The following is a 72,089-nucleotide window of genomic DNA, read 5'->3' as shown; positions in this document are numbered from 1 at the left end:
CGTCATGCGCGGTTCAATGATATTAGGCTCGGGCTGGATTCGACATACCGATGGAATCTGTGCCACGGCCTCACTGCTCCCAGGGACTGCAACGGCCATCGGCGAGTGGCTGTCTGGTTTCAGCGTCGCCGGCCGTAGTAGTTTCCCTGGTTCTGGTTCCGGCCCTTAGCCGCCGTCTTGTGCCACCTCTTGTTTGTAGTGTCCAGAAGTCTTGGACACTGGTTTCGGTGATGGCCGGGCTGCTCGCACTCGTAGCAGCAGTCCGACGACAGTTGCCTGCTTAGGCCACCGGCACCAAGGTGCCCGTCGGACCGCCTCCAGTGATCGGATAAGGAACCACTATGGAAGGGCCTCCACCAGGCTTGCGACTGGCTGTTGTGGGGAGGGCTTGTTCCGTTGCGGCGGGGGTCAATGATGCTGGGCTGCGGGTTTGCGACCGCACCATGCCAGTTTTCGCCAGCACTTGCAGGAGCAGACTGATGAACATGGTTCGCTTGGGTGGTGATTTCCGTTGGGCCCCAGCTTGCGATAGGGCACGGCCAACGACCTCCCACCTGTCGTGGCGACCCCCGCCCGAAACCCTCACGGGCCTTGCTGTGACCTCCGGGGACCTCTCGGGGAGAGTTAGGCGAACATACGCTTATCCCGCACGGGAGTTCACCATGCATGCCACGCCAACTCTCCTGGTTGGCGTGGTGGGGAAGGGAGGTCTCGTTCGGACAGTCCACTTGCGTGGAGGCCTCGGGGCCCCGCCATGCGCATGCCGGCTCGAGCGCGTACTTGGCTGGTGGCGGCGGCGTGCAGTTCTGCTCGGCATGAAGAGCTTCCTCGATGAGGCGGGCGCCCCGGGCTAGCTCTTCAAGGGTCTCAACGGTGCGGTTGATAAGGTAGAAGTGGTACCTGGGGTGACACTGTCTTCTGACCCGAGCTACTCTGTCCGACTCCGGTGACTTCGGGTCCGCCCTCTTGAAGAGCTCTTGCATGACCCGAACGTACCGGACCAGACTTTCATCCGGGTGCTGCGTCCTTGCCTCGAGCTCTCGGAGAATCTGCGTCGCGTAGCCTGCAGGCAGGAACTCTTCGCGAAGTCTTGTCTGGAAGTCCGCCAGGCTGGTGAAGGGGGCCTGTGACCCCAACCAGCACCTGGCGCTGGCTTGTAACACCAGCGGGACGATCCGGTCCACGATGAAGGCTTCTGAGGCACCGGAGGCAAGGTGGTAGGTCTGCAGCTCGCCCAGGAAGTCTGCCACGCACTTGACGTCGTCGTACCCCATGTAGACCGGAACAGTCAAGTGTGGTCTGGGCTCTCGCGGTGGGGTTTCCTGCCGGCCAGGCGTGTGGGCCAGGCGCTGCATCACGGAGTCGCACATCTCCGTGACCTTCGTGAGCAGGTTCATTTGTGCTGCTGCGGCCATCGCGGCTTCCTGCTCCCGCGTGAGCATTCCTGCAAGCACAAAAAAAAAAAAAGAAACGCCCCCAAAAACCCAACACAAGCGTGCAAAACGATTTCCGCGGTCACAAAAACACAGTCAGAAACACGCCAATACAACAAACGCGGACGTGACGGAAGCACGGAACGACGATAGGAAACACGGGGTGTGGGAAAAAGCTTACCGAAAGAAGAAACCAAGCCCCGTGAAATTCCTGCGAGGGGGTAGCATACCGCGGTTGGGCGCCATTGTGGTCGGTTTGCCTTGCTGCATACCCGACCCGGAGGAATAACACGGAGCCAACGGTTTCAACAACAAGAAGCTACATTTAATTGGACATGGACAAGACGATTAACATTGCTACCGGCGGTGCCGGAGTCCAGGCAGCGACCCCCTGTGCGCCGCCTCTGATCTGCCTTATCAAGGCGGCGCATCCGATGTGCGCGTGGCTGGCGTGACGTCGCCGCCACGCGGGAAAAGTTCGGCTTGAGCCTCGCAGTCGGGCAACTTGGCTTGGGAGCCGCAAGGATGCCCACAAGGTCTGGGAGCTTCAAAGATGCTGTCTCAGCAATAGCTGTGGACAGTTGAAGGAAAGCATTTTGCTGTGCCTCCGTCCAACGCCATCTGACGCCTTTGCGCAGCAGTTCGTTCAGAGGCCGCGTTATCTCTGCACAGTGGGGAATAAACTGGCGGTAAAATCCAACCATGCCAAGAAATCTCTGCAAACTCTTTGCATCATGTGGGGGAGGAGACTCAGTTATGGCCCTCAGCTTGTCCTCATTAGGGCGAAGCGATCCATCGTCGATTACAAAACCGAGCAGGTTAATCTTAGATGTTGCCAGTTGCATTTTGCCCGGGTGAACTGTCAAACCAGCATTCCGCATGCGCTCGAGAATAGTCCGAAGGTGCACAAGATGTTCTTCAAACGTGCGTGAAAAGACTACTACGTCATCCATATATGCCATGGCGTAGTTGTGCCGTGCGTCTCCAAGCACAATGTCCATAAGACGCTGGAATGTGGCAGGAGAGTTGCTCAAGCCGAAAGGCATGCGCACAAACTCGTACAACCCTCTGTAGCATGTGAATGCTGTTTTCTCAATGTCAGCGGGCTCGACCTCTATCTGGAGGAAACCGCGACTGCAGTCAAGAGTCGTGAAAAAACTCGCGTTTCCCAAGTTGTACATGATCGACTCAATCGAGGGGTACGGGTAGGCGTCACGAACGGTTACCGCATTCAGGCGCCGGTAGTCGACGCAAAGCCGAGCCGTTCCATCCTTCTTGGGGTCAAGGACGATCGGGAAGGCCCAAGGGCTCTGTGACTCACGTACTGCACCCGTGTCGATCATCTCTTGGAGCGCCCTGTCCAGCAGGGCTCGCTTGTGTACGCTGATAGGTCGAGGGTTGCAGCGTAGAGGCCGTGTATTCCCGGTGTCAATTGAATGCTTTAGGACACCGGTTCTGCCGGGGTTCTCCGTGAACATCGTCGAAAACTCCTCCAGGAGTCTTTGGAGACGCCGCTTTTGCTGGTCCGTAGCAGGACACTTCTGCAAAGAATCGCTTACCGCACATGGGAGTCGCAAAGCAGGCGTTCTAACGCCAACGTTATCGACACCGACGACACAATCCTGTCGTCTAGTAAATGGGATCAGTTGCGCGTCACTACCCAACCGGTAGCCTTTGTTCGGAAAGTCCAGAACCAGGTTCTCCCCGAAAATGAAATCTCGCCCCAAAATAATTGGTACCGTGAGACCAGGTAAGCAAACGAAGCGCTGACGGCGTTTTTTCTCGTTGAACCCGATCTGTAACCTCACGGCTTGACTCGCGAGTATTTCTCGTCCTGACGCTAGCAGTAAGCGCACATTAGTCTCGCGCAGGTTAGCTTTCTGCTCTTTGCAGCGTTCAATCAGGTAGTCCCCAATAAGCGACAGACTCGCACCGGTATCAATCAACGCTGCCACAGCTATTCCGAGCACTGTAACTGTCATACGAGGCTCAATTAGCTCAAGGTCAGGCTGAATTCGACATACCGATGGAAGTTTTGCCGAGTTGTCCATGGTCATCGCGGCCGGTAGGCGTTCAGGGGTCAACGTACGCCACCGGCCGTACTCGTTTCCCGAGGATGCAAAACTGTTGCGCAGTAGGTCGGGGCAGTCACGCCGGAAGTGGCCATGGCGACCGCAGCCGAAGCACCGCACCGAGTTGCGCCGGTCAGGGCCGTGCGTCGGGCTTGCCTGCGCTTGTCGTTGCGGCCCTTCTTGGTGTCCGTTGGACCAGCGATCGGCGCCCCGGTTGGCATTGCGGGGGAAGGACCTTAAACGGCTTTCACCCTGCCGTAGTCTCGATCCAGCCGGCCGGGCACGTAGCCGGGGGTCCGAACCATCGAGTGGTCTCCCGCGCTCCCATTGCCCGAAGGCGTAGGAGTCCAGCGCACGGGGGGGACAGACCGCGCCATCCAGGGTTTGGCACTGAGTCGGACCTCTTCTGGGACCGGGAGCTCGCCAGGCACAGGACGGCTCAAGAGCTTCTTCAGGCGCTGGCGGGGGCCGATACTGCAGCTCGGCCAGGAGCGCCTCTTGTATGCCGTGAGCGTCCCGGGCCAGTTGCTCCAGGGTGGAATACGTGCGGCCATGCAGGTAGGGCCGGAATCTTGGGTGGCTCTGCTGCATCACCCGAGCAACCCTGTCCGACTCCGACGTCGTTGGGCAGGCTCTGTCATAGAGCTACTGCATCACCCTTACATATGCGACGAGGGTCTCGTCCGGGTGCTGGGTCCGGCGCTCCAGTTCTCGCTGGACTCGAGACTGGTACCCAGGTGGAAGAAATTTTTTTTTAAACTTCCGCCGAAAGTCTTCCCAGGTGAGGAAAGGGGCCACGATGCGCCACCAGCGCGCGGCGCTCGCCTGGAACGCCACGGGCAGAACCCGCGCAAGGACGTACTTGTCCGAGGCTCCCGTGGCGAGCTTATAGGCCGCCAGCTCGGCCAGGAAGTCGGCCACGGACTTCGGTCGTCGTAGCCGGTGTACAATGGGACCGGCACTTGGGGTCGTGGCCCTTGCCCTTGGGGTCCGTGGTCAGCCAGGACCAGGCGTTGCGCGACTGTGTCGCAAAGGATGGCCACCCGAGCCATCAGGTCCATGGACGTCGGGTCAGGCCCCTCTCCGGTCTCGCCTTGGTCTGCGGCGGCTCTTTGGCGGGTCTGCATTGCAGAAGCAACCGCAGAAAAACAGGCAAACACAAAAACAGAGCAAGACAGAACACAAAAGAACGGAAAAACACTTAATATACTACAATGTCCAAGCCGCGATGGCAAAGATGGCGTCCGGTGGCCGAGGCCTAGTCGAACGACCACGTAGGCCTATCGGGGATGGCAAAAGCAAAAAAAACCAGGCTAACACGCCTAAAACGGGCTAAAAGGCTGCGGTCCAACCCGCGGGGGAGCAGTAGGCCTCGCGTGGAGTGCCAAATAATGTAGGGTTCGGTGCTACTGCTCACCCGCAAGGACCAACGAGGCAGATCTCCGAAAAAACACACCTTTACTTTCTGGTGGCAGTCAACCGACTCCCGAGCCCCGAGACTCAACCGTGGCTCGCGCGCACGTTGCTGGCCGGGCGCGGAGCGCGAGGTCTTTTGCGCGGTGACGGGCCGCAAAGCCCACAAGATCCAGTGCAACTGCACGCGCACTCGATGACATCAAGTGCGCGTGCAATTGTACTGAGTCTTTATACAACCGCGTTCCCAGCCGCTTTGCGAACGCGGATCCGCTTCCAGTGTGAATGAGCGGTAAGATAGGATAGAAGGCCAGGGGGTCACATCACTTCGGACTGCAATTTTCGGTATTTCAAAATGGACCGTGGTACGTTCGCAATTGCGTTGAAAACATGTTTTAACTTTTACGAATGCCGTTATTAAGTGTTTCACAAATGTCGCTTACAAATCTAAAGAAGCGAGGAGGTAAGGTGCGGGAGCGAGAGGCTCTAAAAATAAAAAGGTGCGTGCGTAAGGAAACACTTTTTTTTCAGGTTACGGCTATTTCTTTGAGCTTCTATTAATACTACTTGTATCGTTTCAGACAAAAACAAGATACGACCTTTGGGGTGTCAGTTCCCCTTTAACCTTTCTTCACGCCTCTCGATGATTTCTGGTTACCGTGCAACAACTGCTTCAAAGTTTCTCTTTTGAGAGTGGCTTAATTGGTTTCGCGAAAGGTTTACCACTTCTCCGTGATGTGCGGTTGACGAAGGAATTGTGGCTTGAGGAATAACAAAGGTGCGCAAAGTAACTGGGCATCGGTTGTCTCCGTCTATGCTGACGACGAGAAGAGTAAAGCGGACTTCACATGCAGCGATTCCGCGGCCGAATTTGCTGCCGCTATAGCGGCGGGTAACCGGACAAAAGCTCACCGGACAGAAGCTCACCACACAGAAGCTCACCGGACAAAAGCTCACCCGTATTTTCATAGACCCGGACAAAAGCTCACCTCATTTTTTTTTACTACCCCGGGTGAAACACGGGCTGGGATAAAGTACGGACGCGATGGACATTCCACCATTTTTATGAGCACTGGCGTCCCATCCCATGCAAAGGTGTCGACAGATAAGCCATTACAGGCAGAGAAGCAACGATTTGGGACCAACATTTAGGTCGCTGAAACTGAATGGAGCTGATAAGATCAAGCTTCATTGACTCAAGGTATGCCGGAGCACCCGTGTGCCACGCACAAGAAACTTCGTGAACCGAAGTTTTTGTACCCGAAGGGTGACCGAAGACGCGAAGTCACTCTTTGGCTACCTCGCTTTGTCATTGCGCTTATGTCACGCAAACCGCGCACATAAAGTTTAGGCACGATGTCCATTACGAATGCATGGGTTTTCTTCAATTTAATTTATCGTTGTATTTTAGTGTCCTACGCATGCACCTAAGTTTTTCTCACACATGTTAAGACCAACATGAAATTTTCTCCTGGTGAGCTTTTGTCCGGATCTGTGAAAAAATGGTGAGCTTTTGTCCGGTGATCTTCTGTCCGGTGAGTTTTTGTCCGGTGAGCTTTTGTCCGGGATTCATAGCGGCGCGGCGGCACGAATCGTGAGGTTTCATTTCCCATGAGCGTTTTCTGCCGTTGCAATGGGCAATGTTGCTTGCAGCAAGCAGATGCACGCAGTCAGTTACAGCGGCTTCTAACAACAATTTTAATGCCTTAGTTTTCAGTGTCTCCTTTAATATCACCTTAATAAAAGAAAAGCGTTTAGAATGCTAAATAAACCTTGGCCTTATTTGTTTGTGTTTTTTTTTTTCGTGTTTTTTTGTTGTTTTTTTTTTCAAACTTTGTGGACGCAGAGGATGAAACCTCGGATCATGCTCGGCAGCGTCGCGGGCAGCGCTTTCCTCGGATGTAAAGACTCCAACTGAGATGGCCGACCTGAACCTCCTGGCCGACGTTGTAGTAGTTGGCATATCCGAAACGGGGATAAGTGCCTAAATTTGGTGTGACCATCTGTGTTGGAAAAGACACGTCAATGTCGCTCAGTTCTTCTTATTCTTCTTCTTTTGTTTTTCTCACTAGCGCGCGCACAAGCCGCTTCCGATTCGCGCCTCTTGCGCTCGCTACAGCTGGTACTCAGGCGAGGAAAGTAAAAAAGAGCCGCGTAATTCACTGAGAAAACAACTTCCGAGGAAGGGGACCTCGGAAGTTGAACAGTTCCGACGCGACTGCTGAAGCAAAGAAGCTCGACCCGGCGGACAAACAAAACCGCGAACCAGTCGCTTACGTACTTTCTTTGCGTGTCTTCTGCTTCAAGAATGCGAGAACACCGCCGTCCCATGTGCCAGCTTTCCCGCTATGCTTCTCCTTCTTTCACGTGATTTCCCGCCGCGCTGAGAGTGGCCAGCGCGGAAGCTGCCGCTCTGCCGCGGCGAAAAATTTCCAACCTGGTGGAACCGTGCCGTTCAGCCGCTGCAGCTGGCCAGAGCGCCGCCACGGCAGAAATGGCGGCGCTCTGTCCTCCGTTTCATACATAGCGTGCAACGCAGTCAAAGCTAGTGCACCGGTTTGCACCGCCAACCGACCGTGCCTACGTTCGCGCCACAAAATACTGAAACCCGCTGCAAAAAAAAGAAAAGTCGAAAAATGTGCATTATCGGAGAACTGATAATGGCGTTATGATTTCGACGGAACACAGATTTTTTCTTTAATAAAAAGATAATATAAACTAGTTTGAATTGTTTTCCGTTTTCGACCGTGCGGCAGCCGCTTCAAGCTTTTGGGTTGTGCGGCTGCCCCCGCCTCGCCGGTTTTGGAAAGATGGCGTCTGACGCAGGCAAGCTCAAGTTCCTCTGCTGCTCGAATATTTTCGAAGATTTGTTGTGCGAAGATCTCGAAAGTGTACAAGCAGGCGATCGCCAACGTGTACTCGAGTACGAGGACGCGTTTCCCGGAGACGTCCGTCTGTGAAATCCTAGAGACGATGAGTAAGGACACCGGAGTGCGCCCGTACTGTCGCGAAGTACAAGGCGCAGTGTCTATCTGGCAAGGTGGCGTCCCCGAAGCGAAGACCTCGCAGAGTGAATGTTTCGAGTACGCGGACCGTAGAGCGTGACCAGTTCACACTCAACGCCATTCAGCTGTAGATGCATCACAAGTAATCCGAGAGAATCTCAACGCCATTCACCTGAAGGTGCATCGCAAGCAGACATGTACAAATTACTCAAAAAAGGTAGTTAAATAACGTTACTGAGTATCGACGCCAAAAGTAGTTGGAGTAGAGTAGAAATTACGCATTTGTAATAGTAATTAAGTAAACTGCCAACTACTGTAAAAAGTAGCGAGTTACTTTGAAATTACTTTCGAAGTTATTTTTTATATTTTTGTGGCAGCAAAATGAACGGCAGATTTGATCAGTGAAAACCCTGCTAGCCTGAAATAAACGCAGTCATTCTTTTACTTCCAAAATAGTTTATTCCCTCGCAGAAGCAATTGTCTTTCAAAGTTGTTATCGGAGAGTTTTCCCCGCTTCCTTCTAATGACGTCCTCAGTCAAGCTAAACAGACGCTCCACCGTGTCGCTGGATGCAAAGGCAGCGCTCACTTTCAGAAACAGGGCGTGCAGGGTCTCGTAAGCGAGTGTCGGCATCTTTGGTGTCCATGACGAAACATGTGAGGCTTGCCTCGGCTAGAGGGTCTTTTACAACAAACTCTCCTCCTTTTTTTCTTTTTTCTTCGGCACGTTGAGATTTTTATGACTGGCACCCTAGATATGACTGGCCCCTCTTTATTCTCACGACGTTCGGAGAGTTCGCCGATCGAGTGCACCTGACCGTCAAGGGATCAAGTCTCGCGCCCCGACAATGAGATCATCCGGACAACTCCGCGTCTCGTTTAAAGGGCCCATGAAACGGATTTTGGGTTAGGATAAATCATTTTCGATTGGGATTTTACTAATAGCACATCGTTCAGTGGGCCAAAAGCAAAAAGGTAGAAAGACAAAAGCCTGACTTTCAGTGCGCAAATTTCAAAAAACACAGCGGATTATTTCGTACCTCCTCCCCCTCGTAAGCTCTCGGCCTTTTCACTGTGACATATCCGCTGTCCCAAGAGCGCGTCATCAGGTCCAAACTGACGTCACACAAAACCGGACCTCACTTAGTCCCTTCACCCCTAAGCTGACATTGTGGTGGAAGCTACGCGCTTGCCGAACCAATCAGCCGCCTCCCTTTATCACCTGACCTTAATCTTTGCGCGTGGGTATGCGCGGAGGAGCGTGATCATGTGGCAAGTGTGGCTGGCCCAACGAGCACTGTCAGCACTGTCAGCTCCGGGGTGAACGGGTTGGGGAAAGCAACTTTTGTCTGAATTTTGAGCGACGGGCTAATCTTCTAGGGGGACAATGGCTCTGTCCGGGTACATAAACCAGATTCCGAGCAAGAGGGGCCTCCCCTCTTCTCGTCTTCTTGAACTGTTTGGTGGAATGCGCGATTTATGAGTTGAGGAGGAAAGCTAAACAGAAAAAAAGTTGGAAAAGCGTTTCATGCCGCTACGACACTGAAAAAAAGAGTGCTTTTCGGTGCTGTCGTCGGGTATAACAAAAGGATCTCCCAAGGGTGACTCGAAATCCTTGCCGGCGAAGGGGGCGAGAGAGAAAAGGGAAAGGGCTACCGGCGTTTTCCCCCTTTCTGATTGTGTAGAAAGAGTGAAAGTCCCGGATAAGAGGCTTCGCCGGTGTTGGGTGTCACCTGTGTCCGAACTTCGTCCGCGCTTTCTTTCCTGTTTTAAACTCGCAAACTTAATTAGAGCCAGAGGCTTCGATGGCAACAGTCCCCCGGTCATCGGGACACGATTGCTGGGTTATAGGGTGCAGGAATAAAAACAGAAAGCATAGAATAGTGTCCGAGGACATATGTAGCTTGCAAGGAACCAGGCAAGGCGAGAGCGGCTGCAATGTCTTTGAGCTCCATCGCTTTCCACATTACCCCTGTCTCCGGCGGCAGTAGATTGCGTCCGTAAGCCGAAAAGGCGTTTTTTCAACGCCATCCTTTCTACTTCGCTCGGAACATTTCGGGAATGGAGCGCGCACCGAACGCTGTACCGCGGATGAACATGGGGTACGCTCGCCATGTGCGTGCGAGTTTTCTTATGATAACTGCTGTTTCAGCTTGTAAAATTTCGTAACTGAATTTATCTTAATAGTGATAATTTGCAGTGCTGACTGGCTCGATTTTATCATCTACAACACTTAGTTGAAGGCTCAATTCCGCCGCCGGGTGATGCTGTAAATTGTTGAAAACGTAGTTCTATTGTTTGTTTGTTTTTTAATCGCGATCTCCTGCGCCATACCAGAGAGCCGGCAAAAACGCTCCTTGAAGTGCCACTGGTGGGTTGTTTCCGTCGACTAAGGCGCTTTGAGGCACTTGATAGTCGCTGCAGGAACGTCTCGTGTGTTGCGATCTGCGTTTTCGAGCCCAGTGTGCACGTTTCTTTGTTTGAGTCATGGCATCCACCAGTGTGGCGACGGGGGGAACAGCGACAGCGAACGTGCCAGCGATAAAAATTGGAGGTGAGTACTCAAAATATTGCATCAAATAGTAAAATAATTCGTGGCTGCTTCGAGGCTTTCTGCGGTTCGATAAAAGTACATCTAGAGCGTCTTCGTCGTTCATTCACAAGGAGATATAAGAACAGGGACACGAAGATAAAAGCAGCACAGCAAGACGATATGTAGCAGCTCCGTGCGTTTACAAAGTTAATTGCGGTTCCCGTTTCGTGTATTTCTTGCTGATTACAACTAAAAGCGGCTACGTTGAAATAGGCCCATTGCAAGGAAAAATGTATAAATGGTTCATCATTTCCAGTCATGCGGAAAGCAATGGAGCTTAAAAACATTCCAGTCGTACTTGCCTTGCCAGATTCCATGCACGCTACATAGGTCCTCGGACAGTATTCGACGCTTTCTGTCGTTATTCGTGCACCCTATCATCCAGCAATGGTGTCCCGATGACCGGGGGACTGTCGCTATCGAAGACCATGGCTCTAAATAAGTTTGGGAGTTTGAAACATAGAAGAAAGCGCGAACGATGTTGGGGCTTTGCAGACGCCCAACACCGGCCAAGCCTCTCATCCGGGGCTTTCACTATTTCTACACAATCAGAAAGGGGGAAAGCGCCGGTAGCCCTTTCCCCTTTTCTTTCTCGCTCTCAAAATGGTGCTACCCACGATAAAGCGGTCTATATAGACCATTCCATTTAGCGCTCTCTGGGCGGCACCATTTTGTTCGACCGCAGCGCCCTCCCCACACATCCGGGAAGTTCAGCGGGCTCGGCGGGGTAAAACGAGAGAAAGGGCACGCGCCCGACTCCGCTAGCAGACGACAAAACGGGAGGTTGCCGTTCTCCATCTTTGGGCTGTATCGGCGGGCTCTACCGAACATCGAACTCTCGCTCGTTACTGCCGTTGTGAAGTGGTTCGCGTTCTTAGAATAGTTGTGGTCCTCCAAAATCAGCCTATAGCTCTCTGTTGTTCTATTTTGCTAAATGATCAACTAGCATATCCTTTTTCCGCTACTTAAATAGCAGTTGAGTCAGCCGGCAGTACTACCCTCAACTAATGCCTGTATTGCGGCAGGAGAGCATGTTTTATTTATTATATCAGGCTTCCACTCATGGTCGGTAAAGGCCTACACCAGTACGAACTTTCATATAGTAAAAAAGGTACAGCAACCGGATTTACTTTTCGCCAAAGAGACCGGCCAATCTGACACAGTTTTCCCTATTTTTGTTTTTTATTTGCACGCAGGTAACAGCGCAATTGAACCCTGTGAGTCTTTTTATCTAGCATAGTATTACACGATAACTGGAATACCAACTACTAATTACCCAAATAAATTTGTAATTGAAAGTTATCAAGTTACTCCGAAGAGTAGTAGTTTGAGTAGAGTAGTTGAACTACGTCCAAGTCTTATCGCAAGTACTCCGAGAGGGAGATTCCTTCTCTTGATAGCGTACTGAAGGCTGTCAAGAAAGACGACGAGCTGCCCGACCTGTCGTAGACGACTTTGTGGAAGTTCCTCAAAGACATCGGCTTCACTTTTGAGAAGAGGAAGCGGAGACTGGTACTTATCGAGCGCAGCGACATCATTTCCTGGCGTCGGAGGCATCAGCGAGCCATCAAAGAATTCCGAAGAGAGGGCAGGTAAGGATCGTGCTATATGAATTTACTTATGTAAAACATGTACGCCGTCTTCGCGTCGCACATATTTCCAGCTTTGAACATAATTTCAAAAACGTCAAACGTCGTCCTTGACCTATTGGAACAGCTTGCTCATCTCACGGATTGCCCCATTCGCCTTGTGCCTTGCGCTGTGGCGCCATCTCACGGGCGCGACGAGAAACAATATGGTTGGCCTCGAAGTACAGACGGGCACGCCCAATAGGTTTTTGCAAAAGGCGATCGCCTTTTGCGTTGCGCTGTGGCGCCATCTTACGGGCGCGACGAGAAACATTGTGGTTGGCTTCCAAGTGCAGACGGCGCACGCACGGTCGGATCTTGCAAAAGGCGAATTGAGGTACGTAGATTTCAAGAGAATTTTAGCGCATAACATCATTTTACTTTTCCATAGTTAACTAGTGTGCAACATTAAGCCTGACTCAGCAAATGATATATGTCCTGTTACGTTATTGTGATACTGGAATTATCACAGCAGTTGAAATAACATTATAAGGTGGACATGTTTCTTCCTGCCCTGTTTTGTGCAGGTCTATCGTCAACCTTGGTGAAACTTGGGTGAACGCCGGACACGCCAAACACTTTGTTTGGCAAGAGAAGACTCTAAGTCCTCGCAGGATGAGTTTCTGATGGGCTTGACGACAGGAGTGGCAGCGCCGTCTGGCAAATGAGGCCGTCTGGATCTAGCGCATGCTGGGACCAGCGAAACAGGCTTCGTCGAAGGTGCTGCCGACTTCTTCAGGGCTAAGAAAGGCAACACTGCTGTAGCGACACTCAAAGCCAGCCTACGCCATGAACGACGACGAGGTTCAGCTGCCTCTGCAGCGCGAGCAATTAAAGCAGTTCGAATCCAAACTCTGTCCGAGCTGGTTCGTTTCGTCCCAGCTCCCAGCAAATTTGGTAACCCGGAATCGAACTCGCTCCTTCAAGGTCTGCTGCTTCATGGGTCATTCCGGCGCGTCCAACGCTCCTGACGGCGACGCCCTCCAGTCAATCTTGGGAGCGGTCCAGAATTTTCGACTACCACCATTTTAGCGAAAACATCCGACCGTGTGGCTGATGCAAGTCGAGGCCCAGTTCCGTATCCGGCACATCACCAGTCAGGAGACGCGATACCTGCACACAGTGTCCTCCTTACCAGCTGACGTCGCCGAGAAGCTAGCCGACATTCTCGCAGCTCCGGATCCGGTCAACCCCTTCGACCAACTGAAAGCCGCCATCCTTGACCGCAAGATCGAGTCGGAGCGCAGCAGACTTCAACAACTCCTCAACACCGAGGAGCTCGGTGACAGACGCCCATCCCAGCTTCTCCATCGCATGCGTCAGCTGCTGGGAGCCCAGAACCCGGACCCTAACAACGAACTCCTGCGTGAGTTGTTTTTGCAACAACTTCCATCGACCATGCTCCCGGTTGTAGCGGCTGCGGAAGACACGTCGCTAGACAGGCTCGCTGAGCTTGCCGACCATGTCGCTGACTACTCGCGAACCCCTGGCATCAGGGCTGTTACTGACCGAGCACCCATAACAACTTCGGAAGTTTGCAGTCTGTCGCGTCTTGAGGATTATGTCGAGACCATGAGTCGTCAGCTTGCCACCCTCGTACCCTGGTCACGACGTCGTCAACAACGGTCACACTCCCGCCGAAGCCTGCGCTCCTACTGAACCTGAGTAGAGCGCTCCACCCTCTCCAACAGCAGTCAAGTTGACTCGGGCTCGGGCATGTGTTGGTACCACCGTACCTTCGGCAACGATGCCCGCAAGTGTAGCCAACCCTGCTCTTCGGCGGGAAACTATGAAGACCGGGCACTGACGGCGGCAAGTGACACCGTTCGACAGGAAAGCCGCCTCTTTTATATAATTGTCAAGGTGGCTGGCCATCGCTTGCTGGTCGACACGGGGGCCGAGGTCAGCGTTCTACCGGCCTCTCTTCTAGTCTGACAACGCAAACAAAAGACCTCTCCGCTCCTGGCGAACAACAACTCCCGCATCGCAACCTATGGTCAGCAGTCCCTCGCGATAAACCTTGGACTGCGCCGCACATTCGGATGGCTCTTCATCGTTGCCGACATTAAGCAGGCCATCGTGGGAGCGGACTTCCTCAGTTTCTACAAGCTGGCCGTCGACATCTATTCACGACGTCTCATCTATCAGACGACACGTCTCTCCGTGAACGGCGTGCTCTCCATGACCACGGATGACCATGGGCAACAGGACTTCGAGCATTTTCACCATCATCGGCCTATGAGAAAATTCTCGCGAATTTTCCGAAGATCACGAGGCCACACACTAGGGAGTCGCCGGTGAAGCATACAATAACTCACCACACTGTCACCTCTGGCCCCCCTGCTTTCGCTCGTCCTCGACGCCTGTCTGGAGAACGCCTGGCCATTGCTCGTCGTGAGTTTGAGCATATGCTCGAACTTGGCATTGTTCGTCCATCATCGAGCAACTGGTCCTCCCCACTTCACATGGTCTCCAAGAGAGACCCAGGCGACTGGAGACCATGTGGCGATTACCGCGCCCTCAATGCCAACACCCAGCCTGACCGCTAGCCGCTGCCCCATATACAGGACTTCACAACGAATCTGGCTGGTTGCCAGATATTCTCCGAGATCGACTTGGTTAAGGCATACCACCAGATTCCGGTTGAGCTTGCCGACATACCAAAGACCGCCATCACAACACCATTTGGCCTCTTTGAGTATGTGAGGATGCCGTTCGGTTTGCGGAATGCCGCCCAGACATTTCAACGCACCATCAACGAGGTCACCCGAGGTCTAGACTTCGTCTTTGCTTACCTCGATGATCTCTTGGTCGCCAGCACGTCAGAGGCCGAGCATGAGGAGCACCTGCGCGCTCTTTTCACGCGCCTTGATGACTACGGGTTGGTCATCAACCAAAACAAATGCACCTTCGGCGTGACGACCATCAATTGTCTGGGACATCAGGTAACACCGCAAGGCATCAAACCCTTAGATGCAAAAGTTACGGCCATTCGAGACTTTCCGCAGCCAACATCTCTGAAGAAAGTGCGCGACTTTCTAGGTCTCCTAAATTTTCATCGCCGTTTCCTACCGAGTTGTGCGCAACTGATGAAGCCGTTGACAGATCTTCTCGCCACCAAGAAAGAACCCTCTGCGCCTCTTAAGTGGAACGAATATGCAACGTCTGCTTTTTCTTCAGTGAAAAAGGCGCTCGCTGACGCTGCAATGCTCATTCACCCCGTTCCAAACGCAGAGCTACGACTCGCCACCGACGCATCAAGCGTAGCGGTCGGTGCGGTTCTTCAGCAGAATGTCAATGGCTGGCAGCCTCTCGGTTTTTTTTTCCCCACAAACTCAAGAACCCAGAACAAAAATACAGTACTTTCGCACGCGAACTTCTGGCAGTGTACCTTTCCATCAAACACTTTCGCCAGTTCCTCGAGGGCCGGAACTTCCATGTTCTTACAGATCATAAGCCCTTGGCGTTCGCATTCCAACGAAACTACAGCGACCACACAGCACGTGACATCCGGCACTTCTGCTTTATATCAGAGTTTACCGTCGATATCCGCCATGTCAAAGGCCATGAAAACACTGCAGCGGAAGCACTCTCCCGTGTCAGTGCTATTTCTTCAGCAGATCCGGTGGACTGGGAGGAGCTGGCAACCGCTCAAACAAACGATCCCGAGCTGCAACGCTTGCGTGCCGCTCCTGGATCACTGAAGTTTGCTGACGTACCTCTGCCCAGACTTGTACGTAATCCGTTACAAGTAAGGAAATTACTTGTAATCCCTTACATTTATCGGTAATTTAGTAACGGAATAATTACATATTTTCTAAAGTAATTTTAAAGTAATTCCCTTACATTTTTCACGTAACGGATTCCTTGTAATCCGTTACAATTTGTTTTCAGAACCAACCCCCTCCCCCCCCCCCCTCTAAAGAAAGGGTTGTTTTTATTTTGGTAAAGTCGAGCGCAGTGACAGCGCAAAGGGAGACTTGGCACTCTTCGGTTACCCCAAAGCCTTTTTTTGCAGCACCAAGTCCCTGAATCTATTTTTTGTAGGCCCTAACAATAATGTCAAAAACTTCAAATAAGCATGTCTACAAGAAAAGAAGAAAAACAAAAAAAAAAAAAAGGAGGAAGGGCAAGTTATATCCGTTTTATTTTTTAGTCATTTTGTTTTTTCTTTGCGATCCCTCTTCGAGAAGCTCGAGGTGGTAAGTGTACAAACAAGAATTAACAATGTCCTTCTTGGTTATAGTGACTACGACCATTCTTATAATTTGACAACACGAGACAACGCTCCGTCTACCCTAAAATCCACTAAAAGAGATGTGATAATATGTGAAGGTGTTATTGCCACAAGCATCCTCGTTCGTTGCTGCACACTTATCATCTTCCTTTCGAAAACAGGATGTATTTTTTTCTGCTTCTTTCACCTTACTTTACTTTTTTTTATTATTATCTTTTACCTTACTTTACCCTGTTTTAAAAGCTATTTACTTTTTTTGCAGTCCAACTTCTAGGGTTGGCCCACTTCATTTGTGAATTCCAGCAAGGTTATCTGCATCTCCGTCACCCTTTTTGTGAGTCAGCTTTTTGCGAGCACTTCGAAAATAGTAACAGTTTTCCTTTTTTCTTCTTGCTGTTTTTACCCCAGCAGGACGCATCTTATCTCAAGCAAATATTTTTACAAATAAGACATAATGGTGGCTGCCGTAGACTTGATATTCGGGGCTTGAGGGGAGAGTGACACTCGTGAGTGGGGCCATGGTGTGACTTGCTTAGTATACCCTTCACTGCCCGTGGCATCAGCGGACGTTTGGAGAACATCGGAGTAAACTGCAGTCGGTCCGTGGTCCGTGCGTTTTTGAACGGCACCAAGAAAGGTACACACAGCAAACGTGCCTTTACATTTCCTTGTTTTAACCAACATTCTAATTAATTGTTGTTATGAGTGTCCTGGTGTTTTTTCTTGATTACTTATTTTTATATATTGAAAACTCTTATTCACCAACGTCTCAACCGAATCTCAACCGGTTCAAAACAAAAGAAAGAACCATATCGAGCCAAGCCTTATTAATTATTTTACTATCACCTTAATGTTACCAACTCTACTAAAACTCGAATATCAGGCAACGGCTGCAACGATGAAGCTTTGCTCTATCTTCGAGCTAAATAGTACTTCCATTGCTTCGCTGAAAAAGCTCAATGCAGAGCAATAAATCTTCGTGAGGCACAATATGGCCCTTCACCCAGTGCCTAAGTTCAAAGGGTGATCAGCGTATCAGTCGACATCTTCAGTAAGAAATAAGGCAATATGTTTGATGAGACTTTCGAGAGTCAGCTGCTACTCAAAATACTCAAGGTCAATGAATGGAACAGGTGGGGCGGCAACAATAAGAACTTGATTAACCTTCTTCCCTTTGTTTCTTATTTGAGGAAAATATTGTTGAAAGTAACGCCACGAAAGTAACGGATTACTTTTGGGGGTAACGGCCATTTACTTTTATGAGAGGGTAATTGTAACTGTAAAAAATTACAATTTAGCCTTGAGTAATTGTAACTGTAATTCCTTACTATTTTTCAGTAACGTGTACAAGTCTGCCTCTGCCCTTTTCTCCAACAACAGTTACCTGCGAGACGACAACTGGCGTGTCCCGACCAGTCGTACCACCAGCATTTCGTCACGCTGTTTTCAACAACCTGCACAACAAGAGCCACCCAGGAATCCGTGCTTCACAGAAATTAATAACTGCTCGTTTTTTCTGGTCCAGCATGAACAAGGATATCCGTTGCTGGGCACGAACGTGCGTGCAGTGCCAACGCGTCAAGATCACGCGACACACAATCACCCCCATCTCACCCTTCCGACCACCGGACTCCAGGTTTGCACACGTTCACATAGACTTAGTGGTACCCCTTCCATCATCACGGGGAGCCCGCTATTTGCTGACGTGTGCAGGCAGATTCACCAGATGGCCCGAGGCATTCCCCGTCCCTGACATGACGGCAAAGACAGTCGCTACAGCCTTCATCGACGGCTGCGTGTCCCGTTTCGGCTGCCGTGCTGTAGTCACCACTGACAGGGGACGGCAATTTCAATCCTCCCTTTTTGCCGCCTTCGTCTCCGTCCTGGGCGTCCGACACATTCACACTACCTCGTATCATCCCTCGGCCAACGGCATGGTGGGACGGCTGCACCGCTAGTTGAAGGCAGCTCTCGCCAGCTACGAGCCGCGGGAACATTGGGCCGACCACCTTCCCCTCGTACTCCTAGGCCTTCGCTCAGCGCTCAAGGCAGATCTTGGCTGTTCTACAGCCGATTTAGTCTACGGCACACCACTGCGCCTATCTGGCGAATTCTTGTCTTCGTTTCCCTTCGAGTCAAGAGAAGACCCCACCGGCTACGTTGACGACTTGCGAAAAACCTTTCGTCTCCTCCGGCCTGTGCTTCCAGCTCAACAGAGCCATCGAGACGTATTCGTGAGCCAAGACCTTCGGACATGCTCGCATGTTTTTTTAAGTCGCGACCAGGTCCGTCGACCATCGGAACCGGCCTACGACGGCCTGTGCAGAGTGCTGGATTGGCAAGCCGAGACCTTTACACTAGATATAAACGGCGGTCGTGACTACGTCACGACCGACCGTGTCAAGCCGGCCTACTTAGAAGCCATATCTCCTACATACCCTGCAACCGCTCCTGCCCCGTCAGCATTTTCGGCGCTTGCAACAAGAACCAAGCACATCACATGGATCCTTCCACCTGGGCCCACGGCTCAACAGGGGGGAGCATTGTAGCGACACTCAAAGCCAGCCTACGCCATGAACGACGACGAGGTTCAGCTGCCTCTGCAGCGCGAGCAAATAAAGCAGTTCGAATCCAAACTCTGTCCGAGCTGGTTCGTTTCGTCCCAGCTCCCAACACTGCGGACTACCACTCCGAGATGAATGGCACCTACATTGAAGGGTGGTTTTCAAGCCAGCTCCTACCCAAGATACCTCCCAGAAGCATCATAGTGATGGACAATGCTTCATACCACAGTGTTGCTCTAGAAAAAGCCCCTACGTCGTCAACTCGTAAAGGCGACATCTCACAAAGAAAGGAATTTCATGGTCTGCCTACATGGAGAGGGCTGAACTCCTCGAGCTTTCTAAGAAGGTCAACACACCCAACACCGTGTACCGGATCGACACCTTGGCAGCTGCCCACAGCCACGAAGTCCTGCGACTGCCTCCGTACCGCTGTACTAGAATTTCCACCGAGCTTCATATGGGAGACGTAATATCTTGGATTCGGTTTATTATATTCTATCTGTCCTCTCTAGAAAAGGAACAAAATTTTGGTGTATGGGCACTTCACTGTTAACGGAAATAGATTGGAATACGTTCAGATTGGCCCACCTATTCTGCACTGAAAAGGTCAAGTCTGCTTAACATTGTTTGTAATCTAAACCTTTTCCATCTGGTTACACAACCGGCGTGTTTCATTTAACTATAAGGGGTCGTTCATTGCTAGATTTTTGCAGATGTTTATGGAAAAACTGCTTTGCGGAAACTAACGCAGGGTTACTTACGGTCGATCGATGTAAGCACATACCACAAATCCAGAAACAAACTTCGACTGGTTCAGTAATTGCTTAGACACAGAGTTGCTTTTGGTGTGCTTAGCGATGCGCTGAATTGCTGTAGAGGGCACTTTGTACCCAAAAACAAGTAGCTTTTTAAAGGGTCACAACCTTGGATGAGGAGACAAACAATCAATTTGAAGGTTCACAATAAAAAAACAAGGCAAGGGAAGACCCGTAACTCAAGGAGTTTTAAGACTTGTGATCTACTTTTCGGAAAAAAAAAAAAACTAATAATGGGCGGAAGAGCCTTCTGTGAACCATGTCTTGATACTTTTACAAATAACAGAAATCTATATGTTTGACCTTTCATGTTGTTTTTTCCCCGAGCAGTGGTCGATAAAGAATAAACGCAAAATGAAATAATTGGCACCTAAGAGAAGATAAGTCTGCGGCAACGAACGACGATGCTTGTGACAATAACACCTTCACGTATTATCACATCTCTTTTAGCACATTTTAGGGTAGACGGAGCGTTGTCTCGCGTTGTGGCATTATGAAAATTGTCGTAGTCACTATAGACCTTTTTCATAAGGGCGCCGCCATCTTGAAATATCGTCACTTCCAGTATGGGCGAAAACATTGTTTTAACGTCGCCACACCAATAGAGTGCATTTAAGAGATAAGCGTAACTGTCACCGATTCTTGTTTTGTCTCCCCTCTATTTTTTTTACTATTTGCAGGTTGAAACGTTTTAATATTTTTTCGTCGCCCATACCGGATATGCCGACTTGGCGGTCGGGGGCAAGAATTGGCGGAAAAGGTCTATAAACCGAGAAGGTGTCCTCTCCCCGTCTTCGATCGCAAAGAAGAAACAAAGGGACTAAAAAGCGGATATAACTTGCCCCCCTTTTTTTTTTTTTTGTAGAAATGCTTATTTGGACTTTTTCACATTGTTTTTAGGGCCTAAAAAAATTGGATTCATGGGCTTGGTGTTGCAAAAAAAAAGGCTTTCCGGAACTGAAGACTGCCAAGCCTCCCTTTGCGCAGGTCAATTCGCGTGACAGTGTGACTCCACCTCAACTTTACCAAAAAAAAACTTTTTTTAGAAAAAGGGGGGGGGGGGGGCGGGGGTTGGTTCTGTAAAAAATGTAACGGATTACAAATAATCTGTTACGCAAAAATGGAAGGGAATTACTCTAAAATTACTCTAGAAAATATGTAATTATTCCGTTACTAAATTACTGATAAATGTAAGGGATTACAAGTAATTTCGTTACTTGTTACGGATTACTTACAAGTCTGTCCCCGAGTACAACCTACGAGTAATCACCACAAAACGTCATTTTGGTTACAAGTATACCGCTACAAACACCTGCGATACTCTAAGCCTTCTAAGGTCTTCATAGCCATGTCTAACAGGGAATACATTCTGTGAAAATTCGTTGTTCATAAAAAAATGACGCGGTTATTGTTTTTAATTGTTGAACACGTTCTTCTTCTTTTTTTTTCTTTCTAATCTCGATTTTCGACACATAGTTGCTAAATTCCTAAACCAGAACAAAGTCTATCTTGCACAAAGCACTTCTTCAACCGCATTCCATTTTCTCTGGAGGCGCCAGACCGACTACACTGTTTACAACGTTGTAATAACTTTCCTTTATTATTTGCGTGGGAGGTGATTTTTTTTTATTTTTTATGTATACATTATTGCCAGCTGCCTTTTGGCAGGCAGTGCAGGAGTGGTTACATACAGTATTTTTTTTGTACATGTAACATATCATAACATGAACAAAAGCATCAGAAAGAGAAATCAGTAAGGCAGATATTACATGCAGTTGATAGAATGGGTACCAAGAAAGGAAAAAAATACTGTTGCACTCAGGAGTGAAGATAACACCTATAAGACGAAACAATGTTGTTAGCAGGGGACATAAACATAAACCTAAGGCACCACAATCGCCGGTAAGATATGACAAAAGTAGTGGGGTGCTACTGTACATACACTTCCTTCTAGAAGAGATAATGGAAAATACAAATAAAATAAACACACTTCCCTCACAAGTAGGTCAAAGACATTCTGGGATAGCAGGATTGTGTTAGGTTATATATCGTTTTATCGGGTGTAACATTGTATGAAAACTTGTTACCTAATCCTGCGTATTTGCACCTGACATTACCAAAATAACGAGATTTTAAAACCTAGTTTGCATGCCAGCCATGTCCTTGGTTTTGTCCATCCAAAGGAGCAGACAACCCTAGAAGGTGAGAGAAGAGAAGGCTTTCCCCTTTCCGCTCTTTCTAGTACGCGCCAAATTACAGCCTTACATCCGACGTTCCCAGCCTTCTCTTTTCTTACTGAGATGAAAAGTAAAAAGGTCATTTCATGGTCCCTTTAATGCCCGCTTCGGTAACTAGTACCGAACCGGGCGTTAAAGAGACCATGAAATGACCTTTCTACTTTTGTCCACATAACTTTTACATTAAACCGTCAATGTTCACTGCATGCCGAACGGGCATCCGTTTTCGTCTCGGTTTATTAACTTCTACACAAAAAAAAAATGAAATATCGGCTTTTCTTTCTCTCCAACTGACCGCAAAACAAGCTGCGGCGTAATTTTGACGGTCGTGACGAACCCTGTTTCCGGAACCGGAAGTTCTCTCGGCAGATAGGAGAATGGGAGCGTTAGCGGCAGTTAGCAGCCGCGAGTTGACGGTGTGCCAGTAGGTTTTACTGCGCTGATGGCGCGGATGTCACCGATGCATTTTCTGATTCTGAATCGGCGCCTCTCATCGCCGCGATAGCCATGGACACATCGCAGCTGAGCGAGATTCAATTAGATATGTTACGCTAGAGCGACAGCATGGGACTAGTCCCATACGCCAATATGCCTGTTGGGAAGTGCGGCGAGTCTTCCACTGAAGACTCCAGAAGTCAACCCAATTGTCATTGTTGGTAATAGGCGGCCCGTGTCAGTCGTTTGCAAAGCGACGTAGATAGAGACCGATGGCCGCAGCGTTTTTCGCGGCCTCGGAGATGGAGGAGCGAGCCGACGTTAAGAAAGATACGTTTTAACTACGAGCGTGTCAGCACGAGCCACGTAAATACCAGTTCACACTCGGAGCGGACGCGCGCGTTTGATGGAAGTGCTGTATTCGCGCTGTTGGTAAGCGCTTCGGGACCGATAATTACGATTGCAACTCGATACTGACGCGACACTCGGCAAAGGAAGGTTGGACCGGCTTTGCACGTAGCTCCCACGAACTGTTATAGCTCGACAGTGACGTGCAGTCTGTCAAAATAAAAATGGCATACTAATAACCAAGTGTACATTCCGTGTTACGAAGGTAAACCATACGGCGTTTAAGAAGATAGAATCGACGAGAGTTACTTTTTGACGACAGTGTTCGTCAACACTGCCTCGGAAACCAAGGGGAAGAGATTGACCTCACCCTTAATCTAAAGTTGAGGTCACCGATCAAAATACGGGAAGGGTCGACAAGGGTCGCGCGGGCATATTCCATTCAGCACGCCAGCCGGTCGTGGGCAGACGCTCTTGGCCAAGTACCGTCGAAGCAACGGTGCGCCGGAGTCACGGTGCCTGCTTCGGGGTGCCTGCTAGGCCTATCTGCCGAGCTCGCTTGGTCGCGGGACGGTGAATTCGTGGCCGTTCTGACTTTTCTCGGGTGTTTGTGGATCGAGGGTTCTTGTTCGTCGTGGTCTGTTTCATGTACTTTTTTTCTTGCTGCTTGAAGTCAGGACGCGCGAGAAGAACACTTCGCGGCCAAGTAACTGAGCCCAACGCTGTCGGCCGGTCGGCCCTTCCGCCCCTGCTTTGTTTACCACATGATAGATGGCGCTTGGCTTTCAGCATTATCAAATTTGGCAATTTTCGTCACATCTCTAATTATGCTACAAAATGTGGATCTGAATATTACTTAACAAAACTTTTTGGAAACATTCGCCGGCTATATATTGTTTACGATCGCGGTGCTGGTGAGGTAGGCTCTTACCCAATAGGCGACGTGGATTCGGCTGACGTGCTGCGTTTCCGCGGATGCATCGCAGTGAAAAGGCAGAGAGCTTTCGAAGGAAAGGACGCGCAAAAGAGTCCAGTTTTCTTTTAAAAGTTTTATAGCAAATAATTTCTTTGGCCCCCTATATTTGTGTTTTTCTGTTTCTTTTCATACCTTTTACGGCGTGCGGTGAATGAAATTCGATTTTAAAATCGTTTCATGGTCCCTTTAACGACTTTCCGCAAAAGTTACTGCTGCAGAGGACTCCGTACAATGCAAAATGACAATAATCTGGCCTTCTGTGGGAATGATGATGATGATGGTGATATTAATACTAATAGTAATAATAATAATAAGCTTTATTTTATTTGGCCAAAAACAACCACGCGGATCTTCACATTATCTCTCACAAGAAGATAAAATTTATTTTTTTATGTCGTATACAGACTGATCTAGTGAAATACACGTAATAGGGGGAAACAAAACCGAAGGTCGGTAATGCTAGGCGCCCATTCAAAGCTTCTGCAAAGCGTCTACAGTCCGTAAGGGGTAATTGCGAATTCTGTTGGGTGCCACCGCCACTGTACCAGGTTTCTCAAAGTAAAATACTGTGAACGACGTATTTCTCGCCGGCTCAGTATTTCGCGATTTGGGTCAAGGCTAGATTTAAATATACTTCACTGCTTCTCATTTTCATGACACGGTGGGATCTCAATATCGATTCGAATGTGTTTACAATTTACCGGAATTGTTCGCGGGACCTATTTTGCGCGAATTGCAGGCGATTCGCGAAATTTGCGAAAAGTTGGTCTTCGCGAAAATTAAGTCGTTTACTGTACGCCACGGTTCGCTTAGCTTGCGTATGCCGTGAGTGCAATCTTCAATGGATGATATGGACCCTCCACAGGTCTGCATCCACTACCACGCCATCTGTGTAATGGCGTGCGAACTGAATGAGAACGCTCCGCCCCCCGGACATTGTTGTCGGATGTTAAACGGGAAAGCGACAGGGTGCGGCAGCTCCGAGTTTTCATGTCGTCTATATTGCACGGGAAAGGTACTCATAAATGTATTTCAAGCCTTCTTCTGGAATAATCGGCTACTTTCTTTGGTCTTACAACCGACGATGATTGCAGTGACTGGTGTAGTGACGGTAATGTTTTGTTCACCAAAGTTGCACCCTTCCCAATGTCTTATAAACATGTTGGCCCACGCTCAATTGACGTGGATCTGTCGCGATATGTTCTAGTAATGCATACACTAAAACAATTGCAAAAGATGTCGTTCGAACGTATGACAGGGATGCTAATGAGCGGTTCTCTTTTCGAAAACTAATCAACCGTGCGGTGGGATCAATGTTACGTGAATGCTAAATGACGAATCGTAGGTTGTCGTTTCGCTTCTTTACAATCATTGTCGATTCCAGACAAGCTAACTTCGGTCAACCAGAAAAGCCTAATATTTCGACGACAACACGCGAAATCACTGCCATTTGTCTCAATTTTAGACATTAAGCCACTCTTCGATCAACGATTTCTCGTTCAATCGCTTCCATTGGCCTAGAAGAGATGCCGAAACCAGTTGGGGAACGTAACCCCATGAATAGTTTATACTTATGTTGCATGGAGGAACACACAACCCACACCGCAAGGTTTTTCTATAGTGAAGACGGCCTAAAAGCGATATCAGAACAGTGTGCCTTTTACCGATTGGGTGGCACTATACTGAACTGTAAGAAAACCCGTGGATTTATTTGGCGAGCCGGCGCGCACCACCCCTGCCCACTCGTGCCCACGCGTGCCCACCTATGGCGTGCGCGCAGCGAATAGAAGTATTTAAGTGCGCCAATCCTGGTGGCGTGCGGCTCAAAGGAGGAAGCAATGCGTATCGCAGGTTCGTCTGCTTCTTTTTCAGGTGTTTTGGTGACGTAAAAACGCAGAGCTCTGGTTTTGTTGGGAATGAAGAATAGTGCGTAGACCTCAAGGCAGCTTCCCTTGGAGTCTACCCACTACCCTTCCATTAGAACCAATCAAAGCTCGGCGTTCTGACGTCACCACGACCCTCGCGAAAGAAGCAGAAGAACTGGCGCTAGGCATAGTTACCCGGTGCGCACTCCACGTGCACCCTTGGCGCCAAGTGAAGACAGTTCAGGGAATGCGTCTGTCACTTCTTTTCAGTTTAGTAAAGCGAACGGTAAAGGGGAGACAACTTCCTATCTAGCGTTCGCTCGGCTAAAGTGAAAAAAGGTGGAAACAGCTTCCCATAAACTCTGAACCTGTCACAGACTATTGGAACTGTCTAGCTCTAGAAACAAAATTTGTAACAGGGTAGTATTAATCTAAAGATCGTTCTGGAAATTCTCGTGGTTAAGGAATCAGGCGCCTTTTAAAACAAGACATAATTGCTGCGCAGCATCACGTGAAATCTTCATGTCTGTACTAGGCTAAGGATCGAGGACACGTGATAAGATTTTGAGATAAGTTGGAAAGTGCAAATCGACTGTTCAGTTCGCCGAACAGCGATACATAGTGTCTTGCGTAGAATAGGTAAGATAACACGGTCCTGTGAGAAAAATAATAGATTTTGTCTGAACGGAAAGCATTCTGAAAGCGGCGAAGGCACCGTGGTCTCAAAAAGCGAAGATCTCGAAGGTAAGACCTTACCGTAAAAGGAAATCGCTTAAATAGCTAGTCTCGTAAGGATTTGTAATGCGTTTCTCAATTAAAAGTAAATATAGGACCCTTGGCGTCCAAACCTGCAGAAACTCGTGTAGACCCGTGGAGACGGTGTCGGACGTATTTTTTCTTACTGTAAGACCCTATTAAATTGGACTGCGCCGCCGCTGAAGTCCTAGTTCTCTTAACTTGAACATAGCGTAACCTTCCCAAAACTTTGACCTCGCGTAATGGGCGTACGGTAATGCCGTGCATAAAGGAGATCGAAAATGAAGAAAGGGAGGAGTTAAAAATTCGCCTCTTAAAATTAGGTTTCCGATGCTAACATTACCGGGATTGTCATTTGAGACGTGCAATTAACGGGACTAAGATTATTCAAACCTAGAAAATGTTTTACACGCGAGAATGTGTTGCTTGGTGTGCTGTGAGCTCTGCACAAACTCTCGGTCTGGTTCCTAAATTTATGTAAATAGAAATGTGTATTATCAAAAACGTTCTAAATATAGAACTAAAGGGATTTTCTCTCGGAAAAGTAATTGAGGTTTTGTGGATATTTAGACAGCGTGTAGTAGGTCCGCCATTTCAAAGTTGCGACAAGTGACTCGCTGTAGATAAGAGATTTAGCTATTGCAGTACAACCACTAGCCTGGGGTTTTTAACGTGCAACACGCAGTAGTGATACACGACCACACGCCGGTACGATGCTCATCCAGATCGAAACGGGCAGAGGTGGGGATTGAGCCCAGGGTCGCTGGGTTCTGCAGCTCGAGCTTTCGCTCCACGTGCTCCAAGCTGGTGTGCGGTAGTAGCCAAGAGCGCTAGCCCACTCGGCCACCGATCCCCCATCTTGCGGCAACGGGACAAATATTTAAAAGTAGAGCTCTTCAAGATCTAGACAAGTGCGTTGCTGAAAAAATTAAGAATAAGTTAGGTGTAAATCTTTTTTCACTAGGTTTTTACTGCATAACGCTTTTTTTTTGTAGTATTGCAAGGACATTTCATTTTGGCATCTTTATTGTTGTTGTTCTTTTTACTTTTTTTTACTTTTTTCATTTTAAGTAGGTTGGGGCTTCATAAGCCGAAATGCGGGTTGGTCGACTAAAATAAGACGAATGTATATCTACTAAAGAAGCAAAGAAGCAAAGTATATCTACTAAAGAAGCAAGCAAGAAGCAAAGCGGAGTAAAAGGTACGAGTCTGCGGTTTAGATAGTAATTACTTTGCTGTTTAAACAGTAATTTGTTAATGAGGTGGTTAGTAGCACAATGCCTTCAATCAGTATCGTTGCTCAAACCTATTTTTTATATTCTACTTTGCAGGCATCGCATCCACGTAAGTAAACTTTTTCCTATACTTCTTCACTGTTATGGTGTCCTTAAACAAATGTGCATAAGGATTCACTTCATTTTGTGCCAGATGTCCCTTATTTTCTCTGCATTGGAGTGTCCGCCAGATTGAGAAAAAATATCGGCGGGAAACAAAGATTGGTGACCTGATCCGAGACAAGGGCCGCTACCAACATTTCGAGAAGAGTTGTGAATGCGGCATTATGTAATCGCGCTTGCCAAGTTTTTGAGTACAAGTTGCTATAGTGAATGTTGCAGTGACTTCTAAACTTTTGCGCAAAAATTTTAGAGCTAAAAATACAAAATATTTATATTTATAATTATGCAGATGCTTTCTTTAACAATGCGGAATTTACTAATACAATTAAAATATTCATTGTCCATATTTTATTGTATATTTTTCAAAAACAACCCAACCTCAACGCAGGGTGAGTGGCTATGCGATTTGTGTAAGGTAGATTAGATCGATGAATCAACTATATATATAAACGTTTTCCAATATTAAACAAGAAAATGCGAATTGTCGCATTCGCTATAACGCTTGACGTTTTTATAGATTTTTTTTTTTTTTTTTCAAATGGTGTTAGGGCGTTTTACAAATATATAGCGCCAAGGTCAAGAACGCACTGACGGAACCAGCACTTGTTTCGTCAGTGTGTATTTCACCTTTGCGCTACCAATTTGTTATATGAATATCCTGGTAGCCCACCTTAATATGAAGGCGGCTATGTTGCGTACTTACCTGACAATTATGCAACATTATTCAAAATATATCCTTCTTTTTTTTATTTCCATTACATATACAATCTGAATGACATTACTTTGTGCGCTTCTATAGGACCACTCAGAAAATCTCGTAATATTTATTCTCCCTCCTGCTTATCCCAAAGACCCCAAGATCACGAGAGCTTCTCTGGGGGAGGAAGCACAGCGCTTGGGTCAAGTTCTGAGGGAATACTCAAAACGGTTGAATCCGATCCTCCGCGAACAAGCGCAAATGACTGATACGGTACGTATATCAATCAAGTAATTGGTGCTATCGCGGTAATTTTTTATCTGATCGATTACGGCCCCTGGTGTGAGCGTCTTTAATCTTGAAATACACGTTGGACGCTGATTTCAGAACATTTTACGCCTGTCTACCGAAACCAATACTAAATGGAAATGTAGTAGGCGAGGTATATCGAGCATACAGGGTGCGAGTACGTGAACGAAAATCAAAGCGCCAACTGTAGCACGGTCACGTAATGCGGGCAAAATGGTGCCGTCACGAACCTGAGGACGGAGGTGCAACGTGTTTATTTCTCATTGTCGTCGCGGTAGGCGTCGTCGAGGCCGCTGACGACCACCGCGAGTTCCTGGTGATTCATGAAATAAATGCGTAAAAGTCCATACGCACGTTCGCGTTTGAACGCGTTTGAGTTCGTTGCGGAGTCCTTGCGGCCAGGCGCGGTCGCTTGCGGAGCGACGCGCGCCTTCCCGCAACGCTTGGTAGCACGACGCAAGCGAGTAGAGACTCGCTCAACTTTCCGAAGCGTTGCGGTGCGTTCGGGTGCGTTCGGGTGCGTTCGACCAAACAGGAGCCGAAAGAGGAGATGGGGCGACGCGACCGCTCGCCCCACCCGGCCAACTCGGCGAGACGTATCCGGTTCGCCGGTCGCAGTGCTTGCTTTTTAGGTTTGGGGAGCGGTGGGGACTGCATTTTGCAAGGCTGCGACGGTTCAAGCTTGACAAAACGTCGGGGAAGCCGGCGATATTGTCCCAAGATCGAACACTTCGACGCTGTCGCTGTGCGCCGTCATGTTGCCTTGGATTTCGCTTACTATTGGTGAGCCACTAGCGACGATATCGCGTTCTTATTGGCTCTTGACTGCGGTTGAATGCGTGTCAACACAACTGTGCGTACAAGTTTGGCGCAGGCGGTCTTCGCAACGCAACGCGTCCGCTTGCCGCTACGGAACGCACCGCGCTCAAACGCGAATGTGGGTATGCGCCTTAAGTCGAGGCGCTGCATGCGCGTGCCAGTTCACGGCGGTGGTCGCCGTGAACTGGGACCGATGAGTACTCGGTTGGCGAACGCAAGCATCAAACGAACGGCGCCGTTAGGAAGAGCGCTCGGCTGTGACGATCCAGGGGAAGGCGTAGCTTTTCCCCGGGACATTCAGCGGTGAAGGGAGGAGATAATGTTGGAGGGAGTCGAGAGATGAGCGGAGAGAGGAAAGGTGAAGCAGAGAAATGAAGCGAATAGCTGCCAGGGGGCGACGAGTTCGAGCACGACTACTTTACGTTTCGAGTTGGGTACGATATGTAGAGATGTTAAAGTGAAATCAAACGCGGTGGAAATTTTTAAAACGATCGAACCTTACACGTAGCAGCTGGATACTGCCACAGCGAGATTTCGTATAACGGCTAGAGTAATGTTTGAAAACAAAAGTTTGTAGCAGACGACAGGAAGACTCTTCTCTACGTCGCGCCGTTACTCGCGGAACGCCGCGGTGCCCCCCCTCTTTTCTTTCTTCGCTCTGTGCGGCCGACGGGAAGACTCGACTTTTCTCTCCTCGCGCCAAAATAAAATATAGGAAAGTTTTTTTGTTTGCTTGTTGTAGATTTTTTTTCATAGCGGCGATTACAGTCGGCGAGCTTGAAATCTCTGCAAATCGTCACCCGTGAAGCTATCGCTTTATAAGCAAACATGACCGAACTTACGGGGAGAGTATGCTGCTTTCGGTTGGCCATTGCTTTTGCTCGTTTTGGGGGACCCGCAGTGAGTAGCGCGTGCCGTCCTTAAACACGTTAAACTACTTCGTGAACGCCAGGGCATCGGCAGTGGGCACCTACCTCCCCCAGGCGCCGGACATACGCGCCGAGTTTCCCCGCAGGGGTCCCCGAGCTGGGGATTGGTTTTAGCAGACAACCTTCCGAAAGTTTTTTATACGCTTCCGTCCATGCGACGCGAGCTTCTGCGAAGTCCACCTTTTTAATGTATGGTCTTTTTTGCTTTGGTATTTAAGGTTTCTCTCGCAGAGCCCCGTGTCAGCTTGTAATTCTACGTGCCGTAAAAGCCCGCTTGGCATCTGTCGTTGTACGGAGATGATCGCTCGAGGCACCGCTGGCGCCGAATCCTCGCGTTGGTCCCGTTGCGCCATCTGTTGGCAGCACATCAAAGTAGGCGAGCACCGTCAGCTTAGCTACGATCACCGAAGCTCGGCGGCGTTGGTAGCGTCCCTCGTCTTGAGATAATCGTATGAACTTCACTTGTGACATTTGGTTCGTGCCAGTGCGCATCGGCAAGTTAAAAGTACGAGAATGGGGCGTTTCTAGAGAATAGCTCTCGCCTAATTGCTCGCTATTAAAGCGAGAGTCGTCCAGCACCCACCCTAAGCATAGCAGAAGCGGAAGTATGTCTCTCCTGTTGTTATGGCGTCCTGAAGTGGCACAAACACCCTGTATACATTTTGAAGCATTGAGCTTATTGACAGAGAAGAAATAATGCAACATCCGTTTGATTTACTCAACGTATTATAGATGAGATTTTACCCTCTAAATGTGCAGACAATCAAAGTTTTCTTGTTTTACCAGGAAGTTGCTCCACTTTCACTTAAAGACATCTTAAGAATATTGTAATTTTTATTTAAAGACTTGAACCATAATTTTCTGGAATAATATTGAATGTTGTAAAATCATATATAAAACGTATGATATGACTACGGGAAAACTGGTCACAATTAGAAAGTCAAGATGTAAAGGTATTAAAATATCTGTACGTTCTGAGAAATGCCTGCGCGTTTGCTTACCCACAAAACACTCAGAGAACCAATCTCTGCGATCTACGAAATCAGCTCAACAAATGATGAAGCGGAACATCTGTTCAGAACTCAGAATTAAGTGTGCGCTGTGGCATCACGCAATGCAAGCATGACGCTTTGCATTGCGTAATGCCATAGCCCAGACTTCATTTTTAGGTCTAAGCGGATGTTCCCGCCTCATCATTCGCTGAGCTGATTTCAAAGATCGCATAGAATGGCTCTTTGAGTGTTTTGCGGGTAAGCAAACACGCAGGCATTTCTTAGAGTGTATTTTGGACATATATATGTAATATGCACGATAGTATAAACATACAATTATTACAATAAGTGACTCTTGCGCAAAATGTTTTAGTGCTCCTGAAGTTTTAGCTTGCTTATGAAAGGGGATCATTCGGAATCAGATAGTAATGTGCTGCCCACCGTGTTGTCGATCGTGTCAGACGACACAAAACCGAAATCTATAAAAGTGGGCGCTCTTTTAAGGAGATCGGAATTTGTTTATCGAGAATTTCTTTTCCTTCTTTACAATTTCGCCATTACTGTTTTTCATATATATATATATATATAATATATATATATATATATATATATATATATATATATATATGCTGTGCAAAAAGACATAATGCGGGAATATCGCAGGCAGGCGGGAAGACGGGATAACCTCACTAAATCCGAACGGGCTAGATTAAAAACCCTGAGCAATAGGACAGACATAACAATAAAACCAGCCGATAAAGGAGGAGCAATTGTGATTCTTAGCACTTCTGAATACATCCGAGAAGGAAACCGCCAACTAAATGACTCAAGGTTTTATGAACCTCTCGCGGATGACCCTACGGTGCACCACACTCAGATTGTGACCTCGGTTCTTAAGGATCTCCTAGACGAGGGCAGAATAACTGCTAACGAACATAAATTAATGAAACTGGTACAGCCTTCTCCGGGCCGCTTCTACATGCTCCCTAAGATTCACAAACCTGGTAACCCAGGGCGTCCAATCATATCCGGAATAGGTACAGTAACCGAACCCATATCAGGATATGTAGACAGTTTAATTAAACATATACCTACAATTCAGGATTCGTACATTAAAGACACAACTCACTTCTTAAGAGAAATATCAAATTTATGCATACCAAAAGAATCATATCTCGTTACACTCGATGTGTCATCGCTGTATACGAATATTCCACATGATGATGGAATACTCTCTTTAATTGACATGTACGAACTCCACAAACAACCGGATACCCCAGATGGACACGTCGTCGCTACTCTAGCGAGGCTTGTCTTAGAACTAAACACGTTTGAATTTAACAATAAATACTTTAGGCAGGTTAGCGGAACCGCGATGGGCACCAAAATGGCCCCGAACTATGCCAACATATTCATGGGAAAATTAGAATCTCAGTTCCTTTCTGAATGTCCCGTAAAGCCGCTAATATACAAAAGGTTTATAGATGATATATTTATTGTATGGTCGCACACTGAGGAGGAGCTGGTGGACTTCATAGGTCGATACAATGCTGCTCATCCGAACATCCGCTTTACACATTCGTACTCTCAAACCGCAATAAACTTCCTAGACGTCAACGTTAAGATAGACGAAAGTAAACTCGCCGCGAGCCTGTACCGTAAGCCAACAGATCGGCAGCAATACCTTCATTATCAAAGCGACCACCCACACCATTGCAAGAACAGCATTCCCTATAGCCAAGCTCATCGTTTCAAACGAATTTGTTCAAAAGAGACAGATTTTGATGCGAGCAGTCAAAATTTAAAGTCAGTGCTAGAGAAACAAAAATATCCACCCCGTATAATCGACGATGCAATCAGAAAAGCCAAACAACTGAACCGCGCAGACCTCATCAGCCCGCGCCCCACGCAAAGCGCCACACAACGCACAAATCTATGTCTAACTTATAGCATAAACCATCCTAATGTAAATAATGTCTTGAGACGACATTATAACATTCTCGAACAAAGCGAGCGCCTTAAACGCGCGTTTCCATCCGCCCCGGGGGTAGTCCACAGAGAATCCCGGAGAAAAGCTCACCGGAGAAAAGCTCACCGGAGAAAAGCTCACCGGAGATAAGCTCACCGGAGAAAAGCTCACCGCAAAACCGGCGGATGCGGAGAAAAGCTCACCGGCCATTGAGCGTATGCGAAGAAAAGCTCACCGTTTTTATCTCTTCTTTATATATGGAGGCTGTTGGATCATGCGTAACATATATCAATTTATTATCCTTAGGATTCGTGAACTTAATAAAAAATAAAATGTCCTACTTTGTAATATTTTTTAAGCTTATTGGGTATATTGCTCCCAAATTAATAATTGCGGGCGTGTGTTTTCTGTGGCTCACTCTGTAGGCAACGAAAGCCAAACTGAAAACTTTATGAGCTTCAGAAACAGGGCAAAGTTCGAAAACTTAATAATGTCTGCCTAAAACCTAAAAATCAAATATGTGAATGCTGAAAATCCGAAAGTGCATGCGCAACAACGTGGTGCCTGGAATTCTATTTGAACTTTTGTTAACCTTTGAAAACAGGTAAGATAAAAAAGTCAGTAGGATATTTGAGGTTTCTTTCTTCCACAGACATGCACGTTTTCTAGCCGTTCGTGCTGGTGTTTCGACACGTTACCTTTGTATGAGAGTGCCATTATACGGTGAGCCACCCATGACCTTCAGAGGTGCACACTGGCAGCGTTGTTACTCGTGACCTATATAAGAAGTAGACTTCGGTAACGCAGCGAATAGGGCGAGTTGGTAAACGTTATACACGATGAAAACCGCTCAAACGACGACGACGGAGTGAAGACAACAAACACGACAGGACGAAGCTGTTCTCGCTACTAAAGTTTTTAGTGAAATTAACAGAAAAAAAGCAGCGTAGCCGACGCTGATTACATCAACAAACACCTACTTATCTATTAGGCACGACACAATATTTGGGGCTGAAGCGGTTCACACACCGCTTCAGAATCCGCTAAGTTAAAAAAAAAATCGCTGAGCTTTTCTCCGGTGAGCTTATCTCCGGTGAGCTTTTCTCCGGTGAGCTTTTCTCCGGTGAGCTTTTCTCCGCCGCCCGTCCACAGACGATCGCGTAACCTCAAAGACGCGCTAGTAAACTCTCGGATAAATTCATCGCTACCACCTAACGAATGTAAGCCTTGCAGGCACCCAGGATGTCTAATCTGTAAACAGATGCACCACACAAGCACGGCCAGCAGCACGCACTCGCAATTCTCGATTAAAATTAAAGGGAACTTAACATGTGCCTCGTCGAATGTCATTTACTTATTCGAGTGTACGGTATGCAAAATGCAATACATAGGGCAGACTAGAACGGCATTTAGACTGCGCTTTAATAATCACAAATCTCACGCCATAAATCTTCCGGCACTGCCTTTATCCAAACATCTCGCTCTCCCAAAACATTCTTTTGATAAATTGTCAGTGACACTCCTAGAATCTGGATTTAAATCAAATCGCGAACGTGAACAGCGTGAATCCTACCTAATTTACCGATTTAACACTATTAAACAAGGAATAAATGAAAGCCCCGGTACTCTGGCATCGATTAAAATGCTAACAGACGAATAGCAACAGCAATCCAAAAACATTTTTTTTTTTGTAGATTTTGTTGTTAACAGTGGTACTGTGTTTGGGGCCGGAACTGGACCATCAACTTTTCTTTTATTTCCAGGTTCTGATATCCATTGTATTTCTTTTTACTTCTAGGTTTAACATTGTTCCCTTCCAGGTTTGACTCATGCATGCCTGCATGCACACAAGTGACCGTGCCGCCCTTTCCTTTTTTTTTTTTTTTTTGAGACAGCACTTTAGTTTGCGCGTGTAACTTTCGTCTATTGTACGCTATCGTCTATATAGGTCACCGCTGCCGGCCCGGACACAAAGTCACACTGCGCCCCCTCTCAAGAAGCTTCAACCGTAATCCCGCCGTCCTTGAAACTTGGCACCGACCGTCAAGCTTCTTCACCCGGATAAGAGCTGCCCTCCGCTTCCCTCTCTCGAAAGCTTCAACCGTCACCCCTCCGAAATTTGGACTCGACCGTAGCCTTGTATAAATACCACCCGCGTTCATCTGTAAAAGTTCTTCCTGACGAAGGCCGGACTCCGGCCGAAACGTCGAAGATTAAATCGTCCGTTGTTGCTGTTTTTCACTAAGGGTTTTTTTCTTCTCAGTTTTATATATATATATATATATATATATATATATATATACACATTTGCATGTGAATACATACCAGCGTTTCTAAAACACTCAGTTGGGAAACTCGCCGTCGAAACCTGGGCCGCTGGCGTCCACCGAGACCGAGCTAAATGCGACAACAGCGCCACTCTTTGTCACTTGTCTGTACTGTGGTCACATTGAGCTTTTTGAAAGCCTGTTTTTGCGTAAAAACAAACGGAAAAGACTCTTTTTGTATGAAATTTATTGGAGTTTAGTACCAAATGATGGGCGCGTGATGTTTTTGTCATCTTTAGTTCGCAAGGTTTTGAGGAACAATTACTATTGTTTTTGTACAGCCATGCCTCAGCGGTCCTTTCGGGTAGCGCGTCCAGACCTAGGTGCATTTTAACTTCGGTACTTCGACGCGGCGCGTCCGCCGCGGCTACGGGGGTGGCACCCATGCAACCTCTTCCGCTGTATCTGTTCTTAAAGCCAAAATAGAAGTCACGTGCAGTTCCTCGTGTGGCCGCTGCGGGAGAAATGGTGTCGTTGTGTTCGTCATTAGCTCGGTGCTCAGAGACGGATTGGGGCCACTTTTTCAAAGCTGTCTCTATGGGAGTTTCCCAACTGAGTGTTTTAGTAACGTTGGTTTGGATTGAAAAACCGTTCACTTACTTTCACGTGAAGCCCTCTCTCTGAAGACCCCCCCTGCAGTGCCTCTCTATCTTGTTAATAAGGCAACGTTAGTTCCTGCTTTCATAATCCAAAAAAATATGGTTTCAGATCTATTTCAGGTTGGTTTTATGAGCAATACAATATGGCGAATAACAACAAACTAAGTTTCTTGCGTGGATGCATATGGATTGAAAACCCGTTCACTCACGCTCACGGGAAGCCTTCTCTCTGAAGACCCCACCTGCAATACCTCTCTACTCTTGTTAATAAGGCAATGTTGGTTCCAACGAGGTAGAGGGGCTTAGAGCGATAAACCGGGGTTCCGGTCTGCACTCGAAAGTGACCCCCATAAGGTGGCTGCCATTGTACGCAAATTTGACCACACGTCACATGACCAAACCAAATACGTGACGTCACAGGAAAGATGGCAGCGCCCATGAAGCGGCTGGCCCCAGCTGGGCCGGAGCTTGTCGGATGCTTTGTTGGTTGTCGTTCGTCTCGGCAAGTTGATTTCGGACGCGGAAGCCGTCATATGAGGCCGGTCGAAAGCGAGTTCAGAGTTCAGCGTGGTGTTTGACGTAGGTATAACGCGAAAATACGGAGGAACGGTGTGCATTTCGCTGGTGACCGTGTGCATTTCGCTGGTGACCGACCGGGATATTGCCACGGAGGAGACAATCTGACCTACGATGCTCGGACCTCGGATTGATTCGGATACCGCTAGGATAAAATTTAAGGCGATGTTTCTGTGCTCTCGTTGACCATCGGAATCTTCGAGGTTTGCAGTGAAGCGTGTGCAATATATTTAGATACACAGTTTAGCGACGGAAATTGCGTGAGTTGTGCTTGGCGGTGTGCAATCGCGGTGCAGCTTCGATCAAATGACCGAGGGCTCACTTCGGTTGTGCGGCGCACCGGAAGGCTGCCTTGAAGCTGGTAGTTCCCGTGCCGTGCTGAATGATGCTGTGCTGCTTACAAGTTGTTCCGGCGTAGAAGTGCGCTTTCACGGAGCACAGGTGTGCGGCGCACCGAAGACCTGCTTTCAAGCTGGTAGTTCCTGTGCTGCTTCCGAAATTGTTCCGGCGTAGACGTGCACTTTCACGGAGCACAGGTGTTGCAGTAGGTATTGATCCCGCTGGTCTGTCGCACGTTTCGTCAACACAAACGTTTCATCCACACTCGTTACGCGAATTGCAAGCTGTCCGGACATTTCATCGAGCGTGTTACGTACCCAGCTCACGCCGCTTTGTGGCAACAGTCTGCAGTGGCTCATTACCAGAAAAGTGGTCCCACATCCATTTCAGTTCTGTTCGTCCACGGCAGTCGCCAAACCCTGAAGGAGAGGATTTATTCGGACAGAATGCCACTAAAGCAATGCAGCTTCTTCAGTGGTCAGGATAGATTCTCTTCTGCGAGTTTTGTTATACTGTCACGGATCCTTGTTCCAGTCCTATCTTCTATCAATATTCACTATTCTGGGACACTGCAGGTCATGCTCAGCTGTAATCGTATGTTCAGGTGGAGGTGCTGGGCACTTTACCCATAGCCCTTCACTCTGTATGAACCCGGCGGCTCTTCAGCCGAGTTACCCGATAATGGGACACGGCTGGCGAACTATCCTGCGTCTTATACCCCTGTCGAGCTGTAAGCAAAGTCCTGACCCGAGCCTGGCAGAACAACCGCAAGACGACCGAGTATACCACAAGGAGTAACCTCGGAAATACACCACGAAGCACCTGAAATCCGAGCCAGTTGCTGCTACCAGGAAAAATTACCGGAATTCGGTCTCCTGTCAGAAAATCCGAAGCTGACTAAGCCAACAATGACAAACCTGTAGCAGCAAACCGTGTCCCCTCCCACCATTGTTTGCATGCCCGTCGCAAATCACACTCCAACGCTTTTTCACGCAAGCTGTATGAAGACGTCAAGGACTGGATTGAACAATATGACAGTGTCGCCTGCCACATTGGGTGGACAGACAACCAGCTCCTGCAGAACCTATACTTCTCGTGGAAGAAACTGCCGGCGCTGGTCTGAGAACCATGGATCCTCCTTAACGTCATGGGAAGTTTGCAAGATCGAGCTGAAGCGCGCATTCGTCAGCCAACATCAACGAGAGAGAGCCGCATTTTTGATTCTGTCCAGGACACTGCCCCAATGAGAGCGCCACCGCACTCGTGGAGGATGTTTTGCGCTTGATCGAGCGCCCACGCCCACGCCCACGCCGACCTTAATGCTACAGAAGACAAGAACCTAAGAATCCCATGCCCCTCATGTGAGAGACAACACCTTCGGCAGCCTTGTCCACAACCCCCAAACAACAGTCGAAGTGTTCATATCACTGAGGCTTCCAACATGGAATGTGCACTGCATGCCCAAGCCTGCCACTATGAACATCTTCCCGGCGTCTCGACACTCGAGTTGTCCAGCTACTACTTCGACGACAGCCTCCCAGGCATCCACGACATCATCCACGACGTTGTCTGGGAGGAGATCAGGAAGCTACTTCCTGCCATCAGTTGCCCGGCTTTTTTTTTTTTTTTTTGATTGCCGAGATTGTTTCGGAACAAGTTTGACAAGTATTTCAACCGAGACTTCTGCGAGCGAAGCGGCATCTGACAAACCAAGGGCAACTTACACCACAATGGCATGACGACCGCCACCGGCTGCCCCTTAGTATTCAATGCCAATTCAATGAGACACTCTAACGCCGAAGCATTCCCGACATCGTGTGTAGGTCTGTGCTCAACAAAGTACACCGAGGAAAACGTAGGTGATGCGAATGTGCGACCGAAAACCACTTTGCTACCACTGCATGAGAGGACGACGACGAAGCGCTCGTTCTAACGGACGTGTTTTTCCTAGCTCCGCCGACATATATTTATAACTCCGAGTTTAAAAGGCACTCGCGCCCCTGAAAAGGGCCCCATGGATCAAGGGCAACCTCCCGCCACCCTCCGACCGTCGATTTTGGATCCGGGAGGGACCAGTTTGGTGAATATGGAACCCGAGACTATGGATACCTCGCTAAACCTAACGTCTGGAATGCGAGGCACGGAAACTCAGGCTGCTGCTACAGGGACAACCGCGACCACGGCGGGCCCATCGACGGACGGCCTCCAAATTGTACTGGACCTGACCACCCTCGACAAGTTGAACGAATTTGGAGTTGCGAAGGAAGATATCGGAAGGCTCTTCGTAAGCTTCTTGACCTACCTCGCTGCCACACAGCAAGGAAAAGGCGCGCAACCAACCGCAGCAGAAAAGGTGAGCTCATGCCTTGGACAAGAATATCCCACGATTGCTCAAGCAGCACAATTGACAAAGACCCCGCTAAAGAGCCAGAATGCTAAACCTAACGGGACAGAAGCCACCCTTTTGGCGGAAAGTATCGAGGACAACTCCTGGACACTAGTCCAGAACAGGCGCCGCCGTAAACGCTCGCTGACGTCAATCGAAGAACCCGAGAAGAAAGCCGCTGCTATGTCCATCGATGAGAGGCCAGAGAGTAAAACTACCAGGGCCATTGTCCTTAAGCCGGTATGTAAGGAGGCAGTAAATGGCTTCAGAGCCAGGGACATCAGGCAGGCTGCGGAAACGGCAGGAATCGAAAGCGAAGAGGATTTCAAAATCCAGTATGAGACAAAGACCAACACTATTACGCTCACTACGCAAGAAGAATGCACGGCAGAAAAGCTGCTACGGCTTAAGGCAATAGAGAAAAACGGCAAGCAGTATACAGTTTGCCCCTACAGAGCAATGGAGAAGAACCAGATCCGCGATGTCATATACCCCCCGGGAGACAACAGCGAAGAGACACCAGAGACGCTGCTCGCAGACATGAAATGCGACAAGGCAAGGATTATTGCTGCCCGACTTATGGGTAAAGGCACAAGTGCTGTGTTAGTTACCTTCGAAGGTAACACACTGCCCAAGAAGGTCGTCTTCTGCCAAGCAATCTTGAGCGTGAAAGAATACCGCCCACGCCCGATTGTGTGCTTTAGCTGCCACGAGCTCGGGCATAAGGCGGATGTCTGCCCTCGCAAGGAACGAAGGTGCGGTCAGTGCGGGAACGTGCACGACGAAGGAATGGACGAGTGCGACCGAGAACCAAAATGTCGTAACTGCGACGGCCCACATCCGGCCACCAGTAACGACTGTCCAAAAAAGAAGAATTCCCGACAAAAAGAAGATGACACCCAAACCTCCGGCGCAAAATAAGGAGAGTTACGCTGCAGCTGCCAAGTCCATCACGGAGCGACCCAAGGCATCGGGGAAAAACTATCAAGACGAGCTTCCCACATGGATACCGGAATGGGCGAAGTCTACCCAACGACAACAGCCAAGCCAGCAGGCATCAGACTTCGACGCCGAGAAAGAGATGAATAAACTCAAGAACGACGTACACATCGGCTTCAAGATGATCTTCGAGGCCATCGGAGAGATCAAGAAGGAGCTGGCGTTGCTGCGACATGGGAAGTAACTCCCATAGCAGTACAGGATAGGCCACCACGGAACAGACCCGCATTGTCCAATGGAATTGCTGCACATTTTCGACCAAAAGTGCAGAGCTGAGGTTGAGATTCGAGAGACAGCCGCCGCCGGATGTACTCCTTCTTCAAGAAACACGAACCCCGAACCTAACGTTGCCCTGCTATAGTTTCTACACGAACCCGACCATAGTAACAACGTCAAGGCCGAGCGAAAGGAACCCAGAGACGAAGAAAGGCTGGGCAGCAGTAGCGGTCCTGCGGCACATACCACATGCTCAGCTCGATACGGCGTCACTTTGCACTGGTAACAGAGAAGTGGTAGCCGTAAGACTCAGTCACAAACGGAAGAGGATGACTTTAGCCTCCGTCTATATAAGACCAGGAACGGCAACGGAAGATGACAAGGAAGCAAAGGCATGGATAGGCGAACTTGTCGGTCTAGCCGAAGGGGATCCGATTGTCATAGCCGGGGACTTCAACGCTCGACACAAAGATTGGGGGTACTCCAACAGCACGAGAAAAGGCCGTCAAATTAAACGCGCGATGAAAACTGCGGGCCTTACACTTCGCAACGAGCCGGGAACTAAGACAAGGATTGGAATGCACAGTAGGCAAAATGACTCCACCCCGGACCTCTCCTGGGCCACTGCAAGCCTAGTGCTCGACTGGTCAACGTGGAGAGACAACCTTGAAAGTGACCACTTTCCAGTAGGAATGAAAATCCATCACGGACAACGCAACAGAGGCAAAGAACAAAGACCAGTAGTCAAATGGGATCGTTTTAGGGAACTGCTTGAGACAGAGGACAGCCGAGACATCGAGCAGTGCATTCGGACGGCTCTGAGCGAAGCGAAGACGAAAGTTCTAGTAAAGCCTGGAGCCCCAACACCGGACAATCACCTACTAAACCTCTGGGCCAGCCGTCTACAAGCACTGCAGCGGTACCGAAAGAACAGGACGCTGCATCTAAAAATCAAGCTCAAACGAGCAGCAGCGAAAGCGAGGCAGTACTCTAAACAGCTCGGTCGCGAGAGGTGGAGGTCCCATTGCGGGTCCTTCAACGCACGAAACGGGCTGGGAAGAGCTTGGAGAACTTACAAGGGACTGAACGGAGCAAAGCGCAAGAGAAGAAACGCTGCGCAGAACCTGGCCCTCAAGCTCAATATCAGCGAGTCAGAGATGGCGATCAGGGCTGGAGAATTGTTCTTTCCCCAAGAAGATAATAGCGCAAACCAGAGACCGGTTGCAATGCACATTCGCACGCCAGAAGAGGAAGGAATGGAAGACCCACTAAATATGGGAAAACTAATCGAGGCAATCTACTCGGCGAGGACCGGTAGTGCTCCTGGCCCGGACGGGGTGACGTACCAAGCTCTCAGAAACCTACCGGAAGAATCGAAGCAGAAACTTCTCGACAAGTACAACACACTATGGGAAGAGGGTATTTTACCCAGAGCCTGGAAACTCTCGTGGGTCACTCCAATACCCAAGCCCGGCAAACTGCTTGATCGCATTGAAAATATGAGACCTGTATCTCTAACATCTAATATCTGCAAGACGATGGAGAAAATCGTGCTCAGAAGGATACAATGGTATTTGGAAAAACACGAACGCCTGGATCCCCGGCAAACGGGCTTTCGCGAAGCAATGGGGACACAAGATAGCCTCAGGTTACTCTATGAGGAGGTGCTGGCTGAAAAAGACAAACAAGACCCACGGCTCGTGGTCGCCCTGTACATACGCAAGGCGTTTGATTCAGTGCCGCACTGGGCAGTCGTCCGGGAGGCAAAAGCATGCGGCATTCGTGGAAGAACTCGGAACTTTATACGAGACTTCCTGCGCGACAGGAGGTTCCAGGTGAAGATCGGAGGGACCATGGGCCCAGAAACGCCGTTTAAAAGAGGAGTGTCACAGGGGGCAGTTCTATCGCCGACCCTTTTCAATATGGTAATGGCGGGTCTCCCAGCTCGGCTTCGAGTGATCGAAGGGCTGGGATTCACCATCTATGCGGATGATGTGACGCTCTGGACCCGAGGGGGATCCCTAAGGGAACAAGAGAGCACGATGCAGCGGGGCATAGATGAAGTAGCCACCAACCTGGCAGAGGTGGGGATGGAAGCGTCATCAGAGAAAACGCAATATATGATGGTCGCTCGCCCTAGGGACCACAGGAAAGGAATAGCAGCTCAGTACGGCTACTCTCAATGGACGAGAAATCGGCAAAAAGCCACATATCAGAATCCTAGGAGTCACCTTCGAGCAGACGGCAAGAAGCACGAGATGGATACCGGAGATGGAAAAGGCGTGGGCTCAGGGTCTCAAGCTCATAAAGAAAACAACAAGTAAGTCCTGGGGAGCAGATGAAAAGGCTCTGCGTATCCTCACAGAGGCCCTTCTCACGTCACGAGCACTGTACAGTGTCAACTGGCTGAATCTCAACCAGACGCAATGGAAAAAGCTCGAGAGACTTAACAACCAATCGAGGCGAGTAGTCACGGGCCTTCCCAAATACACGCCACTCGAAATGCTAGAAAAGGAAGCACAAATGAACAACATAAAAGACAGGTCCGAAACCCAAGCAATCGCTCAGTTTCAAAGGCTAGAGCGCACTAAACATGGACGTAGATTCCTGCAAGACCTAGGATACGAGACAAGCAACAAGCCGCCATTGGAAGAGGCGCTACCTCCGTGGCAGGATGAGGTGATAACGGATCATCGGCCTCTGCCTCAAGTTTTGAACCAAGGGAAGAGGGCTAGAGCCGCTAAGATGCACGCGACATGGTGCGAAACACATGCGTCAAACGAAGAAGTGCGGTACACCGACGCCGCAAAGAACGGCGACAAAGTGACATCTGCCTGGCACGACGCAAGGAGAGGCAGGACACAAACCGAATTACTGCCTTCGGGCACGACGGTGAGGGAGGCCGAATTGAGGGCGATATTGGCGGCGGCCCAGGATATCGCAGGAAAGAGCGCGACGGCACCTCACGCCAGAATTTTTACAGACTCGCAAGCAGCGATTAACGCAACACGCAGCAGCAGACCAAAGGGCCGAACAATAAAAAAGAGTAAGAAAGTGGCGACGGAGCTTCGCATACGTGGCACCAACCTGCACATCACATGGCTTCCCGGGTGCAGCGAAATCCCCGGGAATGAGAGGGCACACAGGGCCGCAGCGGAAGAAATATTTCACGGCTCCGCGACTGGCCCGACTTCTCATTCTCAAAACGAATAACACGGTAGACCCGGAGGAACAGGCTGAACTTGCCAGGCAGGCGAGAAAGGCCTACCTCAGAGGGTTGCTGCCGTCACAAGAAGACAACATGCCAACGAGCTATACCAGATGGGAAGCTGTCCGAGTCCGACGGATCAGGACCGGAACAGCATTCACACCGGCCAAACAAGCGAGCTTCGGGCTCGTCGACATCGAGGGCTCCAGATGCAAGGCCTGCGCCGGGAACAATACGGCCACACTACGCCACCTCCTCTGGGACTGTGCAGGCCTGGAACGGCTGAGGAAGAAAGCGATCCAATCTCTTCGGGAAGAGGACAGACCGGCGACGCTCGAGGAGTGGTCCCGACCCCAGGGAACACCGCAGCACAGAAAAGCAGTCCTTGATTCCCTGATGAGCTACATCAGGGAGACGGGGACCCATCATCACATTTAATTTTTTTCTTTTTTTTCACATCATTCATTTCCTTTTTCCCCTAAAACCCCATGCCCCTCCTTCCTGTCTCAGGCCACCCCACCAAGACAGCCGAACCACTCATCTCATCAATAAACATAATTCAACAACAACAACAACCACTGCATGAAGCCGACCATGTCTACCAAAGCAATGAATTGGTCGGCGAGGGTTCGTGCCAAACGACCCTCGATTACGTCTCGAGGAGCGACCACGGGAGATTAAGGATTACCTTCGGCGACCTTTGTCCCTGATGCCGAAGGTGCTGAATCGAAGATTCTGAATACCTGATTACCCCAAAGCTCTTCATGTCCATCACCTCAACAAGAGGTAAGCACGACAAAGCAGGTGAGCGGCGATGCAGTGATAGTGGATTTGGTGTCGGCTGTTGTCCAATGACAATACCTAAAAATTTGCTGACACCAATTTTCTGTGTCCACTCCACGAAGCACAAAATTTCCAACTTTGAGGGAGACCTTACGAGGACACTCTGGACCTTACGAGGACACTCGCTTCTCTGACCCTTCAATATTAATTGAAGGGTCATACCAGACTGGCAGACTTCTTGCAAGGGGCTGGACTCGTCCAACCTTTCCTGAACATGTGGTGCATCCAAAAACCAACTCCAGTGATGTGAAAATGTTATTTATTAATTTATTCCTTCCAGGGGCCTTCGTAGGCATTGCAGAGAGGATACTTAAAACTACACACATGATAATAGCATTAAAGCACACTGCTGTAACTTGTTAATTCGAAAAACAAACACACCTCTGAGCATATAGTTTAATAGTATGTGTTGATGCATTGTTATATAGCATGACACTTCCTATATGTATGACACAATAGACCCTTTGCAGAACCTTATCAAGCAACACAACCGTCACCATTTTTTTCGGCGTTAAGCACACGAATGGGCCCCAATTCACGTCGAACGCTAATGCAGCATTCGAGTCCAATAGGTGCTTAGCCGAATTCACAGGGATGGCGGACATAACATTCTTGTCGAACAAATACCCAAAGTATGAAAGCCTGGGGTAATTACAGTAGTAGCTACTGTAATTTGTTTCATCAGAATTTGGCAGACGGAAAAGGCTACAGTCTCGGTTGGTCAATACACACATTGGAGAGAGGCACATGACAGCATATCCTCAGAGTGCTCGTCTGCACAGATTTGTCACACACCTTCGCTCCGTCTCTCTGATTGGCTCGAGGCGGCTGTGGCGGTTGGCCTTTTCCAAGTTACGGTGATGCGAAGTATAGACAGCCCACACTTTTAAAAAGAGTCTATTGAAGAGACCGAAAGGAATGGTAGTCAACATTTTTCAACAAGACTGCTCTCCAGGCAAGGGATGAACACAAATATGAATCATCTTATCCAGGTAATTAGAACAATTAAATAATTGACCGACTAATACAATGCGCTCTTGATGGAAAAGAGTATAGCTGCAATAAATCCTACAAAACAGAAAAAATGCGCAGTTAATCTATGCATGCACCAAAACAGTTCTTCTTATAGCAAGTCGAATAGCTTTGAAGCAGGTGCCTGCAACGATTTATTCTTCCCCATACTCAATAAAACGCCAAACTCGTAGCTGAAAATAAGGGTGCACTTCGCACTCGCACACACACAAAAAAAAAAGGAAGAAAAGCGATCGAATGTAGAATCGTGGATTAGCACAAAAGGTTAAAATCGCAGGAACTTCCTCGCTAAAAGTTGCTATGGTTGTTCGGTGACGGAGGGCTGAAACAACTTCCCATAGGCCCTAACGCGACGTATACATTTCGCGTAGATTCTCAGATATTTCAACGTTCAAACAAAGCTAAGAGAATGCGAAAATGTCATGTTAAAAACACTCAGAGTTCTATCGATCCTCGGACACATCCCGGAATCCGAGCACCGGTACGGCGATGCAGAGCTGATGCTGTCTCACAGGCGTTAATATCCAGATGATCCAGAGCGATCTTGCGCAAAAACGGTACAAAGTCTCATTCCTTCATATTTTCACATTATACCTGCGTCAGCGAGCACGAAGGCCGAAGTCGTCGGAAAGCAGCTGCACATCACGGCTACCGCGCACCGAACAAACTCGCATCCACCAGCTCTGGGCGCTGCCATCTTACCTGTGACGTCACGGCTCTTGGGAGGTCACGTGACGAGTGGTCACATTTGCGTAAAATATGGCGGCAACCGGGGGGGTGCCACTTCCGAACTTCCGGTTTATCACTCTAAGCCCCTCTACCTCGTTGGTTGGTTCCTGCTTTCATAATCCGAAAACTATGGTTTCAGATCTATTTCAGATTGGTTTTATGAGCAATACAATATGGCGACTAACATCGAACTAAGTTTCTAGCGTGGATGCATCTGGATTGAAAAACCGTTCACTCACGTTCACGGGAAGCCCTCTCTCTGAAGACCCCACCTGCAGTTCCTCTCTACTCTTGTTAATAAGGCGATGTTGGTTCCTGCTTTGATAATCCGAAAAATATGGTTTCAGATCTATTTCAGATTGGTTTTATGAGCAATACAATATGGCGACTAACATCAAACTAAGTTTCTAGCGTGTTTGCATCTGGATTGAAGTTCACTCAAGCTCACGGGAAGCCCTCTCTCTGAAGACCCCACCTGCAGTACCTCTCTATCTTGTTAATAAGGCAATGTTGGTTCCTGCTTTCATAATCCGAAAATTATGGTTTCAGATCTATTTCATATTGGTTTTATGGGCATTACAATATGGCGACTAACATCAAACTAAGTTTCTAGCGTGGATGCGTTTGGATTGAAAAACCGTTCACCAGGGTGCAACGTTACTAAAACACTCAGTTGGGAAACTCGCCGTCGAAACCTGGGCCGCTGGCGTCCACCGAGACCGAGCTAAATGCGACAACAGCGCCACTCTTTATCATTTGTCTGTACTGTGGTCACCTTGAGCTTTTTGAAAGCCTGTTTTTGCGTAAAAACAAACTAAAAAGACTCTTTTTGTATGAAATTTATTGGAGTTTAGTACCAAAAGAGGGGCGCGTTATGTTTTTAAGATCTTTAGTTTGCAGGGTTTTGCGGCACAATTAATATTGTTTTTGTATAACCATGCCTCAGCGGGCCTTTCAGATAGCACGTCCCGCCCTAGGTGCATTTTAACTTCGATAGCTCAACGCGACGCGTCCGCCGGGGCGACGGGGGTGGCACCCCTGTAACCTCTTCCGCTGTATCTGTTCTAAAGCCGAAATAGAAATTATGTGCAGTTCCTCGAGTGGCCGCTGCGGGAGAAATGGTGGCATTGTGTTCGTCATTAGCTCGGTGCTCGGAGACAGTTTGGGGCCACTTTTTGAAAGCTGTCTCTATGGGAGTTTCCCAACTGAGTGTTGTAGTAACGTTGCCAGGGTGTAAGATAGACAGGTGGGGAAACGAGAGCCAAATGAGTGACCGCATTGAGGGTGCGCTGTTTCCTTTTAAGTCATGAACAACCGACTCGCCCGAACCTCCGCTTTAACAAGTGTCCCCCTTGGTTTTCTCTTTTTCTGTGGCGCCATCTATGTGGAGCACCGCGAACTTTCACTCCGGGTGGGCGACCGATGGCGACCGGCTAAACTGACGGAGATGGTTTTTTGTGGATTTTTAATGAAAGACTGTCGAGCTCTCGGTTTATTTTGCGCAGTCTCCCATAGAGTTCCACGCAAATCCGATTCCGATTTTTTTCCTCTCGCCGCAGCGCCATCTGTCGCAATTCGGGGGTACCCGCAAGCAGACGAGTGCACAATCCGGTCACGGCGCTGCGAGGACGACGAAGTTAGCCAAGCTAGAGACGCTAAATCTCTACCTCTTCAGAAATTTGGGTTGGAAGCGTTTCTTACTGGTCCTTTGGGCCAGATATCCTGGGTGGATATCAATATTTAGGGCATCCGCAGGCCGCGGCACGCCGCCGAGCTTAAGGTATGTCCACATCAGAGATAAGCAGCACCATACCAGCTGGACAACGTTCAGCGGGCAGTTCAGAACAGGAGCCAGCGCTGGACTGCAAAGATCCTGCATATTCGCAGTCTTCATCGACGCCCTCCGTCGCGGAGATGGTTGACATGGACAGCGAAGGCTCCACTGGGGAATGGAATCTCGTCACCAGAAAAAGGACAAAAAGGACGTGTTCGTGGTCAAGCACGGAAACGGTACGTCCATCAAAGCGACAAACCGATGATTTTACCATAATCTTCGTGCCAGTTAATCAAGAAACAAGATTAACATCTCTCAGTAGCCTGCAGCTTACGGAAGCACTGAAAGGCATATGTCAGGAATCTGCCTGTCAGGTCCGGTACAACGACCGTCTCAACCTGATCGCCGTAGAAGTTCTGAACGAACAAGCTGCACAGGCGCTTCTGAAAACCACGGACTTATGTGGTATACCGGTTCGAACTTACCTAGCTTTGTCTGGGCCCACGACAGTTGGCGTCATTCGGGACGTTGACATGGACGCCACAGAAGAACAGCTGGAACATAATCTCCGCTCAGACAGCAAGATCGTCGACATCAGACGTCTTGGAAAGTCACGCGTCGTGAAACTCACATTTCAAGGCAGTCAGCTGCCAAACTATGTTCTGCTGGGGTATGTTCGTCACCCTGTGTTGCCTTATAAGGAGAAACCGCTCCAATGCCACAACTGCGGCGGATTTGGTCACAAGAAGGTCTCCTGCACGCGCGCTATGGCTTGCAAACGATGCGGAGAACACCACGAAGCAACCGATGCCATGTGTCAGTCACCGACACTGAGATGTGTCAACTGCAAGGGAGATCACGAGGCTACATCACATGCCTGCCCGAAGTGGATCAAAGAGCGGAAGATACTCACTTACTCCAAGACCAATTCGATTGGATTTCGTGCGGCCAGGTCAGCCTTGGAGGGCCAGAAGGCATCTCGGTCTGGCGAAGAGGATGCCCAGCCAGAGATACTAAGTAAACAGGCAAAACACCTTTCGAGGTCAAGAGCTGTTACCTACGCGTCTGTAACTGGAGGCACCCATTCTTTGCCTTCTAATACAGAAGGAGCCCACGGAAGTGCTGGGAACGGTGCGCACGCAGCGGCTACATCGGAACCTCCGAAGCAAACACCCAAGCAACCGCCACAAACACGACAGCGCCCTTCCACACAAGAGGGAGACGCTGAGGACAAAAACGCATCTTCTGGCGAAGCCCCTGGATGGACGTCCCTAATCAGAGCAGCTGCGAACATAGCCTTTACTATATTAAGAAACATCGAGGCATCATGGGCCCGCACAGTCACGACGATTCTGCAAATTATGATTCCTCTTTTGGGGTATGTTAGCAGGACCCTCGAATTATCAACGCTGCCAACAATCAAGTAACCCCGGAAACAGTGCACAAAGAATACAGCAGAAAACTCCCCATAGAGAAAGACGGAGCCCATTGTTTCCTTCTATCCTTCAGTGGAATGTAAATGGTTTACGCACACGTTTGCCCGTTCTCCGCCAAACTCTTGCAACTGAACGAAGAGATGTACTGGCTCTACAAGAAACGCACGTGATCCCAGGAGAGGTCCGTCTGTCTCCCTATGTCTTTCATCACAGTGCAACTCTAAGTACCGATGGAAGATCGCGAGTTGCAATATTGGTCCGTGACGATGTACACCATGCCCCCCTTGATCTTTCGGACTTGTCTTCAGAAATTGCAGAATACGCCGGGGCGATAATCGCAATTGGCCGGCACGTCACAACGGTTATATCTGCATATATTTCCCCGCATGGCGTATGGGACGCAAAGGTGCTAGAAGAAATTCACAAACGTAGCCGAGGACAGCTTATTATATGTGGAGATTTCAACGCACACAATGAATCCTGGGGCGGTAACCGAACGGACGCCAGGGGACGACAGCTCGAAGATATTGCGGCAGCCCTACAACTGCGAGCTCTTAATGACGGGTCGAAAACATTTTGTAGACGTGGAACTAACGCCAGCACAATAGACATAACGTGGGTATCTTCACAAGTTGTCGCCTTGTGGACAGCCCAACCGGACACTGGAGGAAGTGATCATGTTCCCATCAGGTTAACACACCCCAAAGCACCTCCAAGGAACCTCAAGGTCTGCAAAGTTACTAACTGGGACCTATTCCGCCAGTACCTCTCTTCTGCTATTGTAGGCAGCAACTATGATGACCTTACTACATGCATTGCGGAGTGCCTGCGGCTTTCGACGCGATCCGTCACAGTTCCAGTTACAAGCCCCTCTCCTGACCTTGAGTGGCTCAACCTACGAGCAGCCCGACGGCAGGCACAACGAAGGGCGCTTCACACCAACGCCTCATGGGACTGGACTCGCTACAACCGAATTGACGCTAAATTCAGGCGACACACCAAGGCACTTCAGCGGTGGCAATGGAGCCAGGACTGCGCATCTCTTGGTGGTCCAGGTGGAGGCAAGCGTGCTTGGAAGATCGCTCGAGCCCTCTCCGGCGCGAAGGTTCCACGACACCCTATTGCAGGGTTTTCAATCAAATCTGGTATGTCCATGACGGAAGTGGCAGAGCTGTTAGCGGATCAATTTTCCCGCTCCTCTATTCCACCACATCAATACCAAGAAAGATTGACAAATCCACCGCAAAGCCAGGTTAGTCAACCTCAAGACAAAGAGACATCGTTGGCAACTTACTCAGACTTCACCCTAAAGGAGCTCACTCAAGCACTCCATCACTGTCGAAAGAAAAGCGCTCCGGGTCCCGATGGCATAACCTACCAGTCGCTCAGGAACGTGGACCCTATACACCACCCAGGCATACTTGAAAAACTCAACGACATATGGAGGACAGGAGCATTTCCAGATGCATGGAAACAATCGATAGTAATTCCCATACTCAAACAAGGGAAGCCGATAGAAAAATCCTCATCCTTCAGGCCGATTTCCTTGATAAGTTGCTTGGGAAAAGTTCTTGAGCGAATGGTTCTTCAACGTCTAACCTGGCTTTTGGATAGAGTGGGTGCCTTCTCGCACGAACTTGCTGGCTTTAGAGCCAAGAGGTGCACTGCGGATGCAATAGGAGACCTTGCCTCAACCCTAGAAGAAGCCAAGGCTACGGGGCAAATGGTACACTGCGTGTTCCTCGACATCAGTCGTGCATTTGATACATTGCCACATCCAACCATCATTCACCGACTAAAGCATTTTGGGGTTTGTGGCAGACTCTTATCTTTCATTGAGGCCTTTCTTTGTGGACGGTCCATGAGCGTGAAATTGCCAGATGCTACTAGCACATCTAGACATATTGCTCAAGGGGTACCCCAAGGAAGTGTATTGAGCCCTCTGCTTTTCAATCTTGCCATGAGCGTCCTCCCTCGATGTCTTCCAGCAAAGAATCGAGCTCTTCGGATTGGCATGGCAATCTACGCGGATGATGTGGCGTTGTGGTGTGTCGGACCCTCAAGGAACGCTATAGGGATCCGTAATCGACTCCAGGTGGCACTGGACTCTACTGCACTGGCCATAGCGCAACTAGGCCTTACTCTATCTGCGGAAAAGACTGCCTCACTCCTCTACCGACCCACAGGCCGAGCACCACAGAATGCCCTACGTCTAAAACTTGCTGGAACGCCAGTTAAAAGGGTGAAAATCCACACGTATCTCGGCGTTATTATCGACGATCGGGTGACATGGAGACCTGAAGTACGCAAGAGACTTCAACGTTGCCGTCAACTGCTACGTGTCGTTAGACAGCTTGGAGGCTCCTCCTGGGGTGCATCACAACGTGCACTACTTCAAATGTACAAGGGGCTCATCATGTCCAGGCTTCTCTATTCACTGCCGCTACTGGCTGTTGCAAGGGCACAAATTCGAGACATCGATACTTTTCACCGGTCCGCACTACGAAGCTGCTTGGGACTGCCTCCTTCAGCAGAGAACGTGGCCACAATTGTTGCAGCGGAAGAATGGCCGCTGTCTTTGAGACTTGAAGACACAGCGCTGCGCAACATCGCTCGTATGAGCAGTCTCCCCCCTGCGGACACAATCCTTAAACATCTCTTTGCCCGGCCAAGCGGCGCGGCCTCGTCCCGGCGGAAACGCCAGGCGACGGGGGTCGATGACTTCAGACGACGAAGACGAACTTCGGCAAACATTTGAAAAGTGGCCTATCTTGCCACAAGAAAAACAAGTCATTCCGGACGCTGGACACTCCTCACGCGGATGGGGTCGGCGACCGCAAAAGTGGCACGATTCCGCCCCGCGCCCAAGAGCGCGCGCGCCCGGAGGAGCATCCCGAGGCACTCGGCTTGTAAAAACACGGGTGAGTCCACGCGACTGGTGGCGCGGCGAGAAGGAAACCTTGGAAGGTGAGGAGGAAACATTTGCGGGGGAGGAGGAAACGGCAGGAGGCCGCCCTCCATTTTGACGTTGCATGTTCGAATTTGACCTCAACTGGCGGCCATCTTGTCCACGGCGAACGGGAACCCTTTGTACTGCCTCAACGGCCTGTGTCGACTCGGAACGCGGAAGACATGATGAAATTTGGCGGTAACGATCGCAATCTCGAGCAGCCCGTTCGAACTGTTGTGCCAGAAGCACGATACGTTCGAGGCTGGGTAGTCCAGCTTCCGCAGACTCTCGGATTACCCGATCTTGTACCTCCGATGATAATAATTCAGCCAAAAAAACTTCCGCGATGCGGGTTTCAAGAGACTCCCCAAAATCACAAAAAGAGCCGAGGTGCCGTAGGGCACCAAGGTACTCAAGGACACTTTCTCCCTGCGACTGGACGCGGGTGAGGAATAACCTCCGTTCGACAACAACATTCTTTTTGGCAGCGAAATGCTGATCAAGCGACGTCATAAGAACGTCAAATTCGGAAACGGTCTCGCTATGTGCGAGGGCCGTGGATGGAAACGTTGAAACTATTCTTTGGCCTTCGAGACCAAGCAAGGACCACAACAACGCGCGCTTACGCTTCGGCAAGCTTTCATCAGCCTCTAGGACTACAAGATAATTTAAAAACGACGCTTTCCAATTTAACCAAGGCTGCACAGGGGCACCTGGCGTGGGAAGAAATGGTGGAGGTGTCGGGAAAGAAGCTGTTGCCATTTTTTGGAACTTATGAATGAGTGAAGCCAATGGCTACATACGCATATTTGATGGACAAAATATCTATTATATCTATTCACTTCGCCTTTTAAAGTCACTTGGGATGTACTACATGGACATGAAACATAGCGACGCTATCGTCTACTATGGCTATGGTTGGGAGACAAAAGTTGAAAACGAAGGTGAAAATCCGAAAAAATTCCACCGAAATGGAAACGAGACAGTTTCTCCGAGTCTCGGAAAATTAAGAACGACGCTTCCGTGCGGTGCGCACTACTTACATGAAAGAAAAAGAACCATTCGAACGGCCGTTACGGCGTTCGAAAACAAAGAACAAAGGATGGCGTTACGCCTAACCCTACTGGCGTTCGGAATGGACCATTGCCGCTCGAAACGGAACGTTAAATGTCGCTATGCATCGACAGTATTTTCATGTACTACATATGCAAAAGATGTGGTGGATGGGAATATTCAAAAGGACCTCCTTACATTTCGAACGTTCAAATATTTCCTAACACACAAAAGAAAACTATACGTGCCGGTGCTGCCACCACTCATCTCCGGCACGGAGTCTCACATAAAAAAACTCACGAGGGCGAAAATGGAAAAAATGCAAGAAAATACCTCGTCGCCAAAATGTAGTGGTTATAGCTCGTCGCTAAGATGTTGTGGTCGCTTGGGGCCATTACGAATGGGTGGAAAGAGACAGGGAAAGCTCAGATAAAGACAGCGCCCCGAAAGGCCTGTAGAGATGCTGGAAAGGCTTACATTGCCGGCGCGTGGGCAGCGGGGTGCCGAGGTGCGGGGCCCAAGGCGGGAACCCCGACGAAAGGAAGAGACGTCACACCAGCTCGGAGTTTTTGTGAAGACTGTTCTATTTTCAATATGTACACATCAATCCCGAGACAGCGCGCGCCGCTGTCAAGCACGTGCACCATCTCGTAGTAACGACACAAACCATGACTTCTTGCGCCATCTAGCTAGTTGATGGCACACTACACCCCATTTTTAAAAAAATGAAATTACGAGAGCACCTCAGCTTTCTTTCATGATGTGAGAATGCGTGAGCATTACCTTTGGCCGAGTTATATTGACGTCAATGAGCAAGGTTGACCCAATGAATAGCACACTAGTTTTGCGATCATGAGAGCCTAGGTTCGAAACCGGGCAGGGGATAATTTATTTCTAGGTTTATTTTTTGTTCGATCACGTGATTAATAATTAAGTCACATGACGAAAATGATAACGTGTCAGTCAGTCAGAAAACGTTTAATGCCATAAAAGAAAAGAAGTAAAAAAAAAAAAAGTAAGAAAAGAGGGAAGGGGGTATGAGGGAGTGCGCCGGTGATATCAAGATCTGGACGCTGGCACTAAGGAAAGGTAACTGAATCTAAATGAATATGTCCAGCTTGGCCTCATAGATAAAATCCAGGAGACCTTTCAAGACTCTTCGTCTGTCACTCTCGGAGCCTGGTGGATGTGTCCACCCCTCCATAGATGCGATGTTTGTTGGTCGATGTCTTGCCCTTATGTCTTTGTACTCTGGACACTCCCACACCAAGTGAAAAATGTCTGCCTTCACGCCCATATTGCACTTGGAGCAAGTTCCGGATCGTTTTCCTTGACTCCAAGATGCGATGCGCGCTGGTGTTAGTGCGGTGTCCGTCCTCACTCGAGTCAGGAGAACTTTCGCCCGTCTTCCAAAACCCGTGCAAGGGAGCGGATCTGGGTTTTCGGGGAGCTTCTCTTCGAGTTTTGCTAGATAGACTTCTCTGATCTTGGCCCGAACCTCGCCTGGATCATATTCTTGTGGTTCCCAGTTGGCCTGTGCCCGATCGCGAGCGTGGCCGTAGCCGTGGTCATGTTGTGATGCAGGTATGTCGTCTGAACCGCGGGGAAGAATAAGCGACGCGCGGGCCAGGCGATGTACCTGTTCGTTGCCGGGTATGCCCGCGTGACCGGGAACCCATGCAATTCTTGTGGAGGTGCCTCTTGAAGCTAGTTGAGAAGCAAGTTTTTTTATCGAGCGGACTATCCGGCTTGGACTGTTCCTTATTCTACATTCCTTCACCGCCTCTTGCGAATCTGTAAATATCCGGAGATTCGTTGTTAGCGGGTCGGGGAGTGCGAGGACCGTCTCGAGGGCGAGGCGGATTGCTGTGAGTTCTCCTCCTTTGGTCGAGGCGCCTTCGGGAAGCTGCTTGGTAGCGCTGATTTGTAGGGCAGGGATGGCTGCAGCTGCCGTCTTCAGGGTGACGGGGCCGTCTAGCGATGCGGTATCCGTGTAGGCAGCCATGATGCAACTCGGATCCCATGCTTCTACCATCTTAGTGTGCGCCTTGGCTTTACGTGTTAGCTGCTTGGTGTCCCCCTTGCGTGCACTAGGCTTGTTGTCGGTGATCTCCGCGAGGTCTTCCCATGGTGGAAGTTGCTCGGGTAGTTCTGGAAGGTTCTCCGTGGGTCTGTGGAGAAGCTTCATAATCTCTCTGCCTGGTCCAGTAAGCTTGAGGCGCTCACTGTGGGCAACCGTGCGGGCCGTCACAATGTCATGGAGTTTGTTGATACCGGCTTGTTCCCGCAGTTTGCCGAGGGGGGTAAACTTAGGAAGGCCGGTAATTACACGCATTGCTTGATTGTTTAAGGTTTCTAGTTTCTGCCACTGTCCCTTGTTGAGCCAGTAGTGGCGGGCTCCGTAGACTACGCGCGAGACTACGAGGGCTTTGACCATCCGTTTGGCTACGTTTTCAGTCGCGCCTCCTCTTGCGCTGCATATACGCCTGATTGCGTTGAGCGCGGAGTTGCAGTACTTGATTGTGTCTTGTAACCAGATGTCTCCCTTGCCCGTTTCTTCGATCGTAATCCCTAGGATCCTGACTGAAGGGGAGGGTTTGATTCTTTTACCCGCGAGTACGAGATTAAATCGTTCTGCAATCTTGGCATTTCTGTGTTTTCTTGGTGCCACCACGGTGTAGTGGGTCTTTTCTGCAGAGGCTTGCATTCCTACCCTGGCTAGGTGAGCGTCGACTGTGTCGAGGCCTGCTTGAAGTATGTCTAGCTGCTTTGCAATGTCTTCTCCTTTCGTCCACATTGTGATGTCATCCGCATACACGGTAAAACCAAGTCCAGGTATTTTGGCGAGCTCATGCGGCAGGGCTGCCATTGCGAGGTTAAATAGTGTTGGTGAGAGGACGGAACCCTGAGGGACCCCAACTCGGTTCATCTTCGGTTCACTGTCGTGCGTGCCGCAGCGGACCGAAAACGTCCTTCCTTCTAGAAAGCTCTTGATGAAGTTCAGCGGCCGTCCAACTATGCCAAATTGTCTGGCTTCGCTGATGATGGAGGTGTGGGGTACAGAGTCGAACGCTTTTTTGATGTCAACCGCCACGACTGTTCTTATCGCCGCGCGGTTGAGTCCAATATTTCTTATGACTTCTGCCGAGATGAGGGCGAGGCTTTCCTGTGTTCCGAGGCAGGATCGGAAACCAGTCTGGGAGGGATGGAAGGTGCCAGAGGATTCTAGGTGCCAGTCAATTCGTGCTAATACCATCCGCTCCATGACCTTACAGGTACATGAAGTTAGCGAGATGGGTCTGTAGTTACTGAGTGATCCCTTGTCTTTTCCGGGTTTTGGAATGGGAACGACAAGTGAATGCTTCCACTGCTCAGGGAGCTTTCCGGTGACCCAGATGTGGTTCACCCATTCGAGGAGCTGTTCTTTTGTGTTTTCTGGAAGGTTCTTAAGCATGGTCATGGTGATTTTATCCGGCCCGGGCGACGATCGGGATTTTCCTTTGTGTAGCGCCCACTCGAGTTCTCCCCTCGTAAACGGTCGGTCCATGCCGTCGTCCGGGGCCAAGATTTCTACGTCGTACAGAGAGGGGCAGTCGTTCACGTCTGGCTGTGGGAAAAAGAGATCCCCCGCCATTCCTGCGAGCTGTTCTTCCGTCTTATTCATCTTGAGAGCGAGCGTGAGCGTCGCTCCTTTTACCTTCTTCTTTCCAAGCAGAGCCCGATTTGTAGCCCATAGCTTTGTAATCGAGGTTTTGTCGGAGAGCGAAGAGCTGTAGTCTAGCCATCGGCGTGTATCTAATTGTTGGGCGTATTCCTTGGCCTCTACCGTAGCTCTTGTTATGGCGTGTCTGCCTTGCGGAGTTTTGCGACCCTTTCGGTACTTTTGTACCACCTGCAGCCGTTTAGCCCAGAGCCGTAATAGGTGGAGGTCGGGATTTGGAGCGTCTTCATCGACGTTCGTAGTAATCGTAGCTCCTTGCAGGGCGCTGTTTAGGAGGCTCTCGAAACTGGACCCTTCAAGGTTACCTTCTTCCAGCGTTGCCCTGAACTTGTCCCAGTAAATGGTTTTAGCCACTCTCCGCTTGGATTTGTCTTTGATCTTCTTTGTAGGCGAGAATTCAAAGAAGATTGGGAAGTGGTCGCTGCCCCAAGAGTCCGGAAGGCACTTCCACTTGTGGTGATATGTGTATATGTTTGAGGTCCATGTAAGGTCTGGGGTTGTGTCCTTCTGCCTGGCGTCTCCCAGCCTTGTCTTGGTCCCGTGGTTATTGACTAGGTTGAGTCTGAAGATCTGCATCTCACCAAGCAGCTCTTCCGCTCCTGTCGATATGTGGTTGTATCCCCAAGCATGATGTTGGAGGTTGAAGTCTCCACAATAGAGCTTTTGTTCTCTTGGGTACAGATTGTGCAGATGAGCGATCCAACCGTGGTTTCTTTTTGATGTCTTGCTTTTAAGAGGCCTGTAGTATGCGGATGTAAATACGATGTTTTGCTGCCGGACCGTGGCTCTCACTGCAACGATTTCTTGATTTTCATTACAATAGGGGGTTAGATCTACTTGGTGCTGGGGCCAGTCGCACCTTACATAGACGAGCGCTTTCCCTGGCGGGGAGGCAGATTGCCCCGGCCGTTTACTAGTTATGGACGGGCTTGAGTAGGTAGTGTAACCATTGAAGTTGATGCTTGTAGTATTAGTCTCCTGAAGCAGTAATACATCAGGACGCTCGTCAGGCTTGCCCAACAGACGTACTCGGAGCTCGGCCGCCCGCTTGTGGAGCGCCTGGCAGTTCCATTGGAGCACCCTTATCATCAGCGTTAAAAAATATTCGCTATAAGTGCCCTCATCTGACTGAGGGTGGACTTGTGGTGGTTGTTCTCTTCTTGCTGGGCTTGGACAATGGCCTTGAGCCTGTCTAGCTCGGCTTTGAAGTAGTTGCAGGTGTTGCGTAGTTCTTGGATCTCCGCCTGTGACGACGGTGATGGTGGTGGAGCGACGATGCCGTGTTTGACTCTGTCAGCCCACGAAGTGCCGCTGGGAGGGACCGGGGTCTTGACAGCCCCGGTCGCAGTCTGCTCCTGCTGCTGCTGTTGTTGTTGCTTATGTTGTTCTCGGAATTTTTTTACGTCTTCCCGCATTCGCTTGTTGGTCTCTTGCCATGTGGGGCATTTGCGGTCCGTTCCCAGGTGGCCCTTCTTTCTGCACCCTTGGCAGTAGGGTGTGGAGTCGGGGCATCCGGGTTTCTGGGCAGGATCCGTAGAGGCTAAATGTTGAGTTCCGCAGATGGGGCACACGGCAGCATTTGGGCAGATGTCCGGTTTGTGTCCCAATCGGTGGCAGTTACCGCACGTCACCGCTTTCGGCTTGAACGGGAAGACCCGCATATATCTATTGCCGTACAAAACGGACCTCGGCGTCTTTTCTCCATCAAATGTGAGCATTGCCGTGTTAGACTTTCCCAGTCTACGAGCAGCGACCACCTGGATCTTCTCAGATTCCAATTCAAGGTTCAAGACGTTGTCTTGGGGATCCTCTTCTTTTGAGTAAATGTCGTAGATGACCCCTTTGCAATAGGCGGTTCCGTACGTTCTAAAGACTTGTACAGAAACTGCTTGTCCGCCAATGTCGACCTCGGTTATCTTCTCGAGGGTTTCGGCCAGCTGTTTCGAGACCGTGCGGACTGAAATAGTGTTGGCCTTGTCTAGTAGATGCATTGTGAATGCTGTTGAAACGCTCGAGAGGTGCGTTTTCAGTCTTGGTAGTAGTGGCTTTATCGAGACTTGGGATCGTGTTAGGCGGAAATTGTACTCGAATTGCCAACGCCGGGAGGGCTTGGCCTTCTCATTATTTTGTTGTGTCGGGTCCTCGCGAGCCCGTTTCCTTTTCTTCCTGCTCGTGACGGTGGTGAAGCCGTCCTCTTCTTCCGTTTGTTCTGTAGTAGGTGGCGCGGCGGCCGCAGGCTTTGGTGCCGGTAGTGTCTTAGCAGGCACTGAGCTGTCGCCCTGGCTCCCTGCTGGTTGTGGCGTCTTGCCAGATATAGGTGCAGCGCCGGCTGGCGCTGGCAGAATTGTTGTTGTGCTGCTTTTCAAGGCATTCTTAGAAGTCGCAGACTTGTTCTTCTTCTTCCCCTTGGTAGTTGGCACGATTTCGTGAGATTCTCCAATGACACTTTTGAAAACATCGATAAGGCTCTCTTTCGATATGCTCGAAAGGAGAGCCCTTAAGACTAGCTCGACAGATTGGGCTGTGCTTGGGACTGTGGAGGGCTCACCAAATTGGAAGACTGTTGAGCACCCCATCGTCGATTTGTTTAGTATCGAGGCTGGAGCAGGTCCTGCTCCCGTCGTGGTAGTGGCGGGACCGGCGTTACTCGCATTCCTCGTGTCCATGGCCTCTGGTTGACCGTGGCTGGTCGATGCGTTGCTCGAAGTCCTGGCCGCATCTTCCGGTTTTACCGAGGGACAATCCCCCGAAGATCCAAAAGGAGGGCCCGAACTTGGCAGCTCGGGGCTGGGCTTAGCGCCGAACATTTTCGAAAAAGTCGAGAGCTTGAGAAAACACGTCCGATCACATCGGTGGCTTCTTCTTTCTCATGATAACGTGAGCACAACTGTTTGTATTTCTGTTATTTTCTTTTTCCTTAGATTGCGTCGCATTGGTCATGGCATTTGGACACAACTTTTGGTTACAGCTTTTGGCTGCACCCTTTGATCACGGCTCTTCTTTTGCTCACTGAGCCAGGTAATACTCACAAATTAAAAAAACACCCAAAACATGGAACCCTATTCATAAGCCAGAACTCCCAGCACCCCCTTTTTGTGGGTCAGTGCCAGTTCTGGCCAACGCATAAAAGGTCTGGTCACATATCACACTGCACAGTATAACCTGCCAAGAATGCATGCCCTGGCACACAGTCTTGTGGAATACAGGCAGTCTTGAATGTCACCGCTCGTTGTTCTGCTGACAGGTCTCACCCTCCAGAGAGGCAGCCTGGATCGACGACTGATCAGCCAACCCAAGGAGAGGCCCAAGCTGCTGCTGGTTCTGGAAGCAATGTAAAGCTGGTTACTTCCCCCTCTCAGGCTACGACGTCAGAGACTCCCCCTGAAGCTGTGTTCAAGCGACGCAACACTTCCTTCGGTGACCACTCGTACGCAGCTGTGTCACCACGACTGCACAGGGTCCTGGCCACGAGTAGGCAAAAGCTGCAGAAGGCGAGGAAACTGTTGAAACAGGCAAAGAAGAAGATCAATCGGAAGACGGCCAGGATTAGGAAGCTGAACACGCTGCTCCGTGAACTGAGGACACGACTTCCTAAGCCAGCAGTTGACATACTTGACAGTGCATTCACCAACACAATGCGCAACCTCGTCTTAAAAACAGTCAGGCGCAACAAAAACGCATCTACAGAGGATGTGCGCAAGTTTTCCCTCACGCTCCATTTTTACTCGGCAAAGGCATACAGCTTTCTGCGAAAGCACGTCAAGCTACCACACCCAAGCACTCAGCGGAAATGGGCAGCGGTGGTTGATGCAAGACCAGGACCAGGATGCACGACCAGCGACGCCGGGGCTACAGCGGCTCGGCAACTCGCTGGACCTGCGGGAGTTACGTGAGCAAAGGCGACACGACCTGCAAATGGGTGCACAAGAGCATCCCGAAGCTTGCTTCCAGAGAGGGTGCGACGTCGTCAAGGAAGTGACTAGCTGGGGAACTACCTGCGCAAGAAGGATGGAATTTTGCTTTCTGGCACTCCTCGACGGCCCCCAGGGACCGACAAGACTGCCAGTGCGACCACATCTCTAGGAATCGGGGTGCGACACCGGTCTCATTGGAGTGCACATGTGCGTCAGAAGAGCTTGGAGCTCTGCTCAGCCTCGTCTTGCGTGCACCAAGGAGGCTGCTAGCTTTGCGTCCCTCCAGTACGCTGCTGGACGACCGACGTGAGCCGCCTCTTGTATGTACCGAGCGACGCCAGGGCTGCAGTGGCTCGGCAACTCACTGAACCTGCGGAAGTTACGTGAGGAAAGGCGACACGACCTGCGAATGGGTGCACAAGGGCGGAGGGGTCCCGCAAAGCTTGCTTTATGAAAGAGTGAAACATAGTCTTCAAGTGCATGCCTAGCTCGGGAACTACCTGCGCAACGGGAATGGAATTCCGCTCTCCGAGTGTAATAAAGTGACTTGCGCACTGAACGTGACCCTATTCACTACTATTATCAGGCGCTGTGTCTAAAGATAGGTCTGACGTACCTAAGATGCAAAATCTAAAGATACGTCAGACGTACCCTGGACGCGGAGTCTGTGTCGGGTGTCCTAGCGTGGGCAGTCGGACTGCGGCCGGACGCTCCCGCTGGTGTATTTACAGCAGTCCGAAAGCGTTCCACGCTTGCGTCTTATCGACCTCGCACAAGTGGCTGGCAGCCGCTTGGCCTGGCTGCCGTGTGATACACGGGCGTGTGCCTGTCGTGTGTAAAAACGCGTGGAGTGCCAAGAAAATCAAACATTGTGTCTAACATACTAGTGATTTCCAATTCCCCGACTTTTTCAAGTTTTTCCCTGACTATTTTGATCAAATTCCTTGAGTTTTTGAGTCGAAGGATGACATTTCGGCAATGTCATTCAGCATGGCCGTGCCGACGAGCAACCGCCATGCCGCTTTCACTAGTCGTCTTCCCTTATTTAGCCCACTTTTTGAATGATCCCTGACTTTCCCAGATGATCCGAAATTCCCTGGGAGTTCAAGGCTTTCCAGGTTGGCAGACACCTTTAGAAATTTCGGCACGCGTTTGCGGGGTTTAGTGATCGGGAAGCTGCTCGAGAACAACATAACTATAAGAGAAGCTGGTACAGTACTGCTTACACGACTGTCGCCCCTTCACAGAAGGCACCCGGCAGGCGGCCGGGAGCCGCCGTCCCCCCGGAGTGACCGCCGTCGGTCTTTTTCACGTCACTACGGATCACATAGTGAAGTGGTCCGTAGTTAGCTCAGCACCGAGCAGTTCGGAGATTTCAACACTTCACTCGCTGCTTCAAATGCGAATCTTGACGGTCGAGCTAAGAAAATTGCCCGGGCACGTCCGCCGTACCGTTAGAACTCCGCGTTCTGGTTACGTCCTACATACCTTTAGACTCCGCGTTCCGGATGGGTTCGACGTATCCTTCGACTCAGCGATTATGGAGGAGCTCCCGTGGTTAACGATTGCGGATATTTTAATTAAACTCGAACGACCGAGCGATGTCCGAGGTAGTGATCCGAGCCCGTACGAGAAGCACGGGACCGAATCTGGCTTACTTTGGATTAAATAAAAAAGAAAAGCCTCATTCCCTCCTACTTCACGTTATTCCTACGCGGGGAGCATACAAAACCCTCAAAAACCGAATTCCGCACACGAAATCCACACACTCCGATCAACGCCCACAACGCTTCCGACACGCATTGGGCGCTGCCATCTTATCGTTGACGCCAGAGATTTGGTCTGGTTACGTCATAGATTTGGCCTGGTCACGTGTCTAGTGGTCAAAATTGTACAACATGGCGGCGGTCAATTGGGGGTCACTATCAGCTGCCAGTTTATCACTCTAATGCCCTATACCTCGTTGCTTTTTCGTTTGTTTTTACGCAAAAACATGCCTTCTAAAAGCTCAAGGTGACCACAGTACAGACCTGGTACAGACAAATGATAAAGAGTGGCGCGTTTGTCGCATTTAGCTCGGTCCTGGTGGACGCCAGCGGCCCAGGTTTCGACGGCGTGTTTCACTACTGGATCGCGGGTCGGGAGCCCGTCGGTGTCGCCACCGGCGGCCATTGCTTGACACCAGGCAATACACGCAAATCTGGGAGAAACGCACATAAGTAAGAATATTGAACCATTTACGCTGTGCTCGGAGGCGAGTATTTTATAATGTTCTGCGATCCTTAGGTCGGGTGTCTGGAGATCGAATCGGTATTTGTCAAACGTTCGAAAGACGATTAAAGAAATCAAACGTACCGAAGCACCTACGGCTGAGCTGGAAAGCTTGCTCTCGTACTAGAGTAACTAAAGGAACTTGCCGTCAATACGACCGTCCTTAGGGAAGCCCAGAAGTTGATGAATGACAAAGAAGTTCCATCTCGACAGTGGCTTTCCGGGAGTGAGCGAATTCCGCGTAGCAAAGCCTTCGAGCTTGTCGTCTGCTAAACCCAACTCAACGAAACCGCCACCGACTCCGCGGTAGCTCTAGGTAACTCTCGCCTCATTGGGCTGCACTACAGCGGAATCACTCTCGACCACAAAATATTTATTTATAAGAACTGCGAGGGCTGTCCGCTTTAATGTTTGTACGCAAGCTGTTTGACGGGCTTATCGAAAAGCATCCAAAAAGTTTCAGTGCCAACAAGAGCTTGGAAACGGGGGAAACGGCACTTTTTCTCGTTCTTCTCATTGAGTCCCATGCATTGGCTGGTGTCAATCAATGGCCGCCGGTGGCGACACTCGGCCCCAGCTGCCGAGGCCGCGGTCCGCGATCCAGCCTACTACAATAGAGATCAGTGATCGCCAGTAATCGCGGCGATGGTGAGAAGCTCGTCGTCTCGCCGTCAGAAGACCCGAGGAAATCATCTACTGCAGCTGCGAGGCGTGTTCGTTTTTGCAAGATAGCCAGCTCGATTGTCTGCGCGTCTGCTACTCCCGCCATCATCTCGATTCCCGCTCCTGGCCGCAATGCCTGATGGGACTGCCCCCCGGCGCACCGCTGATTTTCTTGGTGCGCGTTGGGGCAACGAAAAGCCGCACCGGGAGGGTGCGCTTCGTTGATCGAGGACATACGGTGCGCACCGGTGCACTTGATCGAAGATGAAGGGGCGCACCTCAGTGCCCCGGTGCGCACCGGTGCGGATGATCGAGGATGCTATCACTCTCACGTGAAGCCCTCTCTCTGAAGACCCCACCTGCAGTGCCTCTCTACTCTTGTTAATAAGGCAAGGTTGGTTCCTGCTTTCATAATCCGAAAAATATGGTTGCAGATCAATTTTAGATTGGTTTTATGAGCAATTCAATATGGCGACTAACATCAAACTAAGCTTCTAGCGTGGATGCGTTTGGATTGAAAAACCGTTCACTTACCCTCACGTGAAGCCCTCTCTCTGAAAACCTCACCTGCAGTGCCTCTCTATCTTGTTAATAAGGCAACGTTAGTTCCTGCTTTCATAATCCGAAAAATATGGTTGCAGATCAATTTTAGATTGGTTTTATGAGCAATACAATATGGCGACTAACATCAAACTAAGCTTCTAGCGTGGATGCGTTTGGATTGAAAAACCGTTCACTTACCCTCACGTGAAGCCCTCTCTCTGAAGACCTCACCTGCAGTCCTCTCTACCTTGTTAATAAGGCAACGTTAGTTCCTGCTTTGATAATCCGAAAAATATGGTTTCAGATCTATTTCAGATTGGTTTTATGAGCAATACAATATGGCGACTAACATCAAACTAAGCTTCTAGCGTGGATGCGTTTGGATTGAAAAACCGTTCACTCACTCTCACGTGAAGCCCTCTTTCTGAAGACCTCACCTGCAGTGCCTCTCTATCTTGTTAATAAGGCAACGTCAGTTCCTGCTTTGATAATCCGAAAAATATGGTTTCAGACCTATTTCAGATTGGTTTTATGAGCAATACAATATCGCGACTAACATCAAACTAAGCTTCTAGCGTGGATGCGTTTGGATTGAAAAACCGTTCACTCACTCTCACGTGAAGCCCTCTCTCTGAAGACCCCACCTGCAGTGCCTCTCTGTCTTGTTAATAAGGCAATGTTGGTTCCTGCTTTCATAATCCGAAAAATATGGTTTCAGATCTATTTCAGGTTGGTTTTATGGGCATTACAATATGGCGACTAACATCAAACTAAGTTTCTAGCGTGGATGCGTGTGGATTGAAAAACCGTTCACTCACTCTCACGTGAAGCCCTCTCTCTGAAGACCCCACCTGCAGTGCCTCTCTGTCTTGTTAATAAGGCAATGTTGGTTCCTGCTTTCATAATCCGAAAAATATGGTTTCAGATCTATTTCAGATTGGTTTTATGGGCATTACAATATGGCGACTAACATCAAACTAAGTTTCTAGCGTGGATGCGTTTGGATTGAAAAACCCACTGATCTCTATGGAAAAACCGTTCACTCACTTTCACGTGAAGCCCTCTCTCTGAAGACCCCACCTGCAGTGCCTCTCTGTCTTGTTAATAAGGCAATGTTGGTTCCTGCTTTGATAATTCGAAAAACATGGTTTCAGATCTATTTCAGGTTGGTTTTATGGGCATTACAATATGGCGACTAACATCAAACTAAGTTTCTAGCGTGGATGCGTTTGGATTGAAAAACCGTTCACTCACTCTCACGTGAAGCCCTCTCTCTGAAGACCCCACCTGCAGTGCCTCTCTGTCTTGTTAATAAGGCAATGTTGGTTCCTGCTTTCATAATCCGAAAAATATGGTTTCAGATCTATTTCAGATTGGTTTTATGGGCATTACAATATGGCGACTAACATCAAACTAAGTTTCTAGCGTGGATGCGTTTGGATTGAAAAACCGTTCACTCACTCTCACGTGAAGCCCTCTCTCTGAAGACCCCACCTGCAGTGCCTCTCTGTCTTGTTAATAAGGATATGTTGGTTCCTGCTTTGATAATCCGAAAAATATGGTTTCAGATCTATTTCAGGTTGGTTTTATGGGCATTACAATATGGCGACTAACATCAAACTAAGTTTCTAGCGTGGATGCGTTTGGATTGAAAAACCGTTCACTCACTCTCACGTGAAGCCCTCTCTCTGAAGACCCCACCTGCAGTGCCTCTCTATCTTGTTAATAAGGCAATGTTGGTTCCTGCTTTGATAATCCGAAAAGTATGGTTTCAGATCTATTTCAGATTGGTTTTATGGGCATTACAATATGGCGACTAACATCAAACTAAGTTTCTAGCGTGGATGCGTGTGGATTGAAAAACCGTTCACTCACTCTCACGTGAAGCCCTCTCTCTGAAGACCCCACCTGCAGTGCCTCTCTATCTTGTTAATAAGGCAATGTTGGTTCCTGCTTTGATAATTCGAAAAATATGGTTTCAGATCTATTTCAGATTGGTTTTATGAGCAATACAATATGGCGACTAACATCAAACTAAGCTTCTAGCGTGGATGCGTTTGGATTGAAAAACCGTTCACTTACTCTCACGTGAAGCCCTCTCTCTGAAGACCCCACCTGCAGTTCCTCTCTATCTTGTTAATAAGGCAACGTTAGTTCCTGCTTTCATAATCCGAAAAATATGGTTTCAGATCTATTTCAGATTGGTTTTATGAGCAATACAATATGGCGACTAACATCAAACTAAGCTTCTAGCGTGGATGCGTTTGGATTGAAAAACCGTTCACTCACTCTCACGTGAAGCCCTCTCTCTGAAGACCCCACCTGCAGTGCCTCTCTATTTTGTTAATAAGGCAACGTTAGTTCCTGCTTTGATAATCCGAAAAATATGGTTTCAGATCTATTTCAGATTGGTTTTATGAGCAATACAATATGGCGACTAACATCAAACTAAGCTTCTAGCGTGGATGCGTTTGGATTGAAAAACCGTTCACTTACCCTCACGTGAAGCCCTCTCTCTGAAGACCTCACCTGCAGTCCTCTCTACCTTGTTAATAAGGCAACGTTAGTTCCTGCTTTGATAATCCGAAAAATATGGTTTCAGATCTATTTCAGATTGGTTTTATGAGCAATACAATATGGCGACTAACATCAAACTAAGCTTCTAGCGTGGATGCGTTTGGATTGAAAAACCGTTCACTCACTCTCACGTGAAGCCCTCTTTCTGAAGACCTCACCTGCAGTGCCTCTCTATCTTGTTAATAAGGCAACGTCAGTTCCTGCTTTGATAATCCGAAAAATATGGTTTCAGACCTATTTCAGATTGGTTTTATGAGCAATACAATATCGCGACTAACATCAAACTAAGCTTCTAGCGTGGATGCGTTTGGATTGAAAAACCGTTCACTCACTCTCACGTGAAGCCCTCTCTCTGAAGACCCCACCTGCAGTGCCTCTCTGTCTTGTTAATAAGGCAATGTTGGTTCCTGCTTTCATAATCCGAAAAATATGGTTTCAGATCTATTTCAGGTTGGTTTTATGGGCATTACAATATGGCGACTAACATCAAACTAAGTTTCTAGCGTGGATGCGTGTGGATTGAAAAACCGTTCACTCACTCTCACGTGAAGCCCTCTCTCTGAAGACCCCACCTGCAGTGCCTCTCTGTCTTGTTAATAAGGCAATGTTGGTTCCTGCTTTCATAATCCGAAAAATATGGTTTCAGATCTATTTCAGATTGGTTTTATGGGCATTACAATATGGCGAATAACATCAAACTAAGTTTCTAGCGTGGATGCGTTTGGATTGAAAAACCCACTGATCTCTATGGAAAAACCGTTCACTCACTTTCACGTGAAGCCCTCTCTCTGAAGACCCCACCTGCAGTGCCTCTCTGTCTTGTTAATAAGGCAATGTTGGTTCCTGCTTTGATAATTCGAAAAACATGGTTTCAGATCTATTTCAGGTTGGTTTTATGGGCATTACAATATGGCGACTAACATCAAACTAAGTTTCTAGCGTGGATGCGTTTGGATTGAAAAACCGTTCACTCACTCTCACGTGAAGCCCTCTCTCTGAAGACCCCACCTGCAGTGCCTCTCTGTCTTGTTAATAAGGCAATGTTGGTTCCTGCTTTCATAATCCGAAAAATATGGTTTCAGATCTATTTCAGATTGGTTTTATGGGCATTACAATATGGCGACTAACATCAAACTAAGTTTCTAGCGTGGATGCGTTTGGATTGAAAAACCGTTCACTCACTCTCACGTGAAGCCCTCTCTCTGAAGACCCCACCTGCAGTGCCTCTCTGTCTTGTTAATAAGGATATGTTGGTTCCTGCTTTGATAATCCGAAAAATATGGTTTCAGATCTATTTCAGGTTGGTTTTATGGGCATTACAATATGGCGACTAACATCAAACTAAGTTTCTAGCGTGGATGCGTTTGGATTGAAAAACCGTTCACTCACTCTCACGTGAAGCCCTCTCTCTGAAGACCCCACCTGCAGTGCCTCTCTATCTTGTTAATAAGGCAATGTTGGTTCCTGCTTTGATAATCCGAAAAGTATGGTTTCAGATCTATTTCAGATTGGTTTTATGGGCATTACAATATGGCGACTAACATCAAACTAAGTTTCTAGCGTGGATGCGTGTGGATTGAAAAACCGTTCACTCACTCTCACGTGAAGCCCTCTCTCTGAAGACCCCACCTGCAGTGCCTCTCTATCTTGTTAATAAGGCAATGTTGGTTCCTGCTTTGATAATTCGAAAAATATGGTTTCAGATCTATTTCAGATTGGTTTTATGAGCAATACAATATGGCGACTAACATCAAACTAAGCTTCTAGCGTGGATGCGTTTGGATTGAAAAACCGTTCACTTACTCTCACGTGAAGCCCTCTCTCTGAAGACCCCACCTGCAGTTCCTCTCTATCTTGTTAATAAGGCAACGTTAGTTCCTGCTTTCATAATCCGAAAAATATGGTTTCAGATCTATTTCAGATTGGTTTTATGAGCAATACAATATGGCGACTAACATCAAACTAAGCTTCTAGCGTGGATGCGTTTGGATTGAAAAACCGTTCACTCACTCTCACGTGAAGCCCTCTCTCTGAAGACCCCACCTGCAGTGCCTCTCTATTTTGTTAATAAGGCAACGTTAGTTCCTGCTTTGATAATCCGAAAAATATGGTTTCAGATCTATTTCAGATTGGTTTTATGAGCAATACAATATGGCGACTAACATCAAACTGAGCTTTAGCGTGGATGCGTTTGGATTGAAAAACCGTTCACTTACTCTCACGTGAAGCCCTCTCTCTGAAGACACCACCTGCAGTGCCTCTCTATTTTGTTAATAAGGCAACGTTAGTTCCTGCTTTGATAATCCGAAAAATATGGTTTCAGATCTATTTCAGATTGGTTTTATGAGCAATACAATATGGCGACTAACATCAAACTAAGCTTCTAGCGTGGATGCGTTTGGATTGAAAAACCGTTCACTCACTCTCACGTGAAGCCCTCTCTCTGAAGACCCCACCTGCAGTGCCTCTCTATTTTGTTAATAAGGCAACGTTAGTTCCTGCTTTGATAATCCGAAAAACATGGTTTCAGATCTATTTCAGATTGGTTTTATGAGCAATACAATATGGCGACTAACATCAAACTAAGCTTCTAGCGTGGATGCGTTTGGATTGAAAAACCGTTCACTCACTCTCACGTGAAGCCCTCTCTCTGAAGACCCCACCTGCAGTGCCTCTCTATTTTGTTAATAAGGCAACGTTAGTTCCTGCTTTGATAATCCGAAAAATATGGTTTCAGATCTATTTCAGATTGGTTTTATGAGCAATACAATATGGCGACTAACATCAAACTAAGCTTCTAGTGTGGATGCGTTTGGAATGTAAAACCGTTCACTCACTCTCACGTGAAGCCCTCTCTCTGAAGACCCCACCTGCAGTTCCTCTCTATTTTGTTAATAAGGCAACGTTAGTTCCTGCTTTGATAATCCGAAAAATATGGTTTCAGATCTATTTCAGATTGGTTTTATGAGCAATACAATATGGCGACTAACATCAAACTAAGCTTCTAGCGTGGATGCGTTTGGATTGAAAAACCGTTCACTTACTCTCACGTGAAGCCCTCTCTCTGAAGACCCCACCTGCAGTTCCTCTCTATTTTGTTAATAAGGCAACGTTAGTTCCTGCTTTGATAATCCGAAAAATATGGTTTCAGATCTATTTCAGATTGGTTTTATGAGCAATACAATATGGCGACTAACATCAAACTAAGCTTCTAGCGTGGATGCGTTTGGATTGAAAAACCGTTCACTCACTCTCACGTGAAGCCCTCTTTCTGAAGACCTCACCTGCAGTGCCTCTCTATCTTGTTAATAAGGCAACGTCAGTTCCTGCTTTGATAATCCGAAAAATATGGTTTCAGACCTATTTCAGATTGGTTTTATGAGCAATACAATATCGCGACTAACATCAAACTAAGCTTCTAGCGTGGATGCGTTTGGATTGAAAAACCGTTCACTCACTCTCACGTGAAGCCCTCTCTCTGAAGACCCCACCTGCAGTGCCTCTCTGTCTTGTTAATAAGGCAACGTTAGTTCCTGCTTTGATAATCCGAAAAATATGGTTTCAGATCTATTTCAGATTGGTTTTATGAGCAATACAATATGGCGACTAACATCAAACTAAGCTTCTAGCGTGGATGCGTTTGGATTGAAAAACCGTTCACTTACCCTCACGTGAAGCCCTCTCTCTGAAGACCTCACCTGCAGTCCTCTCTACCTTGTTAATAAGGCAACGTTAGTTCCTGCTTTGATAATCCGAAAAATATGGTTTCAGATCTATTTCAGATTGGTTTTATGAGCAATACAATATGGCGACTAACATCAAACTAAGCTTCTAGCGTGGATGCGTTTGGATTGAAAAACCGTTCACTCACTCTCACGTGAAGCCCTCTTTCTGAAGACCTCACCTGCAGTGCCTCTCTATCTTGTTAATAAGGCAACGTCAGTTCCTGCTTTGATAATCCGAAAAATATGGTTTCAGACCTATTTCAGATTGGTTTTATGAGCAATACAATATCGCGACTAACATCAAACTAAGCTTCTAGCGTGGATGCGTTTGGATTGAAAAACCGTTCACTCACTCTCACGTGAAGCCCTCTCTCTGAAGACCCCACCTGCAGTGCCTCTCTGTCTTGTTAATAAGGCAATGTTGGTTCCTGCTTTCATAATCCGAAAAATATGGTTTCAGATCTATTTCAGGTTGGTTTTATGGGCATTACAATATGGCGACTAACATCAAACTAAGTTTCTAGCGTGGATGCGTGTGGATTGAAAAACCGTTCACTCACTCTCACGTGAAGCCCTCTCTCTGAAGACCCCACCTGCAGTGCCTCTCTGTCTTGTTAATAAGGCAATGTTGGTTCCTGCTTTCATAATCCGAAAAATATGGTTTCAGATCTATTTCAGATTGGTTTTATGGGCATTACAATATGGCGAATAACATCAAAC

At 48.8% G+C, this 72,089-nt stretch overlaps 2 protein-coding genes and 1 pseudogene across 2 annotated transcripts; all 3 read right to left on the bottom strand.

The window, feature by feature from the left end:
• Positions 1–21,047: 21,047 nt before the first annotated feature.
• Positions 21,048–21,530, bottom strand: LOC120843085 (annotated as a pseudogene).
• Positions 21,531–52,479: 30,949 nt separating this feature from the next.
• Positions 52,480–53,913, bottom strand: LOC120843091. The gene has a single exon (XM_040214322.3). It carries the CDS (start codon positions 53,662–53,664, stop codon positions 52,480–52,482), a length of 1,185 nt encoding a protein of 394 aa, XP_040070256.1. The 5' UTR covers positions 53,665–53,913.
• Positions 53,914–55,054: 1,141 nt separating this feature from the next.
• Positions 55,055–56,752, bottom strand: LOC120843090. The gene has a single exon (XM_040214321.1). It carries the CDS (start codon positions 56,750–56,752, stop codon positions 55,055–55,057), a length of 1,698 nt encoding a protein of 565 aa, XP_040070255.1.
• Positions 56,753–72,089: the final 15,337 nt, after the last annotated feature.

The sequence above is a fragment of the Ixodes scapularis genome, unplaced genomic scaffold (genome assembly GCF_016920785.2).
Source record: "Ixodes scapularis isolate PalLabHiFi unplaced genomic scaffold, ASM1692078v2 PGA_scaffold5__190_contigs__length_132052651, whole genome shotgun sequence".
Classification (NCBI taxonomy): Eukaryota; Metazoa; Arthropoda; class Arachnida; order Ixodida; family Ixodidae; genus Ixodes; species Ixodes scapularis.
The sequence above is the reverse complement of the archived record's forward strand: the minus strand, read 5'-3'. Positions and strand labels throughout refer to the sequence as shown.

Bases quoted from the DNA above. Each gene is read 5' to 3' on its own strand.
- LOC120843091 (XM_040214322.3), bottom strand. From the start codon at position 53,664: ATGGCAACAGCTTCTTTCCCGACACCTCCACCATTTCTTCCCACGCCA.
- LOC120843090 (XM_040214321.1), bottom strand. From the start codon at position 56,752: ATGTGGACGAAAGGAGAAGACATTGCAAAGCAGCTAGACATACTTCAA.